General features: G+C 39.6%; 1 protein-coding gene across 1 annotated transcript in view; it reads right to left on the bottom strand.

The window, feature by feature from the left end:
* Positions 1-71,982: 71,982 nt before the first annotated feature.
* The window catches only part of LOC145807539 (serine protease SPPA, chloroplastic-like), a 5,159-nt gene continuing 5,052 nt past the window's right edge, over positions 71,983-72,089 (bottom strand). The window contains exon 4 of the mRNA XM_082905938.1: positions 71,983-72,089. This exon is cut by the window's right edge and continues 104 nt beyond it. Coding sequence (XP_082762064.1) covers positions 72,084-72,089 — 6 coding nt within the window. The 3' untranslated portion in view covers positions 71,983-72,083.

Here is a 72,089-nt window from a genome sequence, read left to right on the forward strand (position 1 = left end):
CACAGGTTATAAACACGAAAAGCTCTACTAGAGGTTGAATATCCCAAAAAAATACCTTCATTACTTCGGGAGTCAAATTTGCCCAAGGGCTATCTATCTTTGAAAATGTAACATTTACTCCCAAAAGTTTTGAAATATTTTACATTAGGTTTCAATCCCTTCCATAATTCATATGGAGTTTGTAAAGCGTCAGGCCTTAAATACACACGATTTACAACATAAACTACGGTATTTAAGGCTTTAGCCCAAAACTTTGGAGGAATTTTCTTACTAAGGAGCATGACCCAAGCCATCTCCTGAACAACCCTGTTCTTCCTCTCAACAACTCTATTTTGTTGTGGAGTAATCAGTGCAAAAATTCATGCTTAATTCCATACATATCACAAAAATCCAAAAACTAACTATTTTCAAACTCACGACCATGATTAGTTCGAATTCTTATGATATGCCCAATAGAAACACCCTGTTCATTTTGGATTTTAAGGACTAAGGCCTGGAAAGTATCAAACATATCAGATTTTTCTCTTAAAATTTACTCATGAAAAATGAGTATAATCATCAATAGTTAAAAAACTGTATCTTTTACCTCCAATGCTTTCAATACGAGAGAGTCCCATAAGATCCATAAGAACCAATTCAAGAGGACGTTTGGTTGTGAAACTGTTCACCTTATTATGAAGAGCACGAGTTTGCTTCCCAAGTTGACACGGACCACACACATGGTTCACATTCTTACCCATTTTAGGTACTCCTCTGACAAGCTCTTTGTTGGCAATCTTAGTTAGGTCTTTGAAATTCATGTGACCTAATCTTTGATGCCACAGGTCAATGTTACTTATAACGGCCGAATGACAAGTAAGATCATTAGTGGTAACAATCCCATAACAATTATCATATGTGTGAACCCCATGCATGACAGTATTTCTTTTCTTATCCAAAATTTCACATTTATTTTTTGAAAATAATACTTCATTATGGGAATCACACATTTGACTAATGCTCAACAGATTAGCTTTAAGGTTGTCAACAAGGAAAACATTTTCAAGTTTAGGAAGACCTGCGACACTTATAGAGCCCTTACCAATGACTCTAGAAGTGCCACCATCTCCAAAGGTAACAATTCCTCCTTCATATTTATCAAGAGATGTGAAGTAGGATTTGTCACCAGACATGTGACGAGAGCACCCACTTTCAGGATACCACATGTGTGAGTCTTGTGCTTTCAGTGCAGTGTGAACAACGAAACAAATTAAGTCACTCTTTCTAACCCATATCTTTTTGGTCTTAGTGGAAGTAGGACTGGCAGTCTTGGTAGACGTCTTAGCGTTGTGGACACCCTCATGAATCTTGGTGTTCCGCCTAGACATGTAAGGTTGTCTCTTAACCCAAGAAGTATTAGAATTTCTATTCTTTTTAGACACTTTACCAAACAACTCAAAACAATAAGGACGAATGTGATCATACCTTCCACAATGATGACAAACAAACATAGGTTTTACCTCCAGTTTGTCGATCTTACCTCGTTTGGGTTGATGAAGAGAAGTATCACCCTTGAGCTTTCTCTTTGCTTGAGTCTTTAGGTCATGTGATGTAGAGACCTGTGCCTTTTGAAGTGTTGTAGCAGTATAGCCTATCCCACTTTTATCACCACTCATTTGTTGAGACCCGATGATGCCTTCAAGTGTCTTTGACTATTTGTTCCACATATCAATCATGGCTCTAGCAACTTTGAGTTCTTCCTTTTCTGACCAATTAGTTCTTCCAATGTGGCTTGTGACATCTCAAGGATCCCAATCTTCTCTTCAAATATGGCATAGATGCTCAGAAGTTCATTCCTTTTGATTTCACAAGCTATAAGCATTCCGTAGAGGTCTTGCCTATCATTTGAGATCGTACTGACATCCCTTTTTGCAGCTTCAATCTCTCCATTTAGCTTGACATTCTCGCTTTCACATGCTTTGAGCATGAGAGTGAGTTTGTCATTAATATTGGACAAATTCAAAGATTCATCGTAAAGCTTTTCATAAGCTTGTTGTAGATCATCACCATCAATCTCATCATTGTCTTTCGAGGTTTCATCATCTTCTTTTTGCTCCTCTTTATCCTGAACCTCATCCAGTCAAGCAACTAAGGCATGAAAGTTGATAGATGGTGGTAGAGATGACTCTCCTCTTTCATGAAATTGACTCAGAATGTCCCATGCATCTTTGGCCTTTGTGCAGTGAGTAACCCGTTGTTATTCTTCATCAGAAATTGTTTCACAAATAGTAGTCAGAACTCTCTGATTGCTCGGATTGTCAGTGCTTTTCAACATCCTCTTCAATGGTTTGCCAGCCCTCAAGGTCATGAGCTCTCAAAAACATCCTCATTTTGATCTTCCAGAACAAGTAATTACTCCCATCAAAGGTAGGAGCATGGTGCAGATTCTTACCACAAGCAAATTCCACTGGCTTTAGAGGAGGTTAAGTGATAGTAGAGCCGAATTCCATATAAGTACTATCTCCATCTTCACTGGATTCGGTTTCTTCGGGTTCTTGCTCTGACCCGCTTTCATCATCCCAAGTCATTGTATAGATTTTCTTCCGGTTTCATTTTCGATGGACATTCAAGAGCAATATGTCTAAACCCTTGACATTCGTAACACTTGACACATTACCCCTTCACAGTCTTCTTTTCAGTTTTTGGGGCAATTTTTGGTGGAAAATTTTTGGGTTTTTCATTACTTTTATCTTTTGAAATAGGGTCCTTGAAATTAGGCTTATTTTTCTTTAGAATTTTTTTGAACTGTTTCGTAAACATATTCGGACTCTAGAGCACTAGTAAAAGCCATACTATCTTTTTGTTTTTTCTTAGAAATCTGGTGGGCTTCATAAGTCTACAAGTTTCCAACCAACTAATCAAGCTTGAGGGTATCAACATCCTGAGCCTCCTCAATAGCTGTAACTTTTGATTGGAACCTCTCGGGCAAAGACCTTAAAATTTTTCCAACAACCTTAGCTTCAAGGATTTTTTCACTGAGTGTGAAATAGGAATTCACGATGCCACTAAGTTTAGCATAAAAATCATCAAACGTCTCATCATCACGCATAAAAAGAGTTTCAAAAGAAGAGATGAAACATTGAAGTTTTGACCTTTTAACAGAAGTAGTACCCTCGTGAATAGTTTCAAGAAAATCCCAGGCCTCTTTTGCTACCTCACAAGTACAAATACGACGAAACTCTTCAGGTGTGATGGAGTAAAAGAGGGAGTTAAGAGCCTTACTGTTCCAACTCGAATTTTGATAATTGAATGTGTCCCATTTATCAAGAGGTTTGGGAATACCAACACCATCAATGGTGACAATAGGGTCACTCCACCCATAGATCACACAGTGTCAAACTTTCTCATCGATAGATTTTAAAAATGTTCTCATACGAGTTTTCTAATAAGAATAGTTTGTACTATCAAGTAACGAAGGCCTTTGGGTCGAGTTACCTTCACGAATTGAATACATATCACCAATCACACAAAATCACACTCTTATAGTTTTGATAAAAACAAAGAGTGACCTGTTCTGATACCAATTGAAAAACCCAAATGATTCGTGATTAGATCAAGATTTAATTGTACCAATTCCCAAACAATTAAAACTAACAATCCAAATCATCAAGCATGTACGAAAGTGATTTAGATTATTGTTTCAAAAAGAATAAATTGACACAAATGATTTTTACATGGAAAAAATCACTATTGGAGCACCTCCAATTGTGATTAAAAAATCACGGGTGAAACACCACAAATCAATCCACTATAAAGGAACGAAGGAATAAAAAAAACCTAAACAAATTACCCAAACTCTGTCAATTTGTCTTCAACGATTTGTATATCTTCTACCGCAATATTCTTCGTCTCAGAATTGATTAGATTGATGTTGATTCCAAAACATCCATGTCGACTCAATGTTTGCGCACAGCTTCAAACACCTTCGAACACTCCACACTTGCACCTCCAGATTCCACCGAAGAAGAACACTCTTGAAGATGATCACTCAAACAACCCTTTGATGTGAATTATCAAACCATGTGACTTTAATACTCAAGCAAACATCAAAGGAAAACTAGCAAACTAGCCCCCAAAGAAAATCCTAGAGCTCCCAAAACAGATCTAGAAGCATTAAACCTAAAAACGGACTTAAACACATATATATAGAAAGCAGGGGCCGCGTACCCCACTCTAGCGCAGGACTTGTCGCTCGAACGGAGTCACTGAAACGTGTCCGATAAAACAGGCCTCCGCTCGAGTGCTGCAACCCACACTCGAGCACAAAAACACGCCTTCCAGTATTTGTGCAGACAAGCCAAACTACTAAGAAGGTGCAAACTCCACTCGAGCACAAATGTTCCCCCGCTCGAGCGGGAAGACCAAAACCAAGGAAAATTATAACTCTATTAAACTAAGCTTGTTCACAGAATTGGCAACAAGTAGGGACTTAACATAGATAATCCCAATAAGCAAAATAATCATATATGACTTTATGATATATGCTCGACAGAGTGCCTCTTGCTGATATAGTTATATTATGTATTCTTTGTTTGAGTTTTTTATCATATGGATACTATCCCAAGGTAAACATTTTCTCAAAGAATTAACACCCTGAAGTCTTGAGTCAGCTCTTCTTTGCAAGCTATAGTACAAATCCTTACAATAGTTGATTTCCATATAAGGATTCATGTTCACGTACTTATAATTTAGGTATCAGAATGACTACATTAAAGTTCATTGATTAGTGTATCAATCTTTAAGTAACTTTATTTATTCATATTGCTCTTGTAGAAACCTGGAGAGATCATTGCTTTTCTTGATGAAGCCAGGTAAGAAAACTTTTCTTCATTATGCATGCATGTATATATGTTATGTGTATGTTTGTCTGTTAGGAATCATGGACATGCCTCATAGGGTCACCATGTCCATTTTTTACATGTGCAGGATATTGGTATTTTTTAGATACATGTTTTGGCTACACACGTTGGATATGCATCCAAAAGTGTGTTTTATTGTTTATTATTTGAATAATAATAATAAAATTCATATGCATTGGACATGAGGGGGACACTTGGATCTACCCTATGACACACATGAGACACATCCAAGATCTTGGTGCAAGTTTGAAAAAAATATTATTGTTGCCCAATATTAAAGTGAAAAAGATGGATTTATACATTTTTATCTCTCCTCTGCTAGGCCTTTTTGATTTTTGAAACGCTAAAACCTAGCTGCTTCCAAATTATTTGTTAATGCTTAGGCTTCATAAAGGAGAGATTAGCATTGTTCTTTTTTCTTTTCCAACATATAAATGTAGAAAATAGAGTATAATTTGTTATCATTTTCATATAATAAATAGACATTTATTTTTCATGAAAAATGAATAGTTCGTTAGTACTTTGCCATGTATAGAAATACACTTCTTTATAATTATGTCTCTGTTGTGTTCCAGTTATAATTTTTCGAAATTGAAATGCCAACATGCCATTGTATTCTTCTCATTTCCCATGTCCATAGTTTGTGTGTGTGTGTATATATATATATTAATATTTGCATGTGTTTACATATTCATGCATGTATATATCTGGTGTGCGTGCACATGTATGCATAAGTTTATTATGCTTCTTGTGTTGTCAAAGCTGAACTGACCTTTTCATTTGTTTATCTGTTTCCAGCATGTTTCCAAAGTCAACTCATGAAACATTTTCACAAAAGCTTTATCAAACATTCAAACTTCACAAGCATTTTATCAAGGATGTCTCTAAAGGGGCAGGCATGGGCCCTATATCAATCTCATCAGAAAGCAGATCTGTGGAAGGGTTAGTAAAAAATAGAGAGGGTGAGTGAGTGGATAAGCGAAATTGGGAGAGGGAGGAAAATATTTTGTGTTCCCAAAAAATCACATGACGAGAGATACGAAGGCACTAGGAGATAGGATCCCCACAACGATATCCTTAATGTTTAATATACCACACCCCAAAAAGCAACAAAGACGTGAGGTTCAAGTTTGTTGTGTTCATGAGGTTGGAGAATAACAAAACATGCAGAACCAAAGACTCTAAGATTGGTGTAAAAGGGACGAGTGCCATGTAAACGCTCATAGGGAGTATGATTATGAATGACAGGCGTAGGGATACAATTGATAATATAAGCAGTAGTGAGAGCGGCTTCGCCCCAAAAATTTTCTGGGCAAGAGAAAGAGAGCTCGAGTAGTGTCAAGAATATGCCTATGTTTCCGTTCAACACGTCTATTTTGTTAAGACGTGCCAGGATAGGAACAATGAGGCTGAGTACCGTGACTCTAAAGAAAAGAATTGTCACGACCCAAACCCACCCCTATAGGTTTAGCGTCGTAACCGGCTAGTAACCCTTAGATTACCAAAGGCCTCTGAACAAAATAACTTTTAATTAGGGGCTGCGGAAGAAAATTGAGGAAACATACATAGTCCATTGAGCTGTGCTGACGTACATGGGACAGAATTTTCAAAAACTTATATAAATACACAACGTCATAATTACGGTAGTCTTACGCCACCTAATTACAAAAATAAAATTAGTAAAGTCAAAAAAGGGATGTAGTCCAATATACAAATAAACAGAAAACTTGTTCATATGCCAAAAGAAAACTAGTCTTATACAATCACAAAATATGACGACATGACTTTCGAAACCTCCTCGAGAGGCACAAAGGTTGGTCGACAAAAACTCTCTAGGTAGAAGCTCAGGCTTGGTCATGCGCCTGCTCACCTACACACATGATATAAATAGTGAACGGAAACCTAGTGAATAATAACAGAGTAAAGGGGTTAAATGAAAGTTGTCCCAAATCAGATTCAGAAAAATAGAAATAGATTTATGTTCATATTCTAGTTCAAATCATATACAGAAATCAAACTTCATGCTTGCTCATATGTGGTACATTCAATAGCATTAACAAATCATATACAGAGCATTAAGAATTATACTTGTCAGTTCCATAAAGAACCTCCAGTACCGGGAACTTGTAACATGCTTGAGCCATGGTGTTATTACCCTCCGGCGAGGGCCTTGAAACCACGGTATTATAACCCCCGGCAAGGGCCTTGTTCTCGTAGGCCATGATATTGTTACTCCCGGGCAAGGACCTTGTGCTCGTACACCGCGATATTGTTACCCCCAGGCAAGGTACTTGTGCTAAGGATGCCACAAATACTTTTCAAAAGCTTGGACAATTATTCATTCATACAAATCATAGCATTTCAGAAAACTGATCATTTCATATCATCAAAAAATAATTAAAGTTAAATATAACTTTACAGAGTTATTACTCATAGATGGCTCCACTTGCAGAACATAAAAATCAGATAACTTGTAGCGCGTGACCTATACATACATAACAGAGACACATAATGAAACACATACTTAACTCTTCCGTTTCGTTCTTAGTGTGTTTCTAAGTCTTAACCTCTTATTGTGTCTCAAACATAGCCTAGGAATGCCTAGGATGCAATGTAGATGCCAAAAAGCTCTTTGGAACTCTTGACAAAACTTGCTGAAAACTGGGTCCTCGTTCGAGCGTGGATTCCTTCGCTCGAGCGTACATGCAAAAATATGAGGGACCGCTCGAGCGGTCTGTAAATTCAGAAAAAGTTCTAGTTGTGTGAATTCTCCGCTCGATGACCGTTCGACGGTTGCTCGAGCGTAATACTGAAATCCTCACTCGAGCGCAACTCTTGTCACTCAAGTAGTTTGCAAAATGTGTAAAATTATGGGATCTTACATTCCATGCTCAAGCCAACTTTTGGTCGCTCAAGCATAAGTGCAAAATCACAAAGTGATCGCTTGAGCGCAGGATCTGTCGCTCGAGCAAAGAGGCAGAATCTGGAATTTCCAGATTGCTCTCCAAGTGTAAAACTCAAATTCAAAACTGCAAATCATGATCTTTTGGGCCAAAAACTTGAGGTAACACTTGTAAATGGATAGAACATGGTGAATTCAAAATCATTTCACAAAATCAAGGCCCAAAAGCTTGCCAATTGTTCAAAAGTTAACTTGAAACTTATGAATATGCCATGAACATGACATGCATGAATTGCTATGAACTTAGACTTTCCAAAACATGAATCAATTAAGGTCAAAAGGTAAGAAATGTGATGAATTCTCAAAACCAAGTCATGATAGACACATGCATATGAAATTTGTTTGAAATTCAAACTCAAAAATATGATAGAAGTGCATGCATACATGGTATGGCTCAATTTCTACACTTCTAGTTCAATTCTTGATTAACACAACTTAATTCTCTTTGATTCTTCAAGAAAACAAGTTCAAGGTTACATAAATGAGTTGAATTCTTACCTAAGACTCAATTTCTTCAAGTAGGAGTTCAATCCCTTTGATTTCTCTTCAATCTTCTCCCAACTCAAGCTTTAGCACAACGTCTTCTCACTATCTCTCTCTCTCTCTCTCTCTCTCTCTCTCTCTCTCACGTTTGGTGTTTGTATAAGCTCAAAGATGTGTTGAAATGAGGAAAAGGAATAAGTGGGGGCACATAAGGAGCCTTATATAGGCTTCATTAATGGTGACTAATTATAGCTAAGCAAAAGAACATTAATTAATCTAATTTAATCGTTCCGAATTGAATTTTTATTAAACCGACCAAAAAATTCTAAAAATCCTAAATAACACATAAATCAAGCCAATTTCATGATCGGATACCGATAAGGCCTTCAATTCGCAAAAAGAAAAAACAGAAATGCAAACAGATATTTCTACGATAGACAGATAGAAACACAAATAATGCAATGCACATGTAATTAACTCATGATTTCATTTTAATTTCTTATTAGGCATACTTAATCATAGTGTATATGTTAATCATGGGTCGAGGTTGTTACAAGAAAGAAAATCAAAATCCTTATATTCCATGGCATTATCGGAGCAAAAAAAGCTTAATAGTTTTAGAAAATTAGATTTGGATCATTTGAGCAAAATTGTAATAAAGTTGTTTGAGCTCAGAGCGATTTTTCATAAGAAACAACCATGTAAAACAGGAAAAATCATCTATAAAAACAACAAAATAGCGTGCGTCTCCCATAGTAGGAGTAGGGAAAGGGCCTTAAATATCAAAATGGATGAGATCAAAAGATGCAAAAGAAATAGAGTCACTTTTATTAAATGATAAAGCAGGTTGTTTGGCAAGTTGACATGACAAACAATCTAAAGTATCAGAACTGACAGGACCTAATTGACTACTAGAAATTAAAGACTTTAACTGACCAACAGAAAAATGTCCTAAATGACAGTGCCAAAGCTGAAAATGAGATAAAAGATGAGCAGTAATAAGAGCCAAATAACCAGTATGGGAAAAGGCAACAGTTAGACCATGCTCACACAATTGACCAATGGAGATAAGATTTAAGGTAAGAGCAAGCATAAGATACACATAGGATAATGATAAGTAAGATATGGAAACAGAACCAACATAACTTATAGACAAAAGAGACCCATCATGTGGACCGGCTTTTTCGCGCCCCCTTTCGGAAGGTTTGAAAAAAAGCCCTCACAATTCGGTCTCCTGCGGTTCTGAATCTAATCTCACAAGTGCAATGTGAAACTGATAAATACCAAAGAGTCCAAATCTGGTTAATCATTTTGGAAAATTGATTTCGAATCAAAAAGTGCCAAAATTGGACTGCTTTGCTAGATATAGAGTGGCCAACTAAATATTTTTTATTTTGGAAAAATTTAAGAAACCCTGACTCGTACCGAAGGCCACGTGTCCGTCATCACCAAAGTTGTCTCGGCTCGGGAACTTAGGTACGAGGGGAGAAGGTCATGAATTTGAGCACCCCCGCTCGCCCGATCAAAGATCAGCCTCTACTAATCATGATATGATTTTTATAAACAATATGTGTTCTTATTTCGATTATTAAACTAGCTTTACTATGTGATGAGCACAAGCAAGTTATAAACTAGTTTGTTCAATTTGGAACAATTCAACTCATGTTTGTTTGCGAAAATGGTTTGAATTTGCCACCTCAAGTGGGCTTAAAGATACGCATTTGCCACCAAACATTGTAGGCTTAAAACATGATTTGCCACTCAACAAAGTGGGGTTAAAACATAGATTTTGTTGAATCGTTCCAATTCGAACAACGAGCCTTTATCCACAGGCATTCATGCAGTTTAGCATTTAAGCATATAGCCTCATGGCAAGCATGCTAATTATGGCAACATTCACATTCATGCAAACATGCTAAAGCGTAAAAACTCACCTAGTACTCCAAGCTAGGAAAATATGAGTTAGAAAATAATGCATGAGTCATAACTATGTTAAGTGTCTAATGCAACACATGCAATATGCAATTAATAAGCTCAGCTACTAATATGGCATATGGATCGATTTGAATGAATAAGAGCTAACTAGCTATGCTAACTAAACTAATCTAATTAAACTAATTAGACTAATTATTACAAATCAAATGAATAACTAGCTAAACTAATTACTAATTATTACAACACTTCAACTAACTAGTAAACTAATTAATTAAATTACAAAACAAATGGACACGAACTAAGCATTTAAGATATTAGACTATACTTCCATTGCTTTGCCTCGGGAAGTGGAGGATGAACATGCTCAGTTTTTGCCCCGAAAAAACCACCGTTTTGCTCTCGGAAGCCTCTGTTTGCAGAGTTGAACATTTCCAGAACCTTTCTGCTCCACCTTACCAAACCTTTGTTGAGGCTTACATTAATGACCTGCCGGCCATCTGTTGGCCAAAAAGGTGTACTACCGACCAAAAATGATGCGTTGCCGGCCATAAATGGTGGCTTGCCGGCCACTGATGCACCGGTTCATCATACTACAACAAAGCACAAACAGAGCAAAAATGGAGTTTTTCCAAGGATTTGTTTGTACTGTATCCCTCCATATCATCTCAAAATCTCAACGGAGTGACACATTTGGATCCAAAACCACCAATCAAGAAAATTCATTGCATGATGGCCAAGGATCCAAGTTGTACAATTTCAATAAATGCACAAATAAGACTTGAATGACCACCACCCTATCATGCATGATCAAGGACAATGGAGGCCAAGGAAAATGGCACATTTCATCACTTTTGAGTATGAAATGTTATATTTTCCTTGTGTTCAAATTAACGTCCGATTTGAACATATACAATGCAACACAGAGAATGCTTATCTTGCCTCTTTTACTTGTTAATTTTGTTTACACATTTTAATTACCAAAATTTTTCTTTAATCACTTAGTCCATTGGTGAGTTTCCTCTAATGGAAAGAAGGTTCAAACCAAAGGTTATTTTAGGCATGAAATAGACCTCATGCCGTTGGTAATGAACCCCCAAAGGGATTAAACCATTAAGCACTAACATCTCAATTTCATGCTTTAAACAAGCAAATGGTTTAAACCACTTTCTGTTAGGTTTTATTCTTGGCAACCTCATTTGACAAAACTCCTTTCAGTTGTATTTATTTTCGCACTTTTATTTCAGTGAGGCTATGAGTGTTTAGATGCGAATCCAACCCGAATTGTGCCTTTCAGAGAAGTTTGTGATGCTAATGCTTTCAAGATTGCCACTTCGCTGATTATGATGGGGATCGAGCTGCCCGGTCACCTCGCGGGGGTCTAGGGGGCAGCGCCCCTTGGCGGGTCCGGGGCAGCGCCACGGCAGGGTCGAGGGGCAGCGCCCCCGAAGCAAAATACAAAAATGCATTCCAAGTTGCCGGTCCGCTCGAGCGGACATTACCCCACTCGAGCGGAGAATGCTGGGTTTCAGAAGTTTGTCAGGTCTGTAAAAATACTGGAAGGTGCGATTTCGCGCTCGAGTGGGTTCTCCAGCGCTCGAGCGAACCTCTGTTATATTTCGCGCATATTTTGCTGAAGCCGCTCGAGCAGGCTATTGGGCGCTTGAGCGGAGATCGCGGGACAGATTCTATAAATTCGCGTATTGGGTCAGATTTTAAGATTAGTACTCCAGATCTTCTTTTTGGATTCTAGGGTTTATATCTGGGGATACTTTGTGAGTTTTCTTTGATGTTTTATTGAGTATTCAACTCATGGTTTAAAGAGAGTACATCAAAGGTTTTGTTTGCTATACACAAGAGAGAGAGAGAGTTGTTCTTCGGTGGATTTTGAAGAATTCGAACCTGAAGCTTTGGTGAATTCCGGGGTGGCTCATCGTAAAGACAATTTCGAGGTGAAGACGGGTTGGAAGAGGCACATAGAGCTTGGTTCAATTAGGCATGGATTCGCTAGGTAATTGAGAGTATACCGGTGTAATTCCTTTAAATCTTCTTAGTGGATTGTTTTGTGGCTGTTGCCCGTGGTTTTTTAATCACAGTTGGAGGTGTCCAATTGTGGTTTTTTCCATGTTAACATCGTTGTGTCTCTTTGTCTTGATTGTTTGATTGGGATTGTTATATTCTGCTTAAAATTGATACATAATCACAAATCAACATCTAGGGGATTTCTAGATTTTTCAACTTTCAAAAAAAATAAAATCAAGAAAGGGGGGGAGGTTGCAGATATGATTAGGTGCTGAAAATGAGTACTAAAAGCACTAAAACATGTAACCAACTCAAACCAATGATAGTTAAAGCCTTAAAACACTAAGCTAGTAAAGAAATTAACACTACAACCATACAATGCAAAGTTCAAATGAACCAAACAGCCCAAAATAGAGACAAAATAGCCCTAATTTTAGTCTAAAACATGCTGGACTCAAGTCACAAAAAGCTAAAACAATAATCTAATACATAGAGTTAACTAGGCATGCAAACAAGACACAAGGAGGGGAAACTAATCCCTCCAATTTTGGACTTCAAAATGAGATTTTTACCATTGAAAAACCTTTGAAATTCAGTGGTTAAAAGGCCCAAAAAAGTTGGTTTGAAAGTGATGAATAAAGGCACAAAGGCTTTATAAACTAATAAACAAGAAGGGTAAACCAACCCCTAATTGAAAAAGGGGCTCAAACCACCATTTTTAAGCCATAAAAACAGAGCTTTTTATAGTTCAAAACCAGCCCCAAAAACAATTGAAAAGGATAGAAAAACAAGTATTGAAAACAAGATAACAAGACTAGTATTCTACCTCTTGAAGCAAAGAACACTTTTAGGCACAAGTTCAAGCCAAAACCACCTTCAAGAGCTCCAAGAAGGCCCCAAGAAACCTCAGCTCAAAAGTGAGAGGATTTAGTTTAGAAGAAGTAGGCAAAAGTGTAGAGAAACTAGGCAAACATACACAATTTTGCGAGAAAGAGAAAGAGAGAGAGAGAGATCCAGAGAGAGAGAAAATTTTTATGTCTCAAATTTTTCTAACCCCCCACACATGAGAGAGAGGGGTCCTATATATAGAAAACACAAATTTCCCTCCCAAACATCCAGCCACACACGTGTAGGAAAATGTATGAATCTGTGCAAACAGCTAGCACAAAATATCACAAAATATATGCAGGAAAAACTGGTGGCCGGTCGGCCATCAGTGATGGCTGGCAAGGCATCATTAATGGCCGGCAAGGCACATCAATGACTGGCAAGGAGAAATGGTGGCCATTAGCCTTCGAGGATGGCCAGCAGGCCATCAGAAACTTCAGGTTGAAAAGGCCCAGGCATGGTCCAAAGATGAGACAAAATGGATGTAGGGTTTGGAAAACTCAAACCTGTGGCGTTCCGGTGAGGACTTTGAGCGCTTGACAAGCAATCAGACTCGTCATCAGATGTACCTGACAAAGAACATCCAAGTCTTAAAAGGCCGTCAAAAATAGGATGTCTACACGTCAGCAGTATGAATAGAAGGAACATGAGGATGAGAAGATAGAGAAGTAAAAATAGTAGGGTCGAAGGTCATGTGATTACAACAAGCTAAGTCAAAAGACCAAGAAGTGTTACCTTAGGTGATAGACAAAGCAGTAGAAGGAGGAGTACCGGAAGTTGGGAGAAATTGTTGAAACATGGCTTTGACATCGATTTGAGAAAAGACTGGAGTAGAAGGGTCTATAGGCATAGAAGAAGATAAATCCTCTGAGACAGCAGCAGCAGTGAGATAAAAAGACATAGACTTAAACTGATTCCTAGAACATTGAGAGTTGCCCTGTGAAAAACTCCCAGTGGAAGGACCATGGCGAGAAGATGAATCAGGAGAGGCTCGTGCTGGATTGCAGAAGCAATCTTGCTGTAGATGACCAAGACCAATCTTGTTGTGAAATTGGCAAAGTCGAACTGGATAATAAACCAGAAGATGAGTAGATGGAAAACATCGGTTTTGATAGTAATTGCAAGTAGTGGACCATTGTTGTGAAGAAGAACTCCGAGTCTGGGAAGTAGCAAGAATAGAGTCCACAGGGTATGGATGGAGAGTACCAAGCCTAGTTTCCTCTAATAGTAGTTCAGAAATAGCATGCTCAAGAATGAGTAAAGGAGTGCGATGAAGGAGAGATGCGCGCACCAGCTCAAAATGGGGAGTTAGAGCCATAAGAAATTGAACCAATCGATGCTGGTCGCGATAAGTAGAAAACAGGGCAACATCTTCAGTATGGGGCCATGGAGGTTCAGAGAGAGCGAGCTAATCCCAAACATAACAAATTTGGGAGAGGAAATCATTAATAGTCTAAGTTGGCTCTTGGCGCATACAGTGAAGATGACTCTGAAGCTAATATTGGTGAGCAAGACCAATAGTCTGATATTGGTCTTTAAAAAAATCCCAGATGTCTTTTGCCAGAGTGGAAACAAAGTCAAGTTAGAACCGACCAAACGGAAGACTGATAGATGTAGCAGATGTATTCTGAAGCCAAGTGATGATCTGATAGTTCTTACTGTCCCAATCCTCCAAGCAGTCTGCATATTTGTCAACGGATTCAGCAGTTTCTTGGGTGGGTTTGCGCACATTCCCAGTGATAATACGCCAAAGTTTCTTGCCTTTGAGAAAGCCAAACATGGCTTGTGCCCATAAGACATAATTGGACCCGTTAAGAACAACTGAAATAGGGTGGTGAAAAGAGTCCAAGCGATCCATAAAGTAAAAACAACACTATAGATGCAGAATCTAAAAAAATTGAGGGTACCAGTGAATTCAGAGGGTCGAAATCAGTGCGGAACCGGTCTGAACCAGCCCAAAAGGGCCAGAAACTGGACTGAACTGGCTTTTTGAAGAGGCTGAACCGGTTTGAGGCTGAAATCAGTGGGGAACCGGTCTGAACCAACCCAAAAAGGCTAGAAATTGGACTGAACCGGCTTGTTGAAGAGACTGAACCAGTTTGACGCTGAATCGAACTAGAGCTGACGTCAACAGCATGGGTCAGTCAACAGCGTGGGTCAGTCAGGCACAAGTGGCTGAGGCGGCGCGAGTCTATGACAGCTAGGGCGCAAGTGGCTGAAGCTGACGTAAGCGACGTAAGGCGCGTGAGATAGCGGAGGTGGAAGCGAGTGACGCGCCAGCAACAAAAGTGGCGCGAGAGGGCGCGTTAGGTCTAATCTGAGGACGCCGTTGGTGGCGTTGGAATCGTGAGAAGATTCCAAGCACTTTGGTAGACTTTGTGAAAATTTTGGAGAACAAAAAGGATCTGAACAGTGACGAAACAAAGATAAATACCAGAAAATTTGAAGCTTTCTGGTTATTGAGCCATAACCTTGCGCTTTGATACCATGTTAAACAAGTTGTGTGAGAGAGAGAGAGAGTCTCTATGAAAATATATTATATCAAATCAATGTACATGGTCTCTTTTATATAGGAGAAAACATAGCTATCTAAACATACATAGCTATCTATATAAATATACATTAACATCACAAATGGTGTTAAACAATGAGCAGGGAAAATGCCTTGATTAATTAGGATAATTACAAGGGTGAGAAGATCAATCCCCTTTAAACAACTATAGCTTTTAGCCATGCATTTAGTACTAAGAATCAAAATCAAAGTATTGTAAAAAGTAAATCGGCTTCAGAGAGGTCGGTAACTGTATTTTAAATAACTCTGAAGCCGATGTCCGTTCATTAGTTTAGACTTCAAAGGCAAGGAAAGAATTATAAACTATATGTTAAAGAACACAATGGAGTTTGCTCTTGCAGACCCAAAAAAAAATAGTAAATTAAAAAACATAAGACTTGTAAATCACTTTCTCTTTTTATTCTTCCATTGCAGGATCAATATCAAAATACAGTATTGTGTAGAACTAGTCAATATACCGCACCCAACAACCCGTAAAGAACATAAAAATAAATAAATAATACAAATTGAATCTTATTCTTCTTCTTTATTTTCTGTGTCTGACTTAATTCATTCACAAGTTACAATTGGGTTTTCTGGCTTCTAATGTGAAGTCATTGTGTTATTGTTAATGGATGCTCGCGGGTTGTGCTAATGATTAATTGTTGGCCACGCCAAATGGAGCGGCGAGTTGTGGATCCACATGAGAATGAGGCATAGTATGACCGGCAAAACCTTTCTCACTGATCGTATTGAATGTAGTACTGCTTGCAGGGATGTGAGAACCACCACCCGGTGCCGAAGGGGGGGTCGGAGAATGATCCAGAGACTGTAAGAGAAGATTTTCTGTTTTCATCCGCTCTTCGTATAAGACTCTAGTAGCTTCCAGTGGTTTGATGCTTAAAAGAAAAACTAGTGCTAGAATGGACAAGACAATATTTTGAGGTCTCATATTGCTAGGCAAGCAAAGAGTTGATAGAGCAATGTATATGAAGAATAAGTGCAAGGGCTTGGGTTATTTATATATGCAACCCATCAAATGGTATGATTTGAATTTTTTGTGTTCACCATTTGATGCAAGGGTTTTGAATGTTGTTTATTGACTAGTTGGAGTACTTGACAGGGGGTTGGAATTGAATGGGTCGCAAGTGAAGAAAATAGGACTTAATTTGCATATGAATTTACTATTTTCCTTCTTCACCCTACATGGACCGGTAGTCCAGCGAACACGATGGAAGCATGCAAAATGGGCATGTGAAAGAAATGAAAGGCAATTCTGTTGACATTAAAAAAAATCATAATAAAAAATAAAAAATAAGAGTAATGATATATATAAAAATAAATTAATGTGATTTTTTATCCTTTTTTTTTTTGTTATAATTTAAAATGTCCACTATTGTGACTAATAATTTTAAAAACATCATTGTCAGTATGCTTAATTAATTCCTCATTGGAGATAAATTAAGTGGGTGTTTGGAAAGTTGTTATTTTAGGAGACTATTTTAAGTTTTGGCTATTTTAGGAGGTTAAAATTTTTATATTTGGGAAGATAGTTGAATTTTTTTGTACTTGGATGTGATGTTTGTAAGATAAAAAGTGAAATGATTATGAATTTGATGTGACATTTTGACTTATTAACTATTTTAACCTATTTTATCTTTTAGTGTTATTTTAGCCAAAAAAGTTACTTCCCAAACACCCTCTAAGCATCAACTTATCTTCTTTTCTTTTCTTTTCTTTTCTTTTTTTAATTCACAATTAACATTTTGGACGAACAAAAATTATGTTTTGAATGTACCCTATTGTATTACAAAGCTACGGCTGGTTCAATTCACAAATTCGTTCTTGTTGTTGTTTTTTTTTTTTTATTACAAAGTTAGATTGATTATATTTTTTTTAATCATAATTTTAATTTGAAAATTAAAATTAAAGTATGATTTTAATTATTTATTTTGATAATATTGGCGATATCATTCTATAAAATTATTACTTCAATACTTATATATATTAATTTTTGTTAAATTGTCTGTGTACTTTGTTAATTTTAGTTCTATCATATAATATTATTTAAGAGTGTAAATATCATATAATAATTTTGTATGATATATATTAAATTATAAAATAGTAAAATAAATACTCATTTTAATATTAAAAATAATAGTTAAATTAGAATAAGAATTAATAACATAAAATTAAAAGTAATTCTAACCATTTAATTTTCTTTTATATTCATTTGGAAAATAAAAATATGTAGAAATAGAAATTATGTAAAATTTATTAAAAAATTAAATATAAATATGTTGTAATTGGATTATCATATAATGATTTTAAGTGATATATATATAAATAATTATAAGATTATAAAATAAACACTCTTAATCAAATTAAAATATCATCTATATAAAAAAAATTCAATAATGACTAACCAAGAAAGAATCACATAACAACATCTAAATCCAAAATGAAAAAATAATTAAAACATTCAAACAATATATACATCTCAGTATGTGAAGTAATTAATCACCTGTAACATAATATCAAAACATAAAAGAACTTACTGGTCAATAATTGAAAAAATAACTCAAACAGTAAATCCAAACTTTAGAGTTTCCTCAAGAGTATCATTGTTTTACAGGTTTTTCCTCTTGGGAATTGTGATTATATAAAATAATAAAAAAATGAAATATAATTTCATATATATAATTAATATAAAATTTAAACGACAAATCTATAATATAAAACTAGCATATCACATGTGCTATGTACCGGATAAAATAATATATTTTTTAATAAAAATATGGTAATTATAAGTAATTTTTCTATATTATGTAAAATAAAAGTTAAATGAAAGCTAGTCAATCGGGATTTTCTTAATTGTTTAAAATTAAGAAAATCAAAAAAAATTGTATGAAATATTGATCATAAAGCTTCTCACTAAAAATCTCATTTTGCTTATATAAATGGGGGATTGTAGCAATCCGAGTTAAATGGGATTGTAAAATAAAAATTAAATGAAAGCTAACCAATGGAGATTTTCTTAATTGTTTAAAATTAAGAAATTTCAATAATTTATATAAATTGGATTATAAGATTCACTTTATGTAAATGAAATAATTCATTTTTTCTTTTCTTTTTTTCCCAATGTGAGATTGTAAAATAAAAGATAAATAGAAGCTAGCTAATAAGAATTTTCTTAATTACTTAAAATTAAGAAAATTCAATGATTTTAGAATAAGATTTTGGAGCTCCTAGAAGGCTTTTCCCTAAAAATTTTATTTTCCTTATATAATATATAGATAGATAGTGAAATAGACTTTCTTTTTTCTTCTTCTCCTGATGTGAAATTATAAAATAAATCATAAACTAATTAAAATTTTATTTTTATATGGTTAAATGGAAATTAACTAATAAAATTTTTTTTAATTGTTTAAAATTAATAAAATCAATATGAGAAATAGCAATTAAACTGGCGAATCAGTCAAACTCAAAATGGTTTAGCCTAATCGGTTGGATCAAATAACCAACCAACTTATACAAAAATTAATTAATTTAAACTCTCTTGAATTGAAGTATACGCAATGCTACACTATTAAGATTCACTTATGTAGTATTAAGATTCACTTTATATAAGTGAAACAACTCTTTTTTTTTTTCTTTTTTCGATGTGGGATTATAAAATAAAAGTTAACAATTATTTAGACAGAAAGCTTATTTCTAATCAAACAATCTCAGTCTTTCAATATTTAATCAAATCAGTTTTTAATTTATTTCGAATCAAACAAATCTAATTAATATATTTTGATAAAACTGCGAAAAATCGTGGTAAAAAATTAAAAATAATTTAGCCTAATCAGGTAGGTCATAATTAATTAATTAAAACTTTTAAAATTTAAAATATATTGAATTGAAACATGCACAACACTACAATATTAAATGGGATGAGAGTATAAGATTCACTTTATATGAGTAAAATAACTCATTTTTTCCCTTCTTTTCCCGACGTGGGATTATCAAATAAAAGTTAACCAATAGAGATTTTCTTGATTGTTTAAAATTAAGAAAATCAAAAAAATTAATATGAGATATTGAAACTCTCACAAGACTCCTCACTAAATGGGATGAAAGTATAAAATTCTCTTTATATGAGTAAAACAACTCTTCTTCTTTTTTTCTTTTCCTGATATGGGATTTTCAAATAAAAGTTAGCCAATGGAGATTTTCTTAATTGTTTAAAATTAAGAAAATCAAAAAAATTAATATGAGATATTGAAACTCTCACAAGGCTCCTCACTGCATGGGATGAGAGCATAAGATTCTCTTTATATGAGTAAAACAACTCATTTTTTTTCAATTCTTTTTCCGATGTGAGATTATCAAATAAAAGTTAATCAATTGAGATTTTCTTAATTATTTAAAATTAAGAAAATCAAGAAAATTAGTATGAGATATTGAAACTCTCACAAAACTCCTCACTAAAAACACCAATTTTCTTATATAATATATAGATAGATAATATAGAATTAATATTGAGTATAGAATAATACATGGAAAAGTAAGAAAAATAATAAATAATAAATAGAAAAAGAAGTAATTTAGTATTAAAAAAAAATCCTACCTTTGAAAGAATTAAGGGAAAAAAAAAATGAAACGCATAATTTGTATGGAAAAGAAATATTGGTCAAATAGAGTCTATAAAAAATAGGTAAAGTTAATATAATTTAAATTATATTTGAATTTGTGTAGAGCTATATATAATTAAGAAAATATATACTGACGTGACTCTCTTAGAAAAAAATAAATAAATTTTTATAGTGTGTCACCTAAATATTAAAAAAAAATTATTTTTAATAATATATATATATATATATATATATGAATGATAAGTTCCACGTTAAGAAAATATGACTAAATTGTAGCAATATGATATTTTAATATTTTGTTTGAGCGTGTTTTGGGCCTTTCGAATGTTTGAAGTTTTGGTCGCAGGTTATGAATGCCGTGGTTTACGCGGCCGAAAGGAATTCAATTCCGCGGGTAGGACCGACTCTCAAGTCTCATGGTCAGATCCCCGTTGCGGCGTTGCCATGCAACCCCGATCGGGTCTTATATGCCCGAATTTAAATGGGTAGCGTGCACACCACACAAGCAACAGTGTTATATTCCCATAATTTTTTTTTCTGCACAATCTCTCTTATAATGTATGATCTAAATATGAAAAAAATATTATTTTTAATATAATATATATATATATATGTATATATATGATGTGGCAAGACATAGTGTATATAAAAAAAAAAATTGAGGACATATTTGTTAAAAAATGATTCGAAACCATTAATAGTTGAATGAGAAATTAACTAAAAAATGCATCATTTGAGAATGGTTTTAAGACAATATTTATTTAATATAAAATTTGATTTTATTTAAATAAATTCGTTAATTTTTTGGATCAAAATTGAACATGATTCGATCCAGAATTCGAATTCTTTTGAAAGAGCAATCATATCTTTTCTAGTTACACCTTGTCATGGAAAAAATGTGACTTTTTTGAAAAGTCACCATAATCATTCGAAGAGCTATCAATTCATCTATATAAATAAGCCCCCACTATATTCATTTTGATAAAATTCATATTGTATTTCTTTCTTCTGCACTCTATCTTTTCTGTAAGAAAATTCTGCACAGTAAGATTCGTCAGACTTGTCGTGGTAGTGCTACTTCTACAAGGTTCGATCGTTGTATCTTGAAAGACAAACGTCCAATAAAAACTTGTGAACACCGTAGCAAGGGACAAATTTGTCTTAAGAAAATTGTGTCCAACACAAGTCTCAATCAAATTGTTTTTTGTTTCTATATTTTCACAATTTGTTTGTAATTTTTATACTTCTCTATAAGTATTTTTTATTCTTCATGTTTGGTTTGGTTTGGTCTAACCCAAACAATTTACGTTATATTTAACTTATATTTTTTTTATATATAATTTGGTAATATATTTGGTGCACTTATTGCATGTAACAACTGTACTCATAAGATTTATTCTAGTAATGTTAAGACAATTCGTATTTGTTGGTGAAAATACCAGAAAAATATATTTTATTGATAAATAATACAAAGAAAAAAAGATACAAATAGATCAGGCTGAGGCACGGATATCTCGTTTTCTTTAAGAAGATCAAGCCCACTACGGTTGAAAGAACCCAAAATACCGATGCAGCAGTCACAAAACTATGACTTGTCCCCTCTAGGATATAACAGTCCGACCACTTGTCGTATGGTTCGAGCCAACTCTGCACAAGATAGTGAACCCAAAGCTCCACCAAGAAAAAAACCCTCCTTTGCTAGTAATCTCTCTTGTATAGAAAATAGTTGGTGAGTTGATTTGTTGTTGTTAAAGAAAAGAGTAGAAGATGGAACTATTTATAGGCCTCAAGGACATTACAAAATACATCAATAATAATAATGGCTAAGAACCTAGAGAAAATGGAGAATGTACCCAAACATGAATTCACCACCAAATTCATGAATTCAAATTATGGGAATGTGGTTTGGAAATACTCTTCAGATCTTGGGAAACGCTCGTAATCCTCAGCTAGTCACCTGAAAATGAATATACACTCCAGTTGGGGTGCCAGAATTAACACTCTGACGGATAAGTCAGTGTATACTCTCTTAATTGCTTGTATATTAAGTTAAGCATACTAGTTCTCACATACCTTTCTTTGACTGTTGTTCCTCTATTTATCCTCGCTTCCTAGGCCTCGGGGCCTGGCTCCCTTTTCGCCCATTATCCTCTTATTTATTCGGCTCTATAATCCAATATCTATTCGACCTATTTATTGTATTCGGCCTCCTAATCGTGCAGGATAGGGGTGAATAATGTCTGTCTCCTGGGCCTCAGTGTATACTTCATTTATCTGATTCCAATAATTATTCGGCTCCCACAATTGCCCCCCCCCCCCAAACTCCCCATTAACAGCAGTTAATTAGTGTGTTTGGTTTCGAATTTGAAAAGTCAAAAACAACATAAGTTAGGCGGCTTCGCCTATCCCAATGTGAATGTCAGAACGCACATGCCCTTTCGGTCATCATTATATGTTCCCGCCTCATTCTTGCATTTATTATGATTTGAAACTCCGGTCTCTTCGAATGCATGTTTTTCGAATATTTGAGCCTCCTGGACTGCCAGTCGATATTCTTTCTCTATCTTGCATCTTCTGCAACTTATTCTCATCTCTCCTTGTCTCCTTTGCCTCTCGTAAGTTCTCTTCTCTTCTTTTTGTAATCCTATTTTCTGTGTTTATTTTCGATTTAGCATACCTTTTAGTCCTCGTTAGAATGGCTAAGCATTTGAAAGACCTCCTTTTTTAGGGTCGTATTTCTAGGTTCCGACACCATTTTTCTATCCCCGATGATGTCCATTTGCCTCTCGTGATGGACAACACTCTTGATATGGAGAGGAATGATGAAAATACAATCGTCTTTCCTCTCCTATCCATTGCGAAGAGCGGAGTTCGTTTTTCTTTACACCCATTTCTTAGGCCCGTCCTCCGCCATTGGGGTCTGATTCCTTCCCAACCCAATGTAAATTTTTTTCGAATCATAATGGGGGTCGTAGAATTGAACCGGCACCATAGGATCAACCTTGGCATTCCTACCATTCGACGCTGCTATGCTTTAGCCAAATCCTCCGGTCGGCATGGCGCTACTTTCTCAAGGCCAAGGACACTGACCATCACTTGGTAACCATGTTTGCCAGCTCTGGCAAACGAGTTGATGATATGATGGTCCATGTCCAAGACAACTGGGAATTCGGCGAAGGCGAAGATCGCCTAGACCCTATACCCAGAAGGAGACGCAAACCAGGTTGTCGTGTAGCTCCTTGCGTTTATTGATCCTTCTTTTACTCGGCTTTCTCTCCAAGTCTAATCCTTTGTTTGTGCAGGCAGCAATTTGAAGAAGATTCTGATCTCGGCCGACGACGCAGTCCTCACAGAAATCGAGACTGCACTTAAGTTTTTTGGCCGTCCAAACATACAGAAGCAAGGGAGAGCCGCCCATAAACTCCTGAGGTATGAGCCAACTTACATTACGTTCTCGGCCGCAGAGAACATTCTAATTCCATCCGACAAACAACATCTTACGGCTCTTGTCTTCCCCCGCTTCAAAAACCTTAGGCAAATTGGTTTTGAAGCTTCTGATTTGGAGCAAGACGTAGAGCCAGCGGTCGAGGTGATTTCCGAACCAATGAGAGAGTTCGCCTTGGAAATCGAAGAGGTCGACGAGGCTCTAAACTCGGCGTTTGAGGCAGCCGTCCTGAACCAGTCTAACTCTCCGTCCATTTTGGGTCGAGGGGAATTTTCCTTCGAAGATATTTTCACTGGTTTGGAAGATCTTCTTGGCTCTTATCCCGAGAGTATGGCGAAGAAATCTCTTTCCCAATTGGCATGAAAAAAGAACGCCAAACGTTTGGCCGTCCGTCAAAAGGCCGAGACCATTAGTTCCAAACCTACCCTCCCTGAATCCTCCAAGCCAATTGTCGTGGTTAAAACGACCCAAACTTTTACCGTCGAGACAGAACGGTCAGTCGAACGGTCAGCTCCAGAGGCCGATAAGAGGAGGGAGAAGCGTCATGCCAATGTCGAGGCCGTCTTTGAAGAAAACTTAGTCGAAAAATGGCTGCGCTTAGAGGAGTCAGATGTGGTTGTGCCTTTTGTGGCTCAGCCAAAGATAAAAAGCATGCCGATCTCCTCTGACGCATCAGCTGTGAAGGACCCAGTCGTGGCATTGAGCCTGGCTTCGTCTGATCTTGTCTTTTGCGTTTGTGTATATTGTTTTGGTTTTAATTTTTGTTTTGCAGACGGTCGGAAGGATAACCGAGATAGGCCAGCGCCAGCACGACGCCGTCAAACAAATTGGCCGTTTAAGATCGGAGGTTGAGGGCGAAAGGAGTAAGGCCGAGTTCAAAGCAGCGAGGGCGACGCTGGAAAGTGCAAGGGCAGAGGCTGAGATGAAAAGAGCGAGAAATGCTGAAGAGCATAGATTGGCCGCCGAGAAAAGGGCAAACGCGAGCAATAAAGCGCTCAAGTCGGCCCAAGAGGTGATTGCCAGGCTGGAGACCGAATTGGAAGAATCGAAGAAAGCAAAAGAAAAAGCCGACTCCGAGACTTCTAAGGCATACGAGGCCAGGCAAGGCACTGCCCTTGCAAATTACGTGGAAGAAGTCCCCAAATTTGAGAACAGGGGATTCAAACACGGATGGCTCAAAGCCCTTACTGCTACAAATTTGACATTGGCTATGCCGATTCCATACGAGCAAGTGGACGTTGAGCCACTGGAGTCTGACCCCGAGGACCCCAAGGATTGAATAGAGCGACATTCCGGTTGTTTTTGCCAAGGATTTTGAATGTATTTTCCTTTATTTTATTTTATTTTTACTCAGGGTGATCTTCATGTATAAAGTGATACCTTATCTGTATTCAGTTTATCAATGAAATTTTCCTTTGCTTTACATTAGTCTGTATTTAATTGCCGTTATAAATGAATGTTTTTTGCTTTTCATTAGACAATCGTTCCATTAAGAAAAAAAATGGATAATTCAATTCTTGGGAAAAAAAAGAAGGGTGGCGGCAAATATTCATGATTCAGACTTTGAATTTAATCAAATAGGTTAAGAACATGCCCTTGCATTTGAACCAATCGGTGCCAGGCCTTGCATTATCTGTGAATGGTAAAGGCATGAGATCCTTTCGTCTTCATGAAATGGCTGAGGCACGATCCTTTCGGTTCAAGGCCAAGGGATTTAGCTGATCCGAGTAAAAAACTATTGGCCGTTAGGATTAAGGAATCTGCCATTGCCTCAGATATGAACTGGACCGCCGAATAAGTCTGGTTCGTGAAATGGCTGAGGCACGCTCCTTTTGGCTCAAGGCCAAGGGATTTGGCCGATCCGAGTAGGGAACTATTGGCCGTTAGGATTAAAGAATCTGCCTTTGCCTCAGATATAAACTGGACCGCCGAATGAGTCCGGTTCATGAAGTGGCTAAGGCACGATCCTTTCGGCTCAAGGCCGAGGGATTTAGCTAATCCGAGTAGGGAACTATTGGTCATTAGGATTAAAGAATCTGCCCTTGCCTCAGATAGGAATCTGCCCTTGCCTCAGCCCAGATATTAAGGTGAAGGAATTTCCCCAGTTTGGGGTAAATCTAGAAAATCGAATACCGGCGGCGGCTTATGGAGTGCGTGCATTAATGAGGTCGCCTCGGGAATGCAATGCGCCCATGAATTATTTAGAGGGGGTTGTGTCCAAACAAAACTCAACCTTGTATTTTGAACGTGGGCAGAGAAGAGTGAATGTCTAGCAGACTATTCTTCAACAGTAAAAGGGAAGGCAGGACACTGGCGGAGCTGGACTCCATGAATCGAGGTAGAGAACCTCCCCAAACGGGAGTTAAAGCATCCGATTAGCATGAGAGGCATCACTCCCCACGTCGACGAAACAGGTCGCCCAGCAGGGAGAAACGCCAACAGGGAAGTTCCCCTCGTCCGCACAGTGAAGCCAGTGGGCCACCATGCCCATTGAACTTTGCAGTTTTTGTCAATAACAAACCGATGACGGAGGCGGATTCAATCATCCGAGATCCAAACGTGGCGTCGAATTTGCACGACAGATTTTTTCGCCAAAAGTTCAGCAGTCGATGGTTGGTCGACGAGACTTCAAAGTGTTCCGAGATGGCATCCATGAGGCAGTGAAGGGGCTATACACCGCCTACGAAATTGGTATGCGCCTTCGTGCTGCTCGGCGGGAGATAGAGCAGAGGGACAAATGTATTCGAAGCCTAGAAGCTCGCGTGGAGAAAGCTGAACGGGAGCTAAGAAAGGTCAAGACTGGTGGGGAACAGTCAGCCGGGAAGTCTAACCCGATCGTGGAAGAAAAGGTGACCCAATGGCTAATAAGTCATGCGATCACCGATCGAGATGCGGCTAGCATGTTTGCGATTGAGTCTGCCAAGACAAGGGCTTACGAAAAAGGCTTCCACGAAGACCGGAAGGTCGAAATAAAAAAGACCAGGGAAAAACTCACCGAAGAGGTCTGCTGATGCAAGAATTGGGGATTTCGGCATGGGTGGATCGAGGCGCTTAAGGCCGCGGATGCCCTCTGTGCAGCAGGTGTTCAGTCGGCTTCACCGTTATATTATCGCCGTAATCTTCCCTTCGAGGCATACGAGATAGAGAAGAGCGACGATGAAGGTGGTGTCGAATAAAACCTTATGTCAAAATAAATGCAATTTGTATTTATTTATCAAATTATTGTTTAATTAATAATGTATTCAAGGCCAATGTAATGTATTTGAAATTAGTCTAATGAGAACATATATTTTTTGGAATGTTTTGCTGTTGTGCCAACTAATTCATGAGTGGATTTAACTATGATTGCATGATCTTTTTATTTTAGATCGATTTGTTCATAAGATGACCATGACCATGACTTCAATGGTCTGCACGAATCGCTCCAAATTCGGAGGACTTAGTCGGCCGAAAAGTCAATTCCGAAAGGTGCCGCGAATTCGGGCCAAACAAATAGATATGGCGCTCAGAATCCGCAGTCTTATTCAGCCCAGGCGCGACTTGCACGGATGGGGCTCCGAATTTGGAGACTTGGCCAGTTGCGATATCCACGAAGGGCGCTTCAAATCCGAAGTCTTAATCAGCCGAAAAGTGTCATGCACTGATAGGGCTCCAAATCCGGAGACTTAAATCTTGGCCAATCGTGATATCCGCGAAGGGCGCTCCGAATCCAAAGTCTTAATCGGCCCAAAAATGTCATGCACTGATAGGGCTCCGAATCCGAAGACTAAAATCTTGGCTAATCGTGATATCCGCAAAGGGCACTCCAAGTCTAGAGGCTTAATCAGCCTAAACGTGACCTGCACGGATGGGGTTCCGAATTCGGAGGCTTAAATCTTGGCCAATCGTGATATCCGCGAAGGGCGCTCCGAATCTGGAATTTTAATCGGCCCAAAAGTGTCATGCACTGATGGGGTTCCGAATTCGGAGGCTTTTTGTCTTGGCCAATTGCGACATCCACAAAGGGTGCTCCGAATCCGGAGGCTTAATCGGCCCAAACGTGACCTGCACGAATGGGGCTCTGAATCCGGAGGCTTAAATCTTGGCCAATCGTGATATCCACGAAGGGCGCTCCGAATCCGGAGGCTTTTATCGGAATACTTTTGAACTGGATTTTGCAGTGAGTAAACAGGAATCTTTGCATTACAAAAGTGAAATGTATACATGGTGAACCATTCAAAACTAGTATCATTCCCCACAGGTCGGGTTTAATGACAGAATTTACACAAGTGTGTTGAATTCCAAGGCCGTGGCAGACTCCTTCTAGACATGTCTTTGAGCCGATATGCCCCTACTCCTACAATCGAATCGACCTAATAGGGGCCGTCCTAGTTAGGACCCAATTTTCCACCAGCCGGTTTCCTGGTAGCTAGAAGTACTTTCTTCAGGACCAACTCTCCTAGCGTATAGCGGTACAGATAAACACGTTGATTATATGACTTAACAAGCTGTTGCTGATACCGTGCCATGGATGCAAGGGCACGGTCTGTTCGTTCTTCAATCAGAATCAAATCCAAGGCTAGCATTATGTCGTTTTGGCCCATATCAAAAAATTTCGATTTCAAGGTTGGGAGACCGATCTCCAGGGGCATGATTGCCTGGGTTCCAAAGCATAAAGCAAACGGCGTTTCCCCAGTGGATCGTCTCGGCGTAGTTCGATGAACCCACAACACACTCGGCAATTCTTCGACCCATTTGCCTTTAGCTTTCTCCAGCCTCGTCTTGATGCCGTCCAAGATGGATTTGTTAGAGGCTTCAACTTGACCATTGCTTTGTGGGTAAGCCGGCGTGGAAAAGTAAGTCCGAATACCATACTTGCTGCACAGCTCTCGGTAGACGCTACAATCAAACTAGGTGTCGTTGTCTGAAATTAGTGCTTTTGGAATGCCGAATCGTGTTATGATATTTTTCCAGACAAAGCGCTTAACATCAGCATCTCGAATGTGCGTTAATGCCTCCGCTTCGACCCATTTTGTGAAGTAATCTGTCACGACAATCAAGTATCACCTGTTCCCCGAGGCCCTCGACAGTGGTCCAACGATATCAAGTCCCCATTGGGCAAACGGCCAGGGGCAGGTGATAGAGCTTAACTCTTCAGTAGGCAAATGGGTTAAGGGGGAGAACTTTTGGCATTGTTCACATTTTTTCACATAACATTCAGCATCTGCTCTCATTGTCGGCCAATAGTACCCCTGTGTTACAGCTCGATGAGCCAAAGAGCGCCCGCCAGAATGTGCGCCACAACTGCCTTCATGTATTTCAGTTAGAAGCTCTTCAACTTTGTCCGGATGCACGCATTCCAGGTATGGACCAGAAAGGGATTTTTTATAAAGCTTTCCTTGCGGATCCAAGTAGTATCGTAGGGCTTTGTTTCGCAGCTTGTGCGCTTCTTTCCTGTCCGCTAGGAGCTGTTCGGAAGACAGGAATGCAGCAATGGGGTCCATCCAGCTCAGTCCTGACTCTATGACATTGACCTGGACTTCCTCCGAAGGGCCAATGCTCGGCTCCAGGATGAAACCTACTTTGATGGTCCGTTTAATCTCTGAGTTAATGGCGAAAGCTAGGCAAGCCAGGGCATCTGCATGTGTGTTCTGATCTCGTGTTATTTGATTCAATTCATGATGGTCAAATTTTGCCAGTAAGGAGTTAGCCGTTTTCATGTAAGCCGTCATACGGTCATTTTTGGCCGCGTACTCTCCCTTTAGCTGATTGATCACCAGTTATGAATCGCAAAATACAAGCAAACGCTGAGCACCCTAGAGATGTGTGTTCCACAAACCAGTTAGAAGGGCTTCGTATTCAGCCTCATTATTTGATGCTTCAAAGCCGATTTTGACGGCCTGCTCAATTATTGCGCCGTCGGGAGCCATGATTACTACTCCGGCTCCACTGCCCGTTGATTGGATAATCCGTCACAGTACAACTGCCAAATGTCCCTAACATAAATTCTCCAGTTCGGCTCAAATTTCATCAGACTTGAAGTCGGCAAGACCCTCAGTGAATTCGGCCACAAAATTGGCAAGCACCTGTCCCTTGATTAAGGTTCTAGGCAGAAACTGAATATCGTATTGGCCGAGTTCAAGAGCCCACTTTGAAACGCACCCTAATGCTTCTGCACTATGAAGTACCGACTGGAGGGGGTGGTCCGTTAGTACCCCGATGGTATGCCCCTGAAAGTAATGCATCAACTTCTTGCTGCCATGACAAAGGTCGGCATGAGTTTTTCCAAAGGAAGGTACCGTGTTTCAGCGTCAACCATTGCCTTGCTCACATAATACACTGGCCGCTGCTCTCCCAGCTCTTCTTTTATCAGTACGGCGTTGACGGCCTAGTCGAAAACTGCCAGATACAAAATGAGTGGGTCGCCTGCCGAAAGTGTTGTCAAGAGTGAAACTGATCGGAGGTAGGTCTTGAGGCCGTTGAAAGCAGCTTCGCACCCGGCAAACCATTCAAAAGCCTTGCCCTACTGTAGTGTATGAAAGAATTGTCGGCAGCGATCTGTGGACCGACTGATGAACCTGTTGAGTGCGGCGGCCATCCCTATCAACTTTTAAACCTCTTTCACTGAACGAAAGGAGGCGAGCTCCAAGATTGCTGTGATTTGCCTTGGGTTGGCTTCGATTCCTCGGTGGTTGACAATGTAATCCAAGAATTTTCCAGAACCGATCCCAAACGCACATTTGGAAGCGTTCAACTTCATTTTGTATTTGTGTAAAATGCCGAATATCTCTTCCAGATCGACTAGATGAGTTTGCTCTTCTTTGGACTTGACCACCATATCGTCAATGTACACTTCCATAGTGTAGCCGAGTTGCTCCTTGAACATAGCAGTGACCAGTCTTTGGTAAGTTGCCCCTGCATTCTTCAGCCCAAGAGGCATAACCTAATAGCAATAGGTTCCTCTTGGGGTAAGGAATTTAGTTTTGTCTTGGCCCTCTGGATGCATGGCAATTTGATCGTAGCCTCTGTAAGCATCGAGGAAGCTCATGGGTTGATGGCGTGCCGTCGCATCTACAAGTTGGTCTATTCTGGAGAGGAGAAAACAATCCTTGGGGCAGGCTTTATTTAGGTCCGTGAAATCAACGCATACTTGCCAAGTCCCATTTTTCTTCTTCACAACCACAGTATTAGAGAGCCATGTAGGGTAGGTCACTTCCCTGATTGCCCCAGCGTCAAGCAACTGGTTAACCTCTTCGACAACGACGGCAGTGTGCTCTGCGGTTGACCACTAGCCTTTCTGAATGATCGGCTTGCATTTAGGTGTAGACACCCCATTTTTGACCGGCCTTAAGACTCAGACGTTACTGTTTGAGCGCTTGATGATGTTGCATAATGTGCTCGTTCAGAAGTTTCAGAGTCGCGGCCGTAAGCCCTGCCTCCGGACTTCCGAACCCTTTTCTGTGCCTTGTCTCGGTTTGCGAACCAGACTCGGTTTTCTCTGTTTCTTTTCCTGAAGGGAGGGAGAGGTCTCGTAGACCATTTCTCAATGTCCGTAGGCTACATTTGGTGGCCGTAGGCCATTTTGCCCATTTCGGAGTCCGGTTCCCGATTTTCGGAGCCGTCAGGCCGTGTGCCTCGGTTCGGGACCGCTTAACCATCTCCTATTGCTCTGTTTTTTGGCATACTTCTTATTTTCTCCCTTTTGAGGGACACTGGGGTCTGAGAAACCCACTTCGTGGCCGAACGCCACTTTCGGTGTTTAATGGGCAGTTTCCGGGGCCCCGAACTGCGTGTTTTGGCCCCCGAACATTCGTTTTGCATCGGTTTTCGTTCATTTTTGGCAGGTACCTCTGTTTTATCACAAGGAAGGTCACTGAAGGGTGGGAGACCAGCAATTGTTGCAGCAACCAGTTATCTCTCCTCCGGAACCTCCCGGCACCCGTTTTTGCAACTTCCGGGCTAATGTTGAATACCTTAGGGGTAGTGTTGCCAACTTTCAACCACATATCTGTGATCTACACATCTGGGAGGCCACTAAAAGTTGGTGGCCGGCCATTAAGGTCACCTGACCCTTTTGACCCCTTTCTTCCGGGCTAATGTTGAACCCCTTGGACCTTTTTTCTTGAACTTTGAACCACATATCTGTGATGTACACACCTGAGAGGCCCCTAAAAGTTCATGGCCGGCCAGTAAGTCAACTTGACCCTTTTGACCCCCTCTTTCCGAGCCATTGTTGAACCCCTTGGGCCCACTTTCTTGGAACTTCAATTACATGGTTGTGTTGTACACACATAGGGCTACCTCCCCAATACCTGGCCGGCCAAAGAATCTTGTTGACCCTTTTGACCCCTAGCCGGCCGGCTAGGGGGTGTGGCCGGCCGGCCACCTCCAGCAAAAGTATGAGGCCGGCCGTATTCTCCTCACTGTACCCTTTCCAGCTGTTGGGCAATATCCCCCAGATATTTTCTATATCCCGGGGATATTTTGGGAGAGAGTTATGCTCTCCAATTCACCCCCCTTTTACACCCCTTTCTTGACCATATAGCCAGCTGAGGGTCTTCTTCTTGAGGGTTAGAAAAATTCCTCTTCAAGCTTCCATAGCCAATTCCATCTTCTTCCTTCTCAATTCTTCAAAAAACCCTAACTCCCTAACCATCATTCCTTCTACACCACCAAGCTCTACCACCACCATCTCATTTCCAGCAACAAGGAAGGATTCTTGAAGGTTAAAGAAGCTGCAAATCCATCCAAGAAGCAACAAAAGCTTGAATCTTCAAGGGTAAGTAACACTTTTACCCTTTTGACCCTTTTTCTTGATCTATTTCTAAGCCCCACTTCTTTTGGGTTTCAAGCTCCGGCCCTAACTGAAAAGGGCCATATTTTGAGCTCATCTTCACTTCTCATTAAGGGCTCAACCCTGTTTGAGCCCTCCATAATACACTTGCTTCATTGATCATCTTGTATGTCATAGTTTTGCATGCTATTTTTGACCCATGAGAAATTTATTTTCGAGCATTTTGTAAACTGATATAGGGCTTATTTTGAGCCCCTCTTCAACATTGGAGAAGGGCTCAACATTGTTTGGTGTCTCCATGTGGCACTTGTAGTTCAATCCCTTATTTGGCCCCCATTTTGTATAAATTGATAACCCTCTTTTCTTCTGTTTTTGGACCTTGGTCCGAACTGAAAGTGGCCTTATTTTGGCCTATACTTCATGTTTCATTAACACTTTTTTTCTATTTTGTGATTATTTTGTATACTTCTTGTTTTAGCACCTTTTGAGCCTCATTTTGCATCATATTTTTAGCATGTTTGTATACTGATTTTGAGGCTTCCATATACTGTAAATGTTCATATTTTTGGTCCATCTTCAGTGTTGTAGAAGGAAATTTTCAGTTTGGGTTTTGCTTATACCACTTGCTTCATTACCCCTCTTTTGGCCCCTATTCTTGCATGCTATTTTTCCCCTACCTATACTTGCTGTTTGGCCATGTTTATAACTGTGAAAGTGCATCTTTTGGGACTGTCTAGCTTCTGTATTTGCATTGCATGTCCATATTGTGCATGTTTGGCATAGCTATAGGCCATTTCGGATGCCTAATGTTGCATTTCGGGACATTTCCTTGCATTTCATGTCATTTCGCCTCATTTCGGGACTGTTTTCCCCCATATTTTAGTGCTGAAATTCCATTAGCATGCTTGCATATCATTTCCGCCATGTTTCATCGCATTTTAGCATCGCCTCGGTTTGCGTGCCCGTGTGCACGCATTTCGAGGCACTCCATTTTTATCCGACGGCATCCGATGTGAGTGTGGCTGAGGCTCACTCATGTTGGTATAAGCCCATTTGTCATTTCCATGTCATTTTAGCATCGCCTCGGTTTGCGTGCCCGTGTGCACGCATTTCGAGGCACTCCATTTTTATCCGACGGCATCCGATGTGAGTGTGGCTGAGGCTCACTCATGTTGGTATAAGCCCATTTGTCATTTCCATGTCATTTTAGCATCGCCTCGGTTTGCGTGCCTGTGTGCACGCATTTCGAGGCACTCCATTTTTATCCGACGGCATCCGATGTGAGTGTGGCTGAGGCTCACTCATGTTGGTATAAGCCCATTTGTCATTTCCATGTCATTTTAGCATCGCCTCGATTTGCGTGCCCGTGTGCACGCATTTCGAGGCACTTCCTTTTTATTCGCCGGCATCCCATGTGAGTGTGGCGGAGGCTCACTCATGTTGGTATAAGCCCATTTGTCATTTCCATGTCATTTCATCATATTTTGTCATCGCCTCGGTTTGCGTGCCCGTGTGCACGCATTTCGAGGCACTCCATTTTTACCCGCCGGCATCCTATGTGAGTGTGGCTGAGGCTCACTCATGTTGGTATAAGCCCATTTGTCATTTCTATGTCACTTCATCACATTCCGCCATCGCCTCGGTTTGCGTGCCCGTGTGCACGCACTTCGGAGCATCTCATTTTCATGTCATTCGCATTGTTTATATCATCGCCTCGGTTTGCGTGCCCGCGTGCACGTATTTCGAGACACATATCATCGCCTCGATTTGCGTGCCCGCGTGCATGTATTTCGAGACACATATCATCACCTCGGTTTGCGTGCCCGCGTGCACGTATTTCGAGACATGTCATTTTCTCGGTTTGCGTGCCAGTGTGCACGCATTTCGAGGCATCTCATTTTAATTATATTCTGCATTTTCTCGGTTTGCGTGCCCGTGTGCACGCACTTCGGAGCATCTCATTTTCATGTCATTCGCATTGTTTATATCATCGCCTCGGTTTGCGTGCCCGCGTGCACGTATTTCGAGACACATATCATCGCCTCGATTTGCGTGCCCGCGTGCAGGTATTTCGAGACACATATCATCGCCTCGGTTTGCGTGCCCGCGTGCACGTATTTCGAGACATGTCATTTTCTCAGTTTGCGTACCCGTGTGCACGCATTTCGAGGCATCTCATTTTCATCATATTCTGCATTTTCTCGGTTTGCGTACCTGTGTGCACGCATTTTGAGGCATCTCAGTTTGTGTGCCCGTGTGCACGCATTTCGAGACATCTCATTTTCATTGCATAGTGCATACTAGGTTGTATCTTAGATCGCATTCTGTCATTTTCTCGGTTTGCGCGCCCGTGTGCACGTATTTCGAGGCATTTCATTTCCATAACATCGTGTATGTTAGGATTACATCGTAGTTGCATTTCATGCATATCATGCATATTGCATCGTGTCCGGAATAGGGGTTAGTCCGGGCACGGGAAACGAGGTACATTTCGTACTCCGAGTGACGGAATGTGCCTCAATTCCCTAGTCACCGACACTCCGGATTATCCATGATGGAGTTAGGTTTTAGCTGTAGTTTCATGTGCATTCATCCTATATTGAGTCGTGCATTTCGACTCCTCGGCCATCATGCCTCGGTATGCGTGATTGGTGGCACGAGGATCGAGATATGCATATATTTGTGCAAATACATTGCTATGCCCCTTTCCTGCTCTCTGTTGCAGCAAAACCAGGAATCAGCAACTTTCCGGGACTTGGCACGCTTTTCAAAAAATAACAGGTGTAAACAGAGACTAATTGGGGCATTCCGGTGGATTTCCGCGCAAGACAGTCCGGACATGCATCATCCACCAGAAGCAAGGCAGTCCCTGGCTTGCACGCCAGTTTATTTGCTTCCTTAGTTAATTCTTTAACTAATTAGGATTTTGTAATATTTCGGACTGTAATATTCTTTTATTCGGGACTGTAATATTTGGACTGTATATTTATTCGGACCCTCTGCGCGAGGGCACAACTGTAATAAGTGTGCGTGAGTGTGATGTATGTCTTCCAACCCCACGTCTTTCTCCCTTTTATTTATCCGCTTTTGATGGTTAGATTAGGGCATGTTTAAATTAGCATACAGTATGACAGCATGTTTGCATCATTCATCTGTATTGCATGCACCGGGCTCGGTGTATCATACTAACTGCATTGTATTTTCGATTTAAAAGTTGAATACATGTTAGCTGTAGCATTCCATATGCCATCTTAGAATAGCCGAGCCTGCTATCATTGCATTTTGCATGTGTTGCATTAGGCAATTCTGTATATTTAGGATCATGCATAATTTCTAATAAACTTCTTTTTTTAGCTTGGAGTACTCGGTGAGCTTTATGCTTTAGCATCCTTGCATGCGTGTGAGCGATTACCATGAATAGCATGCTTACCATGAGGCTATGTGCTTATGTGATATAACTGCCTGAATGCCTGTGGGTGAAGGTCGGGTTGTTTAAATTGGAACAAATCATTGACTGTGAGTTTTTAAGCCCACTAGATAGTGGCAAAATCACATTTTTCTAAGCCTACCCGAGGGTGGCAAATCCACGTCTTATCCTACTTGCGAGTAGCATCATCAAACCATTTTCAAATAAACAAGCATGAAATGTTTTGTTCCAATTCGGACGACCCAGTCTATACTTATATGCTGTGTGCATCACATAGTAACCTAGGCTAATAACCGGTATAAGAACTCACAATGTTTTCAAAGATTGATATCATGGTTAGTAGAGGCCGGTCTATGACCGGGCGAGCGGGGGTGCTCACGAAGTGACCTTCCCCAATCGTACCCAAGTTCCCGAGCCGAGGCAACTTTGGTGATGACGGACACGTGGCCTTTTGGCACCGAGTCAGGGTTTCCTAAATTTCCCAAAATAAAATATTTAGGTGGCGACTCTGTATCTGGCAAAGCAGTCCATGTTTGGCACTTCTTTCAAAAATCTGTTTTCTCAAAACGATTTGCCGGATTTGGACTCTTTGGTTCAAACTTAGAACCGTGACTACGAAAAGTCGAGTCCGAGCTGTAGCGAGGGTCCCCCGCGGGCTTGTTACAGTTTCTGGCGACTCTGCTGGGGATTTAGAGAACTTGACTCGAACTCTTGATATCTGTTTTTGACTACACTTGTGTGTTTCTTTGCATTGCATTTGCATTGGTGCGCCTAGGACACCGTGTTTGCCATCTGCTATTCCTGAACGGTTTGCCGGAGGCTTGTCTTGTCAAGGCATGACCATAAGGCTGACCGGTTGTGGGCTCTGCCAGTATGGGAACACAAACCCCGGTTTTACCGGGGCACCCTCTTTGACCATTCGACCTAGTGCATATTCGGATCCATAGTGACCATTCCAAATTAGGACAGGTTGCTTACCCGTTTATAGGTTGTTTGAAGCCGCTGTGTGCGTAATGAAACCCTAGCTCCTGACAAAATAGGACAGGGAAACCCTACCCCAACATAGGGGTGTTTTGGCTCTCACTTATCTGTTATGTGCTTTAGAGTGCGTCTCTACAGGAATGCATGTATCAGTATATGAGTTTGGGCATCAGGCCTGCGGGCACCAGTTTGCGAATTTTGGCATCAGGCCTGCGGGCATTACTATCAGTGTTTGGGAGTCAGCTTTACCCGTGGGTTTCAGACTCAGATTTTGAGGCCGAATTTTGGGCAGAATTCAGTAGAGGGCACACTCATTCAACTATGCTCGTATCTGTTCAGGTGAAATCAGGCTGAGGTGCTGTCTGTTTTCTCTTTTGCTAGGGTAGTCTGGGAACCATAGCTTCAGAAGGCTCCGATATCCCCCGAGGTTCATCGAACTTGTGCTGATAGACTTTGTTAGGTCGGAAATTCAATTTAAGGGCAACCAGTGTTCTTTCACTGAGGCAAGGTAAAGAAAAGCCGGTCAGGGCTCATCTGTTCATCTAAATCCGTCAGTCGCCAGCCACATCACCTTTGTTCGGACTCAGCAGACCGTGATGGCACAAGCTTCGGAAGAATTTGCGGCCGTGACAACAGCGCTGAATCGGGGAACTGCCATGCAAGCTGAGACCAGTATTGAAACGCAGCACCCATCTGGGGCATCTGCCTCACATCCAGCTTTGGGACCACAGCCGAACTTTGACCCAATCCCGCCAGTTGAAGATTTGCAGTGTCTGAATCCTCAAGAAGGGTTGGCTCAAGCTCAAGTGCTCAGACCCCTGGTGCAGCCTAATGAGAGAACTCAACCCTTTCATGTTGATGAGTTCAATCTGACTGCAGTGAAAATCACAAACCTTGAGAAGCAATTCAAAAGGGCACAGGGCCTTAACTCCATTCCTGGCATTGAGGATGGGCACACCGAGGCTTCCATCCGGCTCCCAGACAGATTCAAAATGCCATATATCGACCGTTTCGACGGGTCTGGAGATCCAATGGTACATATCCGACTTTTCTTAGATGTCCTGAAGCCGATGGGTTTGACTAAGCCACAGAAACTCTCTCTGTATGGAAGAACCCTGTCGGGTGTAGCAGCTACTTGGTATACCAAATTGGAGGATACAGTGAAGCAAAACTGGGAAGAACTGGCTGAGGCCTTTATCGATCAGTATTCCTACAATACCCAAGTTGAAATGACCATCCAAGAGCTTGAAGCAACTCGCCAAAACCCAACAGAGCCTTTTGTGGAATTCATTGCAAGGTGGAGAGCCAAGGCAGCACAAATGACAGATCGTCGCCCTTCTGAGAAGGATCAAGTGCAGATGATGGTCCGAAACCTCGAGCATGATATGTTGCAAAAGTTGATAGTCGCTCCACTATTCACTTTCAAAAGTTTGCATGAACTGGGGGTTCAAGTCGAGAATGCGTTCAACAGCGGGATCATTCCCAGGACAAGGGAACTAACAAGGAAGGTGATTTCAGGGAGTACCAATGCTGGTAGCAGCGCTATTCCCAAACCCACCGAAATCAATACAGTCACCACAGCCAACCCTTTTGCCAAACCAAGCCTACAAACAGCTAGCCCAGTCCGAGCTCAGGGTAGAACTTTCACCCCCCTCTATATGAGCCTGACTAGCACACTGAAAGCCTTGATGGAAAAAGGGCATCTCAAACCCCTCGATCCTCAACCTCTTCCCAACCCACTCCCAGCCAGACATAACCCCGCCAAGTATTGTATGTACCATCAGCAGCGCGGTCATGGCACCGACCGTTGCTACCGCCTTCGTCATGAGGTCCAAAATCTCATCGACAACCGGACGATAGCTCCACCTTCAGACCCCAATGACCAAACATCTCCTGCCTACCTCAATCACATCCACATACTGCCATCCACCTTTGACCCCAGTATATACATCACCCCGGCCCATCTACCCAAGCCTGAGGTGTTTATCCCAGAAAGCATGGACTTATGCATGATGGGAACACCCGAACCTCAACCATCTCAAACCCATGAACCCACTACTTCTGAGTTGATGGGATTGATTAAAGATCTTCAAAAAACCGTGATGGATCTGGCCTCCGGGACATTGGTTCCATCATCGACCATACCACATACCGGGAACTTCATGTCAAAAGACTCCCCGATGTTGGGACGAGCTGCATTTGAGGAAGGCCAATCCCTTGGCAAAGTGGAAGCGACTGGTAAGAGCAAGGTAGGGGCAGGCATTGGTCCCCATGAACACCTTCGGTGGGATATTGAGGCTTTGAAAGCCGAAGGGCTGAACAAGCAACAAGTACTCGCAGTTGTTGCAGAAATTGTAGATAACACTTTCGCCACTCAGCATGAGATTAGTCTGAATCAAGGGGCAATCCGGGAGAAAGGCCGCTGTACCAGGAATGTTCCTTTCAGCTCTAAACCCTTACTCGGAAGAGATCGGCAAACCAGGCCAGCACCTGCCAATCCCTTTGCTGGTGCACCCAGTAAAAATCCACAAACCTCAAAATACCCACCTCGAGGCCAGAGGGTGTTCGCACCACTATACATGTCTCTATCAGCGGCCTTTAGGATCTTGGTTAGAGAGGGGGATTTGAAGCCCCTGGAGCCGCAGCCATTACCAAAGAACCTCCCTCTCTCGCACAACCCAGCCGACTACTGTGCCTTCCATCAGCAAACCGGTCATGACACTGACATGTGCTTTCGTCTCCGTCACGAAATACAAGATCTGATCGACAATGGGGTCATCCCCCTGCTAAGTCCTGCAAAGTCTATTGGCACTTGATCAGTGAACTTGGGGGATAATGTGATCTGATCAGAGGTTGAACCAGCTGCGGGTGGCGCTCAATTTACTCCAGACATGGTGGATGGCATGCACTGTTTTGAGCATTTGCGAATGCCAGTTTCCGACTCGTGTATTGGGTCAGTCTTGTTGTTTTGTTTTTGAGTCTGTCTTTTGTTTTGAGTCAGTCTTGTTGTATCAAGTCGGTCCTGTTGTATAGGAGTCGGGTGATTCCGGGGGGGGTGTTACCTCGGGCGTCACCATTTTGTTTTATGTTTGTCTTTTCGTTTTGTTTTGAGTCTGTTTCTGCCAGGGAGCCAGTTGTACCAACAGATATTGAATGAAACAGCAGTGGTTTTTTTTTTTTTTTCATGCTTTGTGCTTGCTTCTGCTTTATGCCAGTTGTACTAGAAAGTTTGATTGAAACAGCAGTACTTTTCGCCTACTCTTCTGCACCCCAAAATCATTGCATTTGACCTAAGTTTTTTCAAAACTTTTTGAACACTGCGGTGAAAACAAAGAGGAAGGTATTCCTCGGGATTTGCAAAACTTTGATCATTTGAGAGAAAGAGAGGCATGCTAAGCCCTTAATGAATGAAATCATGCTTATTAGCGTGAGTATTGAGAAGGATCCTGGCTTAATCCAGATTGGTTCTACACTATCTTCAGCGCGAGCGATTTGTCGCTTTCTTAAAAATTTTCAAAAACAAAATGTTTTGCGCGGTCCTGCGAAGACTAGTGTGGAATCGCTCTTGAGATTGTGCAGCTTAGGATCGCTCTCAGCCTCGAGACTTGAGTCCTTGCTTTCAAACCTTGGGCCCATTCAGAAGGTTCAACGGTCGACTATGATGTAAGGTTTATGTGGCCGGATTTGAAGCAGCCCTCGAACAAGAGGCCAAGGAAGTCGGGTCAAGAAGATCAGATCTCATCAGGAGAAGCTTACGAAGCTAGAACAGCAACCATTCTCCTGGATTCAGATAATTTCAGGATCTCAAAACCATTTGGCATGGACTCGTTACACTTTTACCCTTGAGAGGCTCGCTGGGCCGAAAACCCGGAAGGGCGACCCAGGCAAAAGTTAGAGCAAGAGAAAAATAAAAAGAAAAAAAGAAGCAAAAAAATGCAAAAAAAGAAAAAAAGAGAACAAAAAGAAAGATGCAAAGAAAAGAACAAAAAAAATCAAAAAAGGAAAAAAGAAATGAAAAGAATTGAAAAGAAAAGAAGAACAAAGCTCGCAAGGTCGGAAACCCGCAATGGGCGCCTTGGCAAAAGTTAGAGCCTAAAAAGGAGAGGTTAATACCCGAGTGTGCCTTAACCCTGAACTACGTGAGGCTTGATTCCCATCTTTGGGATACGTAGGCAACTTCATTCTGAAGTCCAGCCGTAAAACAATTCGATTGTGTCCATGCGATGGTTCTAGTTATCTTTGTCTTCTCTGTATCTGAGGATTTGGTTGTGTTTGTCGCTTTGAGGACTGCCTACAATGCGCTGCGGTGCCATCCAAACAAGGGGCAACTTTCCGTTGCCATACAATGCGCTGCGGTGCCATCCAAACAAGGGGCAACTTTCCGTTGCCATACAATGCGCTGCGGTGCCATCCAAACAAGGGGCAACTTTCCGCTACCATTCGAAGTGCTGTGGTGCCATCCAAACAAGGGGCAACTTTCCGTTGCCATTCGAAGCGCTGTGGTGCCGTTCAAACAAGGGGCAACTTTCCGTTGCCATGTAGTTCCCCTCAAGCAAGGGGCAATCTTCCTTCGAATCCGAGGTTGTGCATCTCGAGAGTAGGTTCCGTGCTCGTTGAGCAGTGGTCGTTTGTAAAAATAGTTTTTGAGAATTTTTACTGAGGTTGACTAAATCTTCTTGAAAAGTACTCCATTTTTCAAAACTGGACCATTTCTCAGACCCACAAAAGGAAAACTCTCAGTGTTCACAGCCTAACTTGCATGATTTTAAATCAGAAAATCGAACAAGCGCGTTGATCTAACTCTCATTTTGGTCAAATTTTTTTAGGAGAAAACTAAAACAAGAATGGTCAAAATGATGAACTAGGGGCACAGTTGAGTCAGGCTTCCTGTCTTTCCCATTGTCAACATACTTGCCAAGAAGGGCACTCTACCTGCCAGAATAGGGCACAACTGAAGTTAACAACAAAGGGCTGAAAGCTCTCTCATCCTCCAAGCAACGAGGTATCAAGCCAAGTGCGAAGCACGAACCGGACTGGGACAAGATATTCCACTCCCTTATCTGGGCAGATCTTATCACGTCCAAGCTCCCCAGCAAAGCATCATCAACTGATGTTAGCTGCGGATTTGCCACACACCCAGTTGTAGCGCAACCCTTCCGTGGGAGGAATTCACTAGCTGTGAGCGGAAGAAAGAGAATCTAGCAGAATGCTAGGGGCACGAGCCCACAGTTTGCTGTTCGTCCATCAACCACCCAGGGGAGGGATGAAAAATGAGAGAATGAAGAATAGAGAGATGTGCGATGAGAGGAAAAGTGAGAAGAGGGCTTTTTCAGAAAAACAGAGCTTGAGGGCCGAGTGATGTGAGAACCACAAATGAGAAATGGTGGGAAACACTACCTGGTGAAACAGGCTTCCTGTGCACGTCTGAGTGTCGTGTCTTTTTGTTTTTATCTCGATTCTTGTTTTGAGTCGTTTCGAGTGTTACTCGATGTGTCTAGGTTGTGTTTCTTTTATTTCCTTGTTGAGTTGTCTTGCTGTGTGCAGTCGTAGGCTCAATACCCGGTTGAAAACTCATTTCTCAATTTCAAAAAAAAATCATCTTGTGCTCAGAGTGCTGTGCCATTCTCCACATTTGTGCAAAACAAGATTTGTTCTTTCATAAAACTACAGGGTCCACCCCCGATAAGTGTGAACGGTAAAACAAGGACCTATCTGAAGCTATATAAGTTCCGGACTGCAAAGCAAAAGAAAATAGGGAAAATTTTGAGCATCTGAGTGTGTTTCACCTTCAAAAAATTCTGAGATTGCATTCCATATGTACCTCTTCAGGCCTCGCCAGTGCCCCGAAGAATGAGTGTGCCTCTACTCCAAGCTTAAGTATGCTTCAAGCCAGAACGGCAATTAAAGCAGCAGATGTTATCTCTCGCCAATATGAACAGGGTGTGCCCTTTTTTGAGCTGAGTGTGTTGCAAAGTCCTCTAAAAGGTAAATCAGAGGCGCCAGAGTACGTGTTTGATGCTCCTGTACTACATAGAATGTGCACTTTCGTATACACTTCTGTGGCATGCGTGCCGCGCATCGTTGTGATTCATGCATAGAATATGCTTGCTTTCGATTCTGCATAGAATATGCTTTCCTTGTTTCATGCATAGAATATGCTTCGCTTGTTTCATGCATAGAATATGCTTGCTTTCAATATTGCATAGAATGTGCTTCTATACTGGCATAGAAAATGCCTGTATCTTTTGCATGGAAAATGCCCCCATACTTGCATAGAAGATGCATTTTATCGCACTGTCTTGTGCATTTCAAATCAATCGCGCTGTTTAGCGTATCGCACTGTTTAGTGCATTTCAAATCAATCGCGCTGTTTAGCGTATCGCACTGTTTAGTGCATTTCAAATCAATCGCGCTATTTAGCGTATCGCACTGTTTAGTGCATTTCAAATCAATCGCGCTGTTTAGCGTATCGCACTGTCTAGTGCATTTCAAATCAATCGCGCTGTTTAGCGTGTCGCACTGTTTAGTGCATTTCAAAATCACTCACGCCATTTTGGGCATCGCACTGTTTTGTGCAGTTTATCATTCGCGCTATTTTGAGCACCGCAATCGCACTATTTTGTGCAGTTTACATTCGCGCTATTTTGCGCACCTCAATCGCACTGTTTTGTGCAGTTTATCATTAGCACTGTCTTGTGCATTTCAAAATCAATCGCGCTGTTAAGTGCATATCAATCGCGCTGTTTAGCGTATTGCACTGTTTAGTGCATTTCAATCGCGCTGTTTAGCGTATCGCACTGTTAGTGCATTTCAATCGCGCTGTTTAGCGTATCGCACTGTTTAGTGCATTTCAATCGCGCTGTTTAGCGTATCGCACTGTCTAGTGCATTTCAAAATCAATCACGCTGTTTAGCGTATCGCACTGTTTAGTGCATTTCAATCGCGCTGTTTAGCGTATCGCACTGTTAGTGCATTCAATCGCGTTGTTTAGCGTATCGCACTGTCTAGTGCATTTCAAAATCACTCGCGCTGTTTTGCGCATCGCACTGTTTTGTGCAGTTTATCATTCGTGCTATTTTGCGCATTGCGCTGTTTCATGTAGTTTACATTTCGCACATCACTCGCACTGTTTAGTGCATTTCAGAATCACTCGCGCTTTCTTGCGCATTGCACTGTTTTGTGCACCTTACTTGCATTTTGTATGCATTCCATCGCGCTATCTTGCGCATCTCACCTGTACTTGTTAGTGCATTGTATCGCGCTATCTTGCGCACCTTATTTGTATCGCACTGTTTTGTGCATTCACCTTGCTCGTACTGTTTTGTACACCTTTAGCATCGCACTATTTTGTGCATCTGTTTAGCACTGTTTTGTGCATTCACTCTCCATCGCACTGTCTTGTGCACTCCCCGGTCTAGGAGACCTTAAATCCTCCGGTCTGCGGAGACCTTAAATCCTGCATCTTTATTCGCACTGTCTTGTGCACTCCCTGGTCTAGGAGACCTTAAATCCTCTAAAGGTGCAATTCCTTTGGTGTTTGTCGTGCCTGAACGACTTCCGGTGGCCCGGTATAGCCACCTGCCTGTGTTTGCAGTGAGTTCCTAGGAGACCAACTGCGACGGTGGAAACTAGAGTTCGAATGGCTCATACCTAGAACACAAAGGTTCGGGATTTCCGTGACTAAAGTCTGGTTTAAATACCCAGAGGCGTGTCCTCGGCTTGAAATCTGTATGGAAGCCCCATAGGTTGAGATAGCGTGTATGCACCTCAATTCTGGATACTGAACCAACCTAGTCTGTCACCCCGTTGGAGAATAGGGAAAACTGCGACCATAGTCAGGGAGAAAAGTAATACCTACAGTTCAACCAAGAAGAAGCGAAAGATCCCCAGCAGCATGAGGTAAGTCATCGCCAATTACCCCTGTGAGGTACCTTTACCTCTAGGCCATTACATTGCATTTTAGTTATTACATTACAGTGCATTGCATGCATGAATCCTCAATTTTCAAAACCGGCTTCGCGTAGCGTATAAGTCCAACTTTCAAAACCGGTTTCGCGTAGCGTATAAGTCCAACTTTCAAATCGGCTTCGCGTAGCGTATAAGTCCAACTTTCAAAAACCGGCCTCGCGTAGCGTATAAGTCCAATCTTCAAAATCTTCTCGCATATCATTTTGCATCTTACCCCCCCCTGCCTGCGGGCATGCCTGCAGGCACATTTCTGTTTATCTTGTATGTTTGTCTGAGTCTTCGGCCTTGTCAAAAATAGGTCGTCTCGGGGCTTTGACATTCACTCCCGTCACTTGTGACTTCCGAGTTCTGTCAAAGAGGGGCAACTGTAGACACCCCATTTTTGACCGGCCTTAAGACTCAGACGTTACTGTTTGAGCGCTTGATGATGTTGCATAATGTGCTCGTTCAGAAGTTTCAGAGTCGCGGCCGTAAGCCCTGCCTCCGGACTTCCGAACCCTTTTCTGTGCCTTGTCTCGGTTTGCGAACCAGACTCGGTTTTCTCTGTTTCTTTTCCTGAAGGGAGGGAGAGGTCTCGTAGACCATTTCTCAATGTCCGTAGGCTACATTTGGTGGCCGTAGTCCATTTTGCCCATTTCGGAGTCCGGTTCCCGGTTTTCGGAGCCGTCAGGCCGTGTGCCTCGGTTCGGGACCGCTTAACCATCTCCTATTGCTCTGTTTTTTGGCATACTTCTTATTTTCTCCCTTTTGAGGGACACTGGGGTCTGAGAAACCCACTTCGTGGCCGAACGCCACTTTCGGTGTTTAATGGGCAGTTTCCGGGGCCCCGAACTGCGTGTTTTGGCCCCCGAACATTCGTTTTGCATCGGTTTTCGTTTATTTTTGGCAGGTACCTCTGTTTTATCACAAGGAAGGTCACTGAAGGGTGGGAGACCAGCAATTGTTGCAGCAACCAGTTATCTCTCCTCCGGAACCTCCCGGCACCCGTTTTTGCAACTTCCGGGCTAATGTTGAATACCTTAGGGGTAGTGTTGCCAACTTTCAACCACATATCTGTGATCTACACATCTGGGAGGCCACTAAAAGTTGGTGGCTGGCCATTAAGGTCACCTGACCCTTTTGACCCCTTTCTTCCGGGCTAATGTTGAACCCCTTGGACCTTTTTTCTTGAACTTTGAACCACATATCTGTGATGTACACACCTGAGAGGCCCCTAAAAGTTCATGGCCGGCCAGTAAGTCAACTTGACCCTTTTGACCCCCTCTTTCCGAGCCATTGTTGAACCCCTTGGGCCCACTTTCTTGGAACTTCAATTACATGGTTGTGTTGTACACACATAGGGCTACCTCCCCAATACCTGGCCGGCCAAAGAATCTTGTTGACCCTTTTGACCCCTAGCCGGCCGGCCACCTCCAGCAAAAGTATGAGGCCGGCCGTATTCTCCTCACTGTACCCTTTCCAGCTGTTGGGCAATATCCCCCAGATATTTTCTATATCCCGGGGATATTTTGGGAGAGAGTTATGCTCTCCAATTCACCCCCCTTTTAAACCCCTTTCTTGACCATATAGCCAGCTGAGGGTCTTCTTCTTGAGGGTTAGAAAAATTCCTCTTCAAGCTTCCATAGCCAATTCCATCTTCTTCCTTCTCAATTCTTCAAAAAACCCTAACTCCCTAACCATCATTCCTTCTACACCACCAAGCTCTACCACCACCATCTCATTTCCAGCAACAAGGAAGGATTCTTGAAGGTTAAAGAAGCTGCAAATCCATCCAAGACGCAACAAAAGCTTGAATCTTCAAGGGTAAGTAACACTTTTACCCTTTTGACCCTTTTTCTTGATCTATTTCTAAGCCCCACTTCTTTTGGGTTTCAAGCTCCGGCCCTAACTGAAAATGGCCATATTTTGAGCTCATCTTCACTTCTCATTAAGGGCTCAACCCTGTTTGAGCCCTCCATAATACACTTGCTTCATTGATCATCTTGTATGTCATAGTTTTGCATTCTATTTTTGACCCATGAGAAATTTATTTTCGAGCATGTTGTAAACTGATATAGGGCTTATTTTGAGCCCCTCGTCAACATTGGAGAAGGGCTCAACATTGTTTGGTGTCTCCATGTGGCACTTGTAGTTCAATCCCTTATTTGGCCCCCATTTTGTATAAATTGATAACCCTCTTTGCTTCTGTTTTTGGACCTTGGTCCGAACTGAAAGTGGCCTTATTTTGGCCTATACTTCATGTTTCATTAACACTTTTTTTCTATTTTGTGATTATTTTGTATACTTCATGTTTTAGCACCTTTTGAGCCTCATTTTGCATCATATTTTTAGCATGTTTGTATACTGATTTTGAGGCTTCCATATACTGTAAATGTTCATATTTTTGGTCCATCTTCAGTGTTGTAGAAGGAAATTTTTCAGTTTGGGTTTTGCTTATACCACTTGCTTCATTACCCCTCTTTTGGCCCCTATTCTTGCATGCTATTTTTCCCCTACCTATACTTGCTGTTTGGCCATGTTTATAACTGTGAAAGTGCATCTTTTGGGACTGTCTAGCTTCTGTCTTTGCATTGCATGTCCATATTGTGCATGTTTGGCATAGCTATAGGCCATTTCGGATGCCTAATGTTGCATTTCGGGACATTTCCTTGCATTTCATGTCATTTCGCCTCATTTCGGGACTGTTTTCCCCCATATTTTAGTGCTGAAATTCCATTAGCATGCTTGCATATCATTTCCGCCATGTTTCATCGCATTTTAGCATCGCCTCGGTTTGCGTGCCCGTGTGCACGCATTTCGAGGCACTCCATTTTTATCCGACGGCATCCGATGTGAGTGTGGCTGAGGCTCACTCATGTTGGTATAAGCCCATTTGTCATTTCCATGTCATTTTAGCATCACCTCGGTTTGCGTGCCCGTGTGCACGCATTTCGAGGCACTCCATTTTTATCCGACGGCATCCGATGTGAGTGTGGCTGAGGCTCACTCATGTTGGTATAAGCCCATTTGTCATTTCCATGTCATTTTAGCATCGCCTCGGTTTGCGTGCCTGTGTGCACGCATTTTGAGGCACTCCATTTTTATCCGACGGCATCCGATGTGAGTGTGGCTGAGGCTCACTCATGTTGGTATAAGCCCATTTGTCATTTCCATGTCATTTTAGCATCGCCTCGATTTGCGTGCCCGTGTGCACGCATTTCGAGGCACTTCCTTTTTATCCGCCGGCATCCCATGTGAGTGTGGCGGAGGCTCACTAATGTTGGTATAAGCCCATTTGTCATTTCCATGTCATTTCATCATATTTTGTCATCGCCTCGGTTTGCGTGCCCGTGTGCACGCATTTCGAGGCACTTCATTTTTACCCGCCGGCATCCTATGTGAGTGTGGCTGAGGCTCACTCATGTTGGTATAAGCCCATTTGTCATTTCTATGTCACTTCATCACATTCCGCCATCGCCTCAGTTTGCGTGCCCGTGTGCACGCACTTCGGAGCATCTCATTTTCATGTCATTCGTATTGTTTATATCATCGCCTCGGTTTGCGTGCCCGCGTGCACGTATTTCGAGACACATATCATCGCCTCGATTTGCGTGCCGCGTGCATGTATTTCGAGACACATATCATCGCCTCAGTTTGCGTGCCCGCGTGCACGTATTTTGAGACACATATCATCGCCTCGGTTTGCGTGCCCGCGTGCACGTATTTCGAGACATTTCATTTTCTCAGTTTGCGTGCCCGTGTGTACGCATTTCGAGGCATCTCATTTTCATCATATTCTGCATTTTCTCAGTTTGCGTACCTGTGTGCACGCATTTTGAGGCATCTCGGTTTGTGTGCCCGTGTGCACGCATTTCGAGGCATCTCATTTTCATAGCATAGTGCATACTAGGTTGTATCTTAGATCGCATTCTGTCATTTTCTCGGTTTGCGCGCCCGTGTGCACGTATTTCGAGGCATTTCATTTCCATAACATCGTGTATGTTAGGATTACATCTTAGTTGCATTTCATGCATATCATGCATATTGCATCGTGTCCGGAATAGGGGTTAGTCCGGGCACGGGAAACGAGGTACATTTCGTACTCCGAGTGACGGAATGTGCCTCAATTCCCTAGTCACCGACACTCCGGATTATCCATGATGGAGTTAGGTTTTAGCTGTAGTTTCATGTGCATTCATCCTATATTGAGTAGTGCATTTCGACTCCTCGGCCATCATGCCTCGGTATGCGTGATTGGTGGCACGAGGATCGAGATATGCATATATTTGTGCAAATACATTGCTATGCCCCTTTCCTGCTCTCTGTTGCAGCAAAACCAGGAATCAGCAACTTTCCGGGACTTGGCACGCTTTTCAAAAAATAACAGGTGTAAACAGAGACTAATTGGGGCATTCCGGTGGATTTCCGCGCAAGACAGTCCGGACATGCATCATCCACCAGAAGCAAGGCAGTCCCTGGCTTGCACGCCAGTTTATTTGCTTCCTTAGTTAATTCTTTAACTAATTAGGATTTTGTAATATTTCGGACTGTAATATTCTTTTATTCGGGACTGTAATATTTGGACTGTATATTTATTCGGACCCTCTGCGCGAGGGCACAACTGTAATAAGTGTGCGTGAGTGTGATGTATGTCTTCCAACCCCACGTCTTTCTCCCTTTTATTTATCCGCTTTTGATGGTTAGATTAGGGCATGTTTAAATTAGCATACAGTATGACAACATGTTTGCATCATTCATCTGTATTGCATGCACCGGGCTCGGCGCATCATACTAACTGCATTGTATTTTCGATTTAAAAGTTGAATACATGTTAGCTGTAGCATTCCATATGCCATCTTAGAATAGCCGAGCCTGCTATCATTGCATTTTGCATGTGTTGCATTAGGCAATTCTGTATATTTAGGATCATGCATAATTTCTAATAAACTTCTTTTTTTAGCTTGGAGTACTCGGTGAGCTTTATGCTTTAGCATCCTTGCATGCGTGTGAGCGATTACCATGAATAGCATGCTTACCATGAGGCTATGTGCTTATGTGATATAACTGCCTGAATGCTTGTGGGTGAAGGTCGGGTTGTTTAAATTGGAACAAATCATTGACTGTGAGTTTTTAAGCCCACTAGATAGTGGCAAAATCACATTTTTCTAAGCCCACCCGAGGGTGGCAAATCCACGTCTTATCCTACTTGCGAGTAGCATCATCAAACCATTTTCAAATAAACAAGCATGAAATGTTTTGTTCCAATTCGGACGACCCAGTCTATACTTATATGCTGTGTGCATCACATAGTAACCTAGGCTAATAACCGGTATAAGAACTCACAATGTTTTCAAAGATTGATATCATGGTTAGTAGAGGCCGATCTATGACCGGGCGAGCGGGGGTGCTCACGAAGTGACCTTCCCCAATCGTACCCAAGTTCCCGAGCTGAGGCAACTTTGGTGATGACGGACACGTGGCCTTTTGGCACCGAGTCAGGGTTTCCTAAATTTCCCAAAATAAAATATTTAGGTGGCGACTCTGTATCTGGCAAAGCAGTCCATGTTTGGCACTTCTTTCAAAAATCTGTTTTCTCAAAACGATTTGCCGGATTTGGACTCTTTGGTTCAAACTTAGAACCGTGACTACGAAAAGTCGAGTCCGAGCTGTAGCGAGGGTCCCCCGCGGGCTTGTTACATTAGGGTCAACATTTAAATGGTGCTGTGAAACAGATGGATATACATCCGGCATCTCATATGGAGTCCACGCAAATACATCAAGGTTGCCGAGTATGAAGGAAATTAGCTGCTGTCTATCGGCTTGACTCAGGAAAGCGCCGACCATGAAGAACCTGTCTAGGTTTCCGTTGATTTCAACTCGATCTAGGGCTTCTATGGCCTTTTCACTTGGGAGCTGCCCAACATCATTGAGGCTTCCGATCCGTTACCTCAATAGAGTTCACTTGCAATTCCTTTGGCATCTTTTCAGCAAGGAGATAACATGCTTGTGCCGATTTCTGGGAGCCACAGATTTGCTCAATGTCGCGTTCTGTCGGGAAGCGTAGCAGCTGATGATAGGTGCTTGGCACGGCATACATAGTATGCAACCAAGATTGCCCCATGATGAGATTATACGGCGATGGCAGCTTGACGACCAAGAATTCCACATCCACTGTTCGGGAGCCCACTCAACGGGTAGTGTGATTTTTCCCAACGGGTATTCTGGATTGGGGTTGAAGTCGAATAGTGGATAAGGAGCTAGAGAAAGGTCCGATTCGGAGAAGTCGAGTTTGGTGAATGTCTTGTAATACATAACTTCCGATGTGCTCCCTGGGTCAATGAGTACGCGCTCAACAGTGAATCAGTTTACGTGTAACTCAATTACCAACGGATCAATGTGGGGAAGTGTCACTCCGGCCAAATCTGAATCATCAAAAGTAATGCTCGCAGCTTCTTGGGGCCATTTAACCAGAGCGATTTGATTTTGAGGGTCGGGATTTGATTGAATCGTATGCACCGCGGATGACATTGGCAGGCTGTATATCATGTGGATCACACCGAGCGAAGGTGAATCCTGTCTTAAGGCTATTGCTTTGGTTGAGTTGCCCTTTCGGATATACTGTTGTAGCCAACCATCTTGTACCAATTCCTCCAAGTGATCCTTCAATGCATAACAACTCTCAGTATCATAGCCATAATCCTTGTGATACTCGCACCGCCTATCTCGTCTTCGCGTGTCGGGAGGTCCCACCATTTTCGACGGCCATTTGAAGAACGGAAGGTGTTGGATTTTGGACATAACCGCACTGATCTGCTCTGACAACTCCGTATATTTCTTGTCGGCGCGCCTTGTGTGCCTGCTATCGACTTGCAGTTGTTTATTTGCTCTATGGGAGCATTGGTCGCTTGATCGGCGAGAATCTCGTCTCTTGTCTCGTTTAGCCCGATGTCGTGGTTCAGGGCTCTGAGGTGGTACAGAATTTAACGGCTAAGCAATTTCAGAAGGAGCCGTCTTATTGGCCACATTTTTGGCTTTAACCCGCAAGGCGTCATCTTCCACTTTACAGTATTCCTCAACTTTCTTCATCAGCGACCAAACTGTTTTGGGGGGCCGTCTGGTCAAGAAGCTGCGGAGGGCACTGTCGGGATGTAACCCCATCTTAAAGGTGGTAATGGCCATAGAGTCATTGCAAGCATCATCTACTAGATTAAAACACTCCCAATACCACGCCGAATATGCACGAAGGGTTTTCTCCGGTTGAATTTGCATTGCCTAGAGGGAATCGGCTTGCTTTGGCTGGACCTTATTAGTGATAAACCTTGCCCTAAAGGATTTTTAGAGTTGGTAGAAGCTCTTGATCGAAGCCAGCTCCAGTTTATAATACCACCTGGCAGCCAGTGGTCCCAAACTGCTCAGAAATTTTCTGCATATGAGAGCATCGTCGTATGCATGCAGCGTCGTGGCTTGTTTGTAATGACGGATGTGATCAGTGGGGTCTGATTTACCATCGTACAAGGTGAATGACGGTGCTTCGAATTTCTTGGGTAGCACTGCCCTTGTAATCCGTCATATAAAGGGATTGTGATGGTTTTCTTCGTCTGAACTGTTCCTTCTTCGCTTATACCTTATGCGTGAACTCTCTTCAGAGGAACTGGTAGTTTCGGGTCGTCCCTTCTTCTTGGGCTGCGATGATAATGTGTCAGAGTCGCTATCAGTGTCTTGTTGTTGGGCTCGAGGTCGTCGACCACCTGTCCTCAGAGGTCGTTTCGGATCTTGGCATACAGCTTGTTTGGACTTCGCCACTTCCAAGGCCAAATCCTGATGGAGACGTTCATTCTCAGTGATCATGTTCTCCAACCTCTGTTCGTTTTGCTTTGCTTGTTCCATGATTGCTTGCATGGTCTCATGCACTGAAGTTGAGGGCGAGGCGAAGTTCAAGGCGCGTCTTGCGGCGATAGTCTTCGGTCCGAGCATGTTTGTTGGAGTGAGGTCGTCTCTCTGTGTGGTTTCGTCAGTGACTATCAGAAGGTCTTCCGTTACGCCCACCATGAATGTACTTGAGTATTCTCACAGACGGCGCCAATTGTGGGGATGTGGTTTGGAAATACTCTTCAAATCTTGGAGGACGCTTGTAATCCTCAACTAGTCACCTGAAAAGGAATAAACACTCCAGTCGGGGATGCTGGAATTAGCACTCCGACGAATAAGTCAGTGTATACTCTCTTAATTGCTTGTATCTTAAGTTAAGCATACTAGTTCTCACATACCTTTCTTTGACTGTTGTTCCTCTATTTATACTCATTTCCTAGGCCTCAGAGCCTGGCCCTCTTTTCGTCCATTATCCTCTTATTTATTCGGCTCCATAATCCAATATCTATTCAGCCTATTTATTGTATTCGGCCTCCTGATCATGCAAGATAGGGCCGAATAATGTCTGTCTCCTAGGCCTCAGTGTATACTTCGCTTATCTGATTCCGATAATTATTCAGCTCCCACACAAATTAAACTCCATACATGAACAAGATAAAAAGACACCAAAACAATGAATCCACATTCATGAACAAGATAAAATTCATGAATAGGAACCAAGGAAGATTCATGAACAAAATGAATAAATAAATAAATGATATTAAAATGAACCAACAATCCTGTAGACACCCCATTTTTGACCGTCCTCAAGACTTGGACGTCACCATTGGAATACTTGGTGATCCTCTTTGTTTGTGTTTCGTCTTGAGTTCCCGAAAGTCTTGGTTGTGCGCCTTGCCTCAGGATCTCTCGACTCGACTGTTCCGTGTTTGGTTTTGGCACCAAACACTTGTTCTTTTGCCTTGAAAGGCGGGGAATGGCTTGTTGGCCATCCCCACATTCCACCGGCCTTCCCCTAGCATCACCGGCTGTTTATGGTTGCCACCGGTCATAATTTCTTAAAATTAATGGCCGGTCGGCACTATATTTGGCTGGCCGGCACTTTATTCTGCCGGCGACCTCTTTTGCTGGCCGGTGTGACTCCTTTGCACCCTTGAGGCATGGTGCATGCCAGCTGTGCTAGCTGGAATGCACCATCACTCCTCCCCGTGCGGTTTTTGGCTGGTGTGAACCTTTGAACCCCTTTTCCTTCTAGAAGCTTGAACCCTTTGGCCAAGCTTCTTGGAGAAGCTTGGCCAGCTGTATTAGCTTCTCCAAGAAGCCAAGAACCCTTTTGCACCCTTTGTCCCTTTCATCTAGCTGCTTGGAGAAGCCTAGAACCTTGGCCTTTGCCTATATAAGCACTCATCCTCTCCCTTTGTTAGAGTTTAGAGCTTTTGAATCAAAAAACCAGAGCTTCTATATCTATATATCTGATATATCATCCTCTCTCTCTATATCTCCCTCTCTCGTATCCTTAGGGTGTGTTTGGAAGCCTAAAAGTGCATTTTGACCTTACTTTTGCACTAACACACACACCATTACACCTTACTCCGAGATTGAGAGGCATTGAGGGTTGTTTGTTGAGTTTTTGGACTGATTTTGATCAGTAGAGAGTGGCTGGATAATCTGTTCTTCAAGGTTTCTTCAAGGAGACACTTGCTTTAGTTTCCCCAATCTTGCACTAGTTTTCTACCTGTCTTGCATGCTGATTTAGGCTTTGTGTATAACATGAAAAAGTCTTGTATTTTTGTGCTTAACATCTTTCATTAAGGGTGTTTTGGCATTGGGGGTCGAACTCCTCCCCTTTGGCCTCTTTTGGCCTATTTTGGTGCCATTTTCTTTAAGTTTTGTATACTTTGTTGTGTTGGTCTTCTCACCACTGAAATCCAGTGGATTTTCAGTGGTGATGGAGTGATTTTGGAGTCTTGTGTAGGGGAGGGACACCCCTCTCCCCCTTGTCCTTCCTTTACCTTTGTTTTGGCTTAAAAGGGCAACATGCATGCTTGGTTATTTTTGGTCCCATCTCAGAGGTTTTTGGGTGCCTACTAGTCATGTTATATCTCTGTCTTTGGTCGGATTTGTAGCCCTTAGCATGCATCTTGTACTTGCTTTGTAATTCCTTACTTTGCCTAGAAATGTGCCATGCATTTAGCCTAGTATATCTTCATGATTTGGCTTAGCTTATTGAAGCTTTTGGTCATGATTTGTCATGCTTTAGGTCTGTTGGCCACTGTTTTTGTCATGTTCGTCGTGTTTTGCATAGCTCCTTTGCATTCTAGAACTTTGGCCTTGAGCAAATGAGTCATTAGCATGCTTTGGTTAGGTTGTTTAAATGATTTGGAGTCATTTCTTATGCTATTTCAGTCCCTATATCATGCTTGTATGATAGCATTCATCATCTTTTTATGCCTTGAGGTGTTGTAGTTTTGTGCTTTGAAATGGGCATTGTGCATGCTTGCATGTTTAGGTCACTTGGGTTGCCATTCATGAGGGTTTTGGGGTGTGTTTTAATGCATCAAAACTCTATTTTTTGGTTGTTCCATTCATACCATGTGTGGTTATGATAGTTGTGGTGGAAGGCTTCTTTTATGCCTTAGCCTTATACTCTTTGGTATGCAAGTTTGCATGAGTATTTACCCATCATTCCATCACTTTTGGCCACTGTTTTGGGATGTGGCTGAGGGTCCTCCATCTTAGTGTAAGTCCATGGATCATATATTTGCATCTTGTAGTATGCTCATGACATTGCATGTTGTGGTGTCCTTATGGTTTGTGCATTGTTGCATGCCCACCTCCTTACATACTTGCCTATCTAGTGTGCATTGTAGTATTGCTTGTAGTGTTGCATGCTAGTGGCATTACCATGTTGTTTGCATGATAGTTTGCATTGCATCACATTTGACATGTTTTGCATCTTAGCTTCTTGTTGCATTTTTTAGCCATGTTTGCACAACATGCATTGCATTGCTTGGTTTGGGGTGTCAAACCTAGTGTGAGGGTGAGAGGTGTTCATACTACAAGTGATGAAACACATCTCAACCCTCGATCACCGAGGCCCTTGACTTTGGCATGATAGGGTCTTGGTCCTCATTTGTGCGTTGCATGCATTTTACATTGAATGGCAAGTTTGGTCCCTTAGGCTATCATGCGCAATTGATGGCCCAAGGATCAAGGGCCATGCTCCCCTGAGTTCAATACATGATAGGGAACATGACCATGCTTACATGTGCTTGAAATTCTATGCCATGCACTACCTGTCCTCTGCTGCTGTCAAAACTGTTTTCTGCGGGGAGTTTTTGCCGACCGGCACTGTAGAATGCCGACCGGCAAAGAATATGAGACCGATGGACTTGAAAGCAGCCGACGGAATTTTATCATGGCCGGTGGACATTTCACTTAGCCGGTGGTGTTCTTCAGTGCTCATTGAAGATACCTTGGGACTTTGGCAGTTTTCAGAGAAGCCAGAGGCAGCAGTGGCATGGCACGGGTTTCTGGGCAAAATGGACCGAGCATGCATCATTCGCGTATCCCGAGGCAGGGCTGCGGCTGTCTTTTTTTTCTGCATTTAATTTGTTAAGTTAGAAGGACTGTAATAATTAATTAGCTAGGATAGGTAATTCATTATTCAGGACTATAGATTATTTATTTGGTCCTTCCGAGCGAGGGCAAATTTGTAATAAGTGTGGGTGCGTGTGTGCATGTCTTCCAATCCCACGTCTTTCTCCCCTTTTATTTACCTGCTTATGATGGTAGACTAGGGCATGTTTAATTTAGCATACCTTATGCTTAGCATGCGTGCATCCATACATTTGTCTTACATACACCAGGCTCGGTACATCATGATAACTGCACTCGTATTTCAATTCCAAGTTGAGTATTTGTTAGTTATACATGCCATGTTTAGGATAGCCGAGCCTGTTTGGATTGCATCTTTGCATGTGTTGCATTAGCCATCTTAACATGAACTAGGATCATGCATATGATTATTAACTAGTTTTTTGTTTTGGCTTGGAGTACTCGGTAAGCATTTATGCTTTAGCATCCTTGCATGCGTGTGAGTGTTGCCATGATAGCATGATTACCATGAGGCTAGCTGCTTATGTGATATAACTGCTTGAATGCCTGTGGGTGAAGGTTGGATTGTCTGAGTTGGAATAGCTCATTGAAATCCACGTTTTAGCCTACTTGCGAGTAGCAAATTCCAAGATATTTTTCCAAAATAAACGGATATGCAATGCTTATTCCCAAATTAGGCAATCTAGTCTATACTTTTGTGTTGTGTGCATAACATAGTAATTCTAGGCTAATAACCGGTTTAAGAACACATAACGTTTTCAAAAACGGATATCACGGTTAGTATAGGCTGATCTTCGGATCGGGCGAGAGGGGGTGCTCATAGTTGACCTTCCCCAATCGTACCCAAGCTCCCGAGCTGAGGCAACTTTGGTGATGACGGACACGTGGCCTTTGGCACCGAGTCAGGGTTTCCTAAATTCCCCCATAAAATATTTAGGTGGCGACTCTGTATCTGGCAAAGCAGTCCATGTTTGGCACTTCTTTTCAAAAATCTGTTTCTCAAAACGATTTGCCGGATTTGGACTCTTTGGTTCAGATTAAGAACCGCAAACAAAATCGAGTCCGAATTGTAGCGGGGTCCCTCGCGGGCGCGTGCTACAAATCCCCCACTCATTTTAATATCAACAAGGACAAGAGAAATTACCAAACAAAGATAGATTAGTACGCATCATGAAGGTGTGCGCTCTGCATTGAACCTTCATTAGTGAAACAACAACCTCTACTCCAGAGTTAGTAGTGGTCTCAAACTTGAATTATGGCTGCTTATGGGAAATAAAGTATTACTGCTCACACATAATAATCCAGGTGTTGACATGAGCTTTAATAGCCAGCACATTACGGCCTTGTGCTTATCCCAGTTTTCATGAGCATATTTGAGAATAAGCCTTGTTCTCATAGAAAGCGACCCCACTTTCATGCTCACATAGGTGAAATCTATCAAAGATATTCCTGTAATTGACACACCCCACTCAACAAGAGCTACAGAATTTCATTAAGAGTATAAAAACTCAACCCTCCAACATTATAGGACAAATGCACTTACATCATAGGGATGGATAACAAAATATTAAGGAGTGCATTTTTTACAAGCACCATATGATTCGTTCTTCCCATTGAACCTAGTTACAGGATCTCTAGTCCCTAGGTTCGGTATCTTCATACATGATTTTTGATTTTATAGGCTTCAAACCCATCCCCCTCGATGTATTCTAGACTCTATCTCTCACCAAGGCCTTGGTTAATGGATCCGCAAAATTATCACAAGATCTTACATAATTCACAGTTATGATGTCATTACTCAAATAAGATCTCACATTACTGTGTTTCCTTCGAATAGGTCTGGATTTACCATTATAAAAATGGTTATTCACTCTACCAATAGCAACAGTTCTATCATAACGAATTAACACAGGAGGAATTGGTTTTTCGGAAAAAGGAATTTCATGTAAGAAATCTCTTAACCAATTCGCTTCCTCACATGTTGAAGCTAACGCTATAAGCTCAGCTTCCATAGTAGAATTAGCAATTATAGTCTGTTTTTTAGACTTTCAACATATAGCACTACCACCCAAGGTAAAAATAAAACCCGAGGTAAAGAGAGAATCACCTAACAAAGTGTTTCAATCGACATCACTATATCCCTCAAGTACCGCAGGATACTTGTTATAAAACAAACCATAATTTTTGGTACTAGATAAATATCTCATAATTCTTTCCATGGCTAGCCAATGATCTTGACTCGGCTTGCTAGTAAACCTGTTAAGTACTCCAACAGCATATGCAATGTCAGATTTAGTACAGTCAGTAGCATATCTCAAACTACCAATCATGCCAGCATATTTCTTTTTATTAATCACTTCTTTTTCATTTGTTACAACAATAAATGTATGCTTGCATCAAAAGGAGTAGCAACATGTTTACAGTCTAAAAAATTATATTTCTTTAAAATTTTCTCAACATAATGTGACTGATCAAGAAAAATACCATCATTAGTCTTGGAAATTTTAATTCCCGAAATAAAATTGGCTTCACCAAGATCTTTCGTATCAAAGTAGCTATTAAGCATATTTTTAGTCTCATTTATAATATGCAAATTAGAGCCAAAGATAAGTAGATCATCCACATATAGGCTAATAATTACATGTGCATTCTCACAAGTTTTATAATATATGCACTTATCACATTCATTAGTCTTATAGTCATTCTCAAGCATGCAGGAATCAAATTTCTCATGCCACTGTTTAGGAGCTTGTTTTAAACCATAAAAGGATTTAGTTAGCTTACACACCTTGCTTTCTTGGTCAGGCTCCACAAAGCCTTTGGGTTGGTCCATGTAAATCTCTTCATCTAGATTTCCATTCAAAAATGATGTTTTCACATCCATTTGATGAATTTATTATGAATTGCAGCCAAAACTATCAACAGTCTAATGGATGTAATTCTAGTAACCAGAGAAAAAGTATCAAAGAAATCAAGATCAACTTGTTGCTTAAAACCTTTAGCGACAAGCCTCGCTTTATAGTTATCTATAGTTCCATCCGGTTTAAGTTTTTTACAAAGGACCCATTTACACCAAATAGTTTTACAAGCTGGAGGTAAATCTACTAGCTTCCATGTTTTATTTGAAAGTAGTGAAACTATCTCATCATTTACAACCTCTTTCCAAAAAATAGCATCAGGTGATGATAAAACTTCTTGCACCGTAAGATGAATTTCTTCCACATTGTAAAGACAATAGTCAAGGCCAAAATCCTTTTCAACTCTAGCTCGTTTACTCCTCCTTGGTTGGATTTGAAAATTTTCTTGTTCTTGAAAAACTTGAGAAGGAGCAGAAGAGCTAGGCATGGATAAAATATTTTCAGAAATTATTTGACCCCCACTATTTCTAGATTTGAAAGGAAATTTATTTTCATGAAAAATAGCATCACCTGATTCAAAAATAATATTATTTTCCATATCAAAAAATCTATAAGCTGTACTATGCAATGCATACCCAAGAAAAGCACAGGTGGTAGCTCGTTTACCCAATTTAGGTCATTTAGGATCTGCAAGTCTCACAAAAGCTAAACAACCCCAAACCCTCAAATAACTTAGATTTGGTTTACGCCCCCGCCACAACTCATAAGGTATAATTTTAATCTTTTTATGTGGCACTTTATTTATCACATGGCAAGTTGTCGAAATAGCCTCGCCCCAAAGATTTGAGGGAGTACTTGAATCAATAAGCATAGCATTCGTCAAATCAATTAACGTTCTATTTTTTCTTTCAACTACGCCATTAGATGAAGGTGAATATGGTGGAGTAGTCTCATGAATAATTCCCATTGACCGAACAAAAGAGTTGAATCTAAGAGATTCATACTCCCGGCCTCTATCACTTTTAATTCTCTTAATCTTTTACCGAATTGATTTTTCACTTCAAGAAGGAATTCTTTAAATTTCTCAAAAGTATCACTTTTATTTTTTAATAAATATACGTTTGTGTATTTTGAAAAATCATCAATAAAAGTGATAAAATATCGGTTACCACCCCAAGTTAAAATTCCTTCAAACTCACACAAATTAGTATGAAATAATTCTAGCAATTCAGTATTTTTTTTCAACACTTTTATGAGGACTCTTGGTAATTTTTGCTTTACTGCAAACTTCACATTTGTCAAAATTTTGTCACTTTAGGAATTAATCCTAAATTATTCATGATTCCCACATATTTACTGTTAATATGACATAAGCGAGCATGCCAAAAATTAATAGAAGGCAAAGTGTAAATGGTGTCATAATAATAATCATAAAATTAATCAGTAAAGAAATTTAAGAGATAAAAATGACATTTATACTCATCTGTATTATAGGAAGCCACTTTTGCTTCATGTGCCTCGTAGTCTTCATCATTCATCTCCTCGGTTGGGATTTTATTTGGGTTCTCCTCGGTAAGAACATATGCAACTTTCAAAAGGCTAAGGTAAAAAATAACTTTTCATTTCCACCTCTTAAAATGAACTCCCTTGAACTTGAAAAGCTTGTTGAGATCTACAATTCCATCATTGGTTTTTTCTGATACTTGATCCATGGTTTGATCTTCTTAAAATTGTTGGTGAAAATACCAGAAAAAATATATTTTATTGATAAATAATGCAAAGAAAAAGATATACAAATAGATCAGGCTGAGGCACGAATATCTCGTTTTTTTTAAGGAGATCAAGCCCACTGCGGTTGGAAGAACCCAAAATACCAATGCAGCAGTCACAAAACTATGACATGTCCCCTCCAGGATACAACAGCCGGACCACTTGTCATATGGTTCGAGCCAACTCTACACAAGATAGTGAACCCAAAGCTCCACTAAGAAAAGCACATTTCTTTGCTAGTAATCTCTCTTGTATAGAAAATAGTTGGTGAGTTGATTTGTTGTTGTTAAAGAAAAGAGTAGAAGAGGGAACTATTTATAGGCCTCAAGGACATTACAAAATACATCAGCAATAACAATGGCCAAGAACCTAGAGAAAAAGGGAGAATGTATCCAAACATGAATTCACCACCAAGTTCATGAATTCAAATAAAACTCCATACATGAACAAGATAAAAAGACACCAAAATAATGAATCTCCATTCATAAACAAGATTAAATTCATGAATAAGAACAAAGGAAGATTCATGAACAAAATGAATAAATAAATAAATGATATTAAAATGAACCAACAGTATTACTTTCTGATTTATGATTAAATAAGAGTTTCTGGATTAATCTTAAATTTTAATTTTTTGATTACATCATTGTGGTTGATTTTCTAAGAATAGAAATTTCATGGGTTTAACATAAATTTTTGAATCTGTTGAATCGGTGTGACTTTTCAATATTGTTATATTGTTATTGCAATATTGTGTTTAGTTTCAGTTATTTATTCTGGTTTGAATACATGATCGGATAATTTTCAATATAAATTTTTATTTTGTATTTTTTGATTTGTGTAATTAGAATTTTTTATTCTATTTTCTGGGTAATCCGTTGTATACATTATTCAGTCTTTTTAGAAACATAAAACGTTTCTGGTTTCTGAGTTTTATATATAAATTTTAGAATCTGGTTTTACAGTTTTTGAGTTTTCTAATAAGGAAAAAAAAAATTGTTTTTCATCGCTTTATTTATATTCCTGCATTTGTGGTTATCATATGTTTCGGATATTTATATAGTTTTTCTGTTTTGGTTAAACAATTTTGTCAAAAACAAAATAAAATAAAAATAAAAACGTTTCTTGGGTTTGTAAAACATAAATTTCCATGCTTTATATGAAATACATAATTTTTAATATTTTGCAAGAGATTTGTAAGTCAAGTGTCTTACCAACAGAATTGGTTTCTGTGTTATGCTAATTGGTGTGCTGCATTACATGTTTAATGGTGAAGTGGGTATTCTGAATAAGATAGGTTTTTAATCGTTATTAGACAAATTATTTTATAGACATGATAATTATTATGTCTAGTCTTTGCCATGCCTCGCGTAGTAATTACTATTGATTCATGGGCGTACTAATTTTTAACATTTCTAATTAATTTGAAATGAGTTTTTGCCATGAAATTCTTACGGCATATTGTGTGATATGTGTTATTTTTTGATTGATTTTATTCTAGTACTAATTTTTAACATTTCTAATTAATTTGAAATGAGTTTTTTGCCATGAAATTCTTACGGCATATTGTGTGATATGTGTTATTTTTTGATTGATTTAATTCTAGTACTAATTTTTAACATTTCTAATTAATTTGAAATGAGTTTTTTTGCCATGAAATTGTTACGGCATATTGTGTGATATGTGTTATTAGTGTCATGGGATTTAAATAGAATTTTATTTAAAAGTTTGAGAAATTTACAATTAATTTGTGATAGTGATTATGACATCCATGTTGTTATTGTCCCACATTGGTTTGGTAAGCAAACTTTACAATGTGGGTTTATAAGGCTTAGATTTGGAACTTGGGGTAGGCCCCAAGAGGCACTCAAGTTTTGTAGAGGGGGAGGTTATGGGCTGTAACACACTAACCCTTCACACGTCATCGATATTGTTTGCTTTGGGCCATGTCCGCATAGATTTGTTCTTTCTAGTGGTTCACCCATTCCAGAACTACTTCAGCTTAAGCACGCTTAACTAAGTAGTTCTGCTAGGGATCTCACCACTTATGAAAATGCCTCGATGCTATATAAGGGTCTAAGTTTTTACTTTTATAGCCCAGGAATTCCCCCTCCATTTTCAATGTGAGACACCGGGACCTTACAATCCATCCCCCTTAAGGCTGCACGTCCCCGTTCAATAGCATGCCAGCTCATAAGCCCGCTCATATGCACCGAGATATGCCAGGGGCCCACATTCGGTACTCCGAGGAGTCGACTCTGATACCATTTGTAACGCCCTAACCCTTCACACGTCATCGATATTGTCCGTTTTGGGCCACGCCAGAATGAATTTGTTCTTCTCAGTGGGTCACCTATCTCAGAACTACTCCAGCTTAAGCACGCTTAACTATGTAGTTCTACTAGGGATCTCACCACTCAGGAAAAGGCCTCGATGCTATATAAGGGTCCAGGTTTTTGCTTTTATAGCCCAGGAACTCCCCCTCCATTCCAGATGTCGGACACCGGGACCTTACATAGGCAAAGTGGGCTAGACTCATTGGACCAAAAACAAACACATGCGCGCCGTTCGTCCGTCCGATCGATCGGGCAGACTGGGTTTAGGTCCGGGTGCGTAGTATGAGGTTGGATTAGGCTTGTCCAATCCAATACTAATTCTTTTTTAGCCAAAAACATTTGATTTTTTATTTTGGATTGTGATAGTAGTATTAACAACAGTTAGTACCAGAGAAGGTTAATCATGATGGTTTAAACAGTCATGTCATTTAATTGAAAGAAGATTGAAGAATCTTTTGTATCGATTATTATTTTGTTAATAATCAAGGTGAAAGTTATTTTTAAAGTAACTTTGAGTATTGTGACTTAAGTTGTCATTAATTCTTATGACACTTATGAAGTGAAGTTGGTTTATATGTTTTAGTGAGTGTTCAATGATGTCAGGGTTACATAGATGTTTGTTGCACTAAGCATTATCCATAAAACAAATAGTAAATAGTTACTCATGTGGGAGTTTCACTCTTAGTTAGATAATTTAATTATCTTTTGTCACAAATATTCATTTTGAATAAATAAAATATGGTTCTATCAAACATACGTTATTAGTTGTGATGGTGACACTTGTCTAACAACGAGTCATGTTTTGAGTTGATTTATATATTACCACGAATGTGGGGAAGCGAAGAAAAGTTGTCTGCTAATCATGATTCATGACAAGTTACCCACAGAAACTCGAACAAGAAGTACTCAAAATTAAGAGTTTGAATCTTAATTTTGAGGTACAAATACCTTTTCTTGATTGCATTGTAAGAATTTATATAATCAAATGAGATTTTGAATTGTTTGGTTTTGGGGCAAAATCTTTTATGAGGATATCATTTGTGTAATCATAATTATTTTGGATTTTCTATTTCATGAATTTGATTTAGAATTTTGTTATTCAAGCACACCATAGTCAATAAATGATTCTGGTTTATATTAGAATTGTGGGGGGCGTATTGATATTTTCACATGGTAATATCCTAACAAAGAAATTTATTTTTCTTAGAGTACTCGAAATGTGGGGGTGCTTGAAGGATTTTGCTAAAGTAGCGGTTCCGATGGTAGGTCCATAAAGGATCTCAATTCTTTGTCTAAGATAAAGCTGGAGGAGAAATAAAAATGACTTTGTTAAATCCTAGGAACATCTCTATGTCTATTATGTTAAGGATGGGAATAACATAGAGTAACGGTAAGTCTCGATATAAAAGACTTAATACCGTAGGATATTTGCTTTCAGTTGTAAATATTGTCTAAAGACAATATAGTGGATCCATTAACTACTCAATGATATATAACTGAGAAGGTCAAACGAAAAATAGCGGCCGCTAAACAAAAGGTTTGACCAAAGAGTAAATGAGGGAAAATTCATCGAAGGGAATGTGAATAGAACCTATTAATTTCGAGTCGCCATAATGGCAACCCAACCTAGTTTACTAGAGATCCCAAAATATATGTTCGCTGGAGATCCCAAGATATAGGTTCAAAGGGACAACCAAATTATAGATAGCTCGCCAGAAATCACTAAAGGAGTTTATCTCCTATCCATTCTTATGATGAGAGTGATATCTACAACATGTGTTATATGTAGGGGACTTAGGGTAAGTTACGCTTTTAATGATTACTTATATCTTGAAAAACCTAGAGGGGTATCTTTCAAGAGGAGTATTTAAGAGACTCGAAATAAGGATTACCCATATGAGTGTGAACTGGGCCAGTTCTATGAGATTTGTGAATGGCTACAATTCTCTAAAGCACTCATGAAAGGCCAGGTTGTTCAGGGCCAAAATGAACATAATAGTGAGAACTAAACTGTGTCTGGTAATATACTATGTGTGTTCTATTGTCTTGGTTTACACAAATGGTTGAATAGTTCAAAACATCATGTTCACTGGTTAGCTAGTAAATCCGATAATGTCTTACAAGGGAAAGTTCAAAGCCAAAAGCTACTTATCCTTTGCAAAATATTTTTAATTTCTATATTCTTTATAATTAGATCATGTTATTACATTTTCTTTCCGTCAAATTCCATTCATGTGGGGGATTGTTGGAAAAATATGATTTTTATAGGCTTCTTTTGAGCCAACTTTAAGCCCAAATTTGAGTGGGTTCCAAATGTTTTTTGGGGTGGGTCCAAAGAGGCGACGTGTTCTTTGTCGCATGGCAAGTCACACGGTGAAGACGGTTCGTTAAAACCATTTATGAGTGAATGGGAAGTTGACATTGTTTTCGAGTTCGTAGAATGGACAATTAAAGAAGTAAAATGTGGGTTTCCTTGAAATAGATTGTCCTACATTGAAACTTGAAGAGAGCTTGTATGTGTTTATAAGCTCTAGGTGGGAATAGTTGGGTTGGGCCCTAAAGGGCACCCCAAGTTTGTAGAAGGGAGGAGTTATGGACAAAGTGAGCCTTAGTTCAAACCACCACACCCGCACGCGCCGCCGGCCGAGTCGAGCCTTGCCGGGCGCGAGTGTGGGTCGAGTTGGTTCTAACATTAATTTTTTGGAGACAATTTATTTGAATTTTTTTCAAAAATTCTTGTAGAAAAATTATTTTTTCTGTACAAAATTAATTCAAAATTTTAGCTTGTGTCCAATCAAGCCTCATTCGGTCCAATTTCTAACAGATTAAAACTGCTTTGAATAGATTTGAAACTACCCAGCAGTTATGGACAGATTCAATCTGGTTTTCCAGCAGATCTATTCAAATTTGAAATTGGGCCTATTCAATTCGAAATTGTATATGTTCAATTCAAATTATACCTGTTCGGACAATCATTTCTATGCCTATAAATACTAGAAGTTTTTCAACATTTGCACATTCTGAAAATTCTTTTCTTCTCTACTTTGTGTTCTTTTGCATAGATATATTCTTCATATTATTTTTAGGAAAAATTCTGAGAGTTTAGAACACAGGTTCTAGTTCGCTTTACAGATTGTTTAGAGTGCTACTACAATCTGTGTAAGATCATTATATCCTGGGAGATAGACGCCATTTATTCGTAAGCACCGAAGTAAGGTGAATCTGTCTTAAGGACAAAGTATCTTACACTTGACTTGATCGTTTTTATTATTAAGTTGTTTCGGTAAATAATTATGTAAGTAATTTATTTTTTATTTGTTCGATTTTGTTTCAATTGATTTATCTTACACAGAAGATTGTTCCAATAATATTTGAATGTAAGTCAACTTTCTAAATTTTACTTGTCATGTTATTTGGAGAGTTTTGGAAGAAAAATTGAGTGGATGAATAATTTTAATTGGTTGATTCATAAATAAATTAATAACTAACATGTAATAATTCACATCATTTAGATTTAAGGATGATGTTTTAAAAATCTTAAATATTTTTTATTTGTTGTATGTAATTTTTGTTAATCAATCTTCGTTATAGCCACTAGGGGTGAGTAGCGAATATTTTGATCCATCCAAATTGACCAAATCGAATCAAACCGATCTGCCCTATTTTTAATGGATGCGTGATGACGAGTGGACAGTTGCGGATTGATTTTTTCCAATCCGCCTAGTTTTGGACAGATGGCGGATTTGAGATTTCTTTGACCGCAACTAAACCGCCAAACCGCAAGCACCCCTAGTAATTTATAAGATTCTTTGTTTTCAATTTGTTTAAATATTCTGTATGTATTTTCAATTGAAAAATAGTTTAGATATTCTGTTGTGTTTTTAATTTGGAAATCTTTTTATCAAATGGTAAGTGTTAATATTTGGTATTTTTGTGAGGAAAATTTAAGGCTTAATTTTGTCATTTTTTAAAAAAAATCAAATTAAACAGATTTTAAATTAAAAAAAAAAGGTAATGAAATAGTTTTGATAATGTATGGTTTTTTTATACGTATTTATTATTGGTATTTGACAAATTACTTAATAATCTTTTGGTTATGTTGAGTTGGATTGTTATAAATAAATAAATAAAATATTGACAAGTTGTTGTATTATATTCAAAATTTATAAAAGTTTAAATCGCCAAATCGATTCACATCCATCTGCCAATCCGCTCAATCCGCATCCGTCAATCTAGCGGTTGAATGCGGATTAATTTTTTCCAATCTACTAATCCAACAAACGGATGGCGAATTAAAGATTTTTCGATGGCAACCGAACTGTGAACCCCTAATAGCCACTAATGTATAATTTCAATTCAATAATGACATATTTATTATGTTTTTATATCATATTTGATATCTATCTCATGTTTTCACATGTTCTTTTTTTTAAAAAAATTATCCAAACAAAACTTTAAAGAAGAGAACAAAAACAACTTTTAGCTATGAATTTACTACCAACCAATGTTTTAAAACTCGCATCAGGCCTAGTTCTAGAGTGGAAGAACCCCAAAACTCGAATTAATAATTTAAAGAACTGCCGATTCAATTCAACCGGGAAAAAATTGGCTTAAATTACAAAAATTAAAAGAACTGCCGATTCAACCGGGAAAAGTGATGACCCGATTTTGAATTGACCCGCGGGTTGGAAAATCTTTAATTTTTTTTTATTTTTCTTATTTTCTTTTCTTTGTTTCTTATATATATATATATATATATATATATATATATATATATATATATTTCAAAATTTTGACTAAAAACTCGTACTTCAATAGTCTCCTCTCATGAGGAGTCCCATTAAAAGCTTGAGAAGATTATGCCTCCGTTTGAGAAGTGGGTTGGCTTTTTTGGCTATTTTAGCCTAGGCTAAAAAGTTTTGTTTGGGAAGCGTTTTTTGACTTTTTGGCTTTTTGACTTTTTTTTGTGAGAAAAGAGTGTAATAATTATGGATTGGATGTCATATTTTATTTTTTGTGGCTAAAATAGCCTATTTTGTCTTTTGTGACTAAAATAATAATAAAAACCCCGTTTAGCTATAGAAAAATATTTTTGAAAAAGAACCTACAATTCTATATAAGATTCAATCAAATTATTTGAATCATATTGATTGGAGAGAGAGTTGAAAATTTTATTTTCCTCCAAAATTAAATCTAGCATTCAATCAATTTGTTTGGAAGGAATGTTAAAAAAAATTAATTTCTTTAAAATAAACGACATTTTCTTATCAGTTATGACTTTATTAAATATTATTAATAAATACTATGCAACAATTTTTATTTTTATTTGAGTATTTATATGTATTTTTATTTATTTATAATTTATAATTATATATTTTAATTATATAATATTAATTATGACGTCACGGTTCGACTGCTTTGACTCGACAGTTGAACCGATGACCCGTCCACTCGGTCCATTTTCCAGTTTGCTCACTAGTCTGATTTTCAAAACATTGTTACCAACATAAAAATAAATAAATAAATAAAATACATAATAAAGAAAACAAGCTTAACCCAACAAAGTTTCCATAATGTTGGGAGTAAATAATTAGAGCACTTTCATGTGGGTTCTATTAAGTTGATTTATTATTCAATAGGTCATATGATAATTAATGATATTTTTATCATATATTATTAAAAAATGTTACTAATTGTCAATTTTTAGTAACAGTTTAAAAATTTTGTCACAAAAAATGCCATTAATTATAAGTTTTAGCAACAGCTTAAAAAAATATCACAAAAAAGTGTCACCAATTTTTAACTTTTAGCAACAATTTAAAAAATTCGTCATAAAAAAGTCACTAATTGTAAGTTTTAATGACAATTTATAAAAACCATGATAAACAAAAGTCACTAATTGTCACCTTTAGCAATATATGTAAAAAATTGTCACAAAAAATAATTTTCAATAACAATTGTACTAAGACTTATTTTCAATAGGATTTGATGGAAATTAAATCTAACTATTAGGACTTATTGCTAGTTTATCCTAAATAATTAACGATTTGACTTCTTTCAAATTGTCATCTCAATTTAAGAGAAAGTTTGGGCTTGGTAGGTCCATTTTGGAATTGATCCCGATAATTTGAATCATTCACTTTTTAGGACTCGTTAAGTAGAATATTTATGTAAAAAATAAGATAATTGAATATCGATAGCTATATATTTGAATTATATTTGTTTTAAAAAATAGTTGACAAATATAATTTCTAAAATAATCATTTATTTTTTTGTAATATAAATTTGATCCAAACATATAGTTATTGATGTTTGATCATCTTTATTTTTTACATTAATATTCTATTTAACGAATCTTAAAAAGTGAACGGTTCAAATTATTAAAATAGAATCTATCGTGAGCTCAATGCAACTTCAAATACTTTCATATTGAAATCCTAAGATGAAATACACCTAACCCAATAATTAACTAATCTTTCTTTTGGCAATATTTGATCCTTTGACTTCCAAAAAGAGTATACAAGATTTTATACGGAAAAATATTTGAGATAAATTTTAAATCACATAATTGTGGATAAATTTATAGATTTAAAATTATAAATAACCTTCCTCATTTAAATAACGCTTTAATTATTTGTGACTTGAAAAGACAAGGAAAGAATTTCAAAACGATAAAATTATTGTAAAACTTCAAAAAAGTATCTCCAATTTATATGTCAAATTTTGATATGTCAAATAAAATTAAAGATTTGGGTGACAAATTTACATATGCCAATTTGATATGTCTTGAACCTCTCCAACATATATGTCAATTTTTTTTTAATTTTATTATTAAAAGATGAATTTAAATATTATTATCTTATTTCTAAAAAAGTACCATAATTAAATATTTGACATGATGTCAAATTTGGCATGCTCTCAACCTTTGCCAAATACAAAAGGGGCGGAACAAAAATTTGAGGTGAAATTTGATTGTTGGTGTGCCACCTAGGATTTGACATGCAGATTGGAGATGTTTCGTAATTTGGCATATAGGCTAACTTTTAAGCGCAGTGATTGAGGGCCCGACGTTTTCGGGGCTCGAATGCCCCGAAATTCCGTTTAAGGTAAAAAAAAAAAAAGGAAAAAAGAAAGAAAAAAAAAAACAGTTTCCAAAATTAGAAATTAGGGGCATTAGGGGCAAATTTTTTAGGGCCACCAATCATTTTTGAACTTTTAATATGCTGTTTCATTGTTACCTAAAAAATTGTGGAGACTTTTAATTTAAAATCCTTTAAAATAAAAATGAAACAAAAAAATATAATTAAACAAATAATATAATTAAAAAAGAACTTTTTTCAATCATATAATTGGAAAAAAAATATTCTTGGAATTTTTACCACTTTCATTTAATTAATATCCTAACAAGGGAAAATCTACAATGTGCACCTTATAAAAGGGCATATGATATGCACTTATTGTATGGTCCATATCGTGCCACATCATAAAAAATGACCTGCTAAACCGGTCATGTAGGAGGTTACAGAAAGAATTATAACTTTTTTTCAAATATCATAACAATACTACAATGAATCATAACAAAGTCATAATATTCACCAAAGTGTCATAACAAAGACATTATAAATCATAACAATATAATGACAACTCATAACAAATATAGTTATTTGTAATCAATTATCATAACATTTGAATCGTAACATTTTTTATTATGATTCACCATGACAAATCATAACTTTTGGTAGTACAAATCATAACTTTTGCTAATGAATCATAACCACAACTTTTTTCTCCACAATCATAATAACATTAACAAAATGTCATAACTTTTATTAATAAATCATAACGACAACTTTTTTCTCCACAATCATAATAAGATTAACAAAATGTCATAACTTTTACTAATGAATCATACACTACAAAAATTTTCACTTTTGGCGACTTAATTTTTGGTCACCAAAAGTTAATTTTTAGTCACCAAAGGGTTTTAGCAACTACATAATTTGGTCGCAATAGTCGTCGTCAAAGAATTGTCGATAAAGGTAATTAGCGACTAAAATTATTTTAGTCGCCAAATGTATACAATTTTCGACTAAAATTTTAGTCGCCAAAAGGTTGGACATTAAATTAAATTAGACCATTTTCGGCGACCAAACTTTTAGTCGCCTAAAGTTCTACATTTTTAGCCACTAAAATTTTAGTCGAGAGTTTTTCTTTTAGCTACTAAAAATTTTTAGCCACGTTTGTTTGGCGGATTAGGTTGGATGAGATTGTTAGTGAGAGGATAGTTAGTAAAGAGATTGTTGATGCAGGGATTACTAGTAAGGGGATTAGGTAAAAGTGTGGCAATTGCAAATGGAAATGACAAGCAATGAAAGAACATATACCATCCAGGAAATGAGCTTAAGGCAGAGAGGGAAAGAGACGGTGATGGCCACAAAGAAAGCGGTAACTCCACAGAGTAGTCCAGCGTGCTCAAGCAAGCGGCCTGGTTTTGGGTAGTTGGCTGCGATGTATTTAGCAACAACAAGAAAAGTGAGTGCAAACACCATTAAGAGACACAGCAATTGGAATTTTAATGTCATATTTCGATGAGGATGTGGGATCGTTGCATCAAGTCGATGCTTCCCTCTTTTGTTTCCAAAAAATACAAGCATCTGTATCCTCAGCAAATCAATCAGGCATCTTACCT

Source organism: Camellia sinensis, chromosome 14 (assembly GCF_055761805.1).
Source record: "Camellia sinensis isolate YWXY chromosome 14, ASM5576180v1, whole genome shotgun sequence".
NCBI lineage: Eukaryota > Viridiplantae > Streptophyta > Magnoliopsida > Ericales > Theaceae > Camellia > Camellia sinensis.